Raw genomic sequence first — 72,089 nt, 5'->3', positions numbered from 1 at the left:
CTTGATCAGAGGATTGGCATCTGTCCGTGACCCAGCTATATCTTAGGATCCAGCAGGCCCCCGACTGCTGTCTCCCATGGATGTTCCTGCTTCCACCTGATGTTCAACAGATTGTGCCCCAGAAGCTTGTCCATGTCGGCCAGAGAGGTGTGTGTCTCTGCATTGGAAGGTGGAGGCGATGTCAGTGATGTCTCCATGACTGGCTCCTCTGAGCTCTCCTCAGAGTTGCTCTAGGGGGCCGGGGGGAGGGGGGGGGGGAATGACTCCGGATGGCCTGGCCTTATCAGATAGTGATGCTGCAAGACAATGGACATGTGGTCAGTGAGAGGGAAGGATAATTTTGTGAGACATAAACAACTCACTTGAGACAAGTCATCTGGATGGAAGGACAATGGATCCTCAACTCTCCGGCACAGGCCAACCTCATTGTCAGTCACTGCTCTCTCCTTGGGCAGTCCTGCGCTTTCCAGGGCCCGTTCCTCATACGGAATGAGGACTTGGATCTCTGGGATTCCTTCCCCCTTCACCCCTGTCTTGGACCTTTCTCTTATTATGGGCTATCTTCTGCGGGGACAAAGAGAGGGCATTGTGAGCTGGACGCTTGATGGGTCAGGGGGGTTTATAACAGGTAGCACGTGTGGGGACTTCACGTAGACATGAAGGGGTTGTGTTGGTTGGTGCCAGGGGGTTCTGAGGTACAAGCTTGAAGATCGGATGTTCGGGGGGTATGAGATGCCAGTCAGTGGATTGGGGGAATGGCGTTTGGGATAGTGGGGGGGGGGGCAGATGGAACCGATGCCAGGAGAGAGGTGGTAAATAACCCTCGCAACTCACTGGAGGTCGTTTGTCTTCTTCCGACATTGGAAAGCTGCCCACACACATGCTGCCCGTACACATGCTGCTGGGTGACAGCAGCTGCCACTGCCGCCCAGGTGGCATTGCTGCCCCTGTTGCTGCTTCGCCAATCCCCTTGGGGGAACAGGATGTCCCGCCTCTCATCCACAGTGTCTAGAAGCTTGGTGAGGTTGGCATCGCCAAGGTGAGTAGTAGGTCTGTGCACCGCCATGCTTGTGTGTGGATTGGGAGTGTGTGCTGAGGGAGTATTTAAAAGCAACTCTCCCTTGTTAACAGCGAACAGTAAGCCGGATGAATCAGATGATGAGACAGCAGTAATGACGAGAATCTCGTGGAGGGCTCATTTCTGGCATTAAGTGCCGTTGATCTCGCCAACGCGGCCAACACGAACCACCTGCCAAACACACCAAAAACGGACTTTAGCTTCAATCGCTGAATCGCGGCCAGTATTTTTTTCAAGAAATCTGTAATGGATTATCTTATTTTCATATGTCTGTACTGAACAACAACGTTTATGGAAAAATTATAATGAAATTTTGGGTTTGGCTCAGCGGCATTTTAACTGAAATAAAGTCTTAACAAAGTGCTGGGTGCTCCAGTTGTAACAGGGCAATCAAAGAATAGCCTAAACTCTGGCTTTAATTCGCAGTAGAGAAAACTGTCTGATCAGATCAAACAGAGGCGTTGGCATAAAGCAGTGAAAAACTATTTGTTAGTTGTGGTGCCTGCAAGCTACTGACAGATTCCTGAGCCAAATGTCATAAATTGGAAAGTAATTGGAAAGAGAAATGGGGGTGGATATGTCGCTACAAATTAGAACACTCCAAGGAATAAAATAGGAATAGAATGCAAGCTACAGGGGTAGACAGCCATTTTGAGCAGTGGTGAAACTGAATGGCCGTGATGTCATCGATCCAATTTACAATTCTGCCCATTTTGTTTTTTTTATCAAAGTCAGTGAAAAAGTAACTCATGGGGAGTGCAAATGAGCTTCCGATTGGCTAACATTTACTCTGAAATAACCACACAAGACGGACTTACACCCAAGAAGGAGAGCATACATGGGAGAGTTGTCTATGTGTGATCGCTTGTGTGTTTACATTTGTGCATGCATTTGTGTGTGTGTGTGTGATTATTTGTGTGGATGGGTGCGTAAGAATCTTTTATTAGTGTCACAAGTAGGCTTACATTAACACCGCATTGAAATTACTGTGAAAATTTGTGATCATATGTGTGCGCATGCTTGCGTGTGTATGTGATCCATTTGTGTGTGCATTTCTGTGGGTGTGCATTTGTGTGTGTACTTTTGTATGTATGTGTGTGGTTGTTTGTGTGACTGTGTCTGTATCTGTGTGTTATTTTATGTTCTTTTATGGGATGTGGACATTGCTGGCTAGACCCACGTTGATTGCTAAAGTGTCTTCATTTATGTGTGCGCCTGCATTTGTGTGTGTGGGTGTGTGTGATCGTTTCTGTGTGTGATTGTTTGTGTTTGTGTGTATGTGTGCATTTGCTTGCGCATCTATATGTGTGTGTGGGTATGCGTTTGTGTGCGCGCATTTGTATTTGTTTGTGCATGTGCACTTGTTTGTGCGTGTGTATGCATTTGTGTGTGTGCATTTGTTTGTGTGTATGTCTATGTGTGTCTGCATTTGTGTACGTGTACATTTGATTGTGTGTGTGAGTGTGTGCATTCGTTTGTGTGTGTGTCTGCATTTGGTTGTGTGTGCATTTGTTTCTGCGTGCATTTGTTTGTGTATCTGCATTTGTGCATGCTCATATCTATGTGTGTGGCAGCATTTGTGTACGTGTACATTTGTTTGTAAGTGTATGTGTGTGCATTTGTTTGTGTTTTTAAATCATTTTTTAATTCATTTATGGGATGTGGGTGTTGCTGGTTAGGCCAGCATTTATCGGCCATCCCTAGTTGCCCTTCAGAAAGTGGTCGTGAGTTGCCTTCTTGAAACACCGCAGGCCTTGAGGTTTAGATACACCCAATGTGCTGTTAGGGAGTGTCATGTGAGAGTACCTTTAAGAAATGGGTGTTTAAGAAATGTACCTTTAAGAAATGAAGCTGCTCATGTTACTGGAGTGATGTCAGAGTGTGGGTGGAGCTGAGATCTACTTCTGATTTTTAGTTTCAGTTTGAGAAAAATCTTGGGTGTGTCTGTGTTTTTCAGTGAGCTACATCTAAAGTCTGCCATCCAAAGACTATCTTAATTTTGGTGAATCCAGAATTATAAAAGGTCTCAGTATTGAATGTAAACCTTGATGTGCTTCTGTTTAGAGGTTTGTTAAGTCTTTTGGATGTTAAAAGAACAGCATACAGATTACTTTGTGTTGTATTCTTTGGGGGTGTATTTGAATTAATGGTTGCTAAGATATTCACTGTTTGTTTTAAAAAGGTGAACTTGAGTTCATAGACTAAACATTGTTTTGTTTTAAAAAATGCTTGTCCATTTCTGCTCTACCAACCTGCAGAGTGGGCCATGTGCTCCCCATACCACAATCTATTAAAAGTTGTGGGTCAGGTGAACTCCATGATACACTTTGGGATTCTCTAAACCCTGACCCATAACAGGAGGGTGCTCCAGGATTTTGACCCTGCAACAGTGAAGGAACAGTGGAGACCGATTAGGATCATCCACTCGGCACTTCTGGCTGAAGATTGTTGCGAATGCCTCAGCCTTGTCTTTTGTAAATATGTGCTGGGCTCCTCCATCAGTGAGAATGGGGATATTTGCAGAGCCTCTTCCTCCAGTGAGTTGTTTAATCATAGAATCATAAAATTTACAGTGCAGAAGGAGGCCATTCGGGCCATCGAATCTGCACCAGCCATTGGAAAGAGCACTCTACTCAGGCCCACGCCTTCAACCTGTCCCAGTAACCCAGTAGCCCCACTTAACCTTTTTGGACATGAAGGGCAATTTAGCAAGGTAATGCATTTGGTAGGTCTAACATAGAGGGCAAATATATCCTCACCATCTCCTGCAGTCCCAGTCTAGCAGCCATGTCCTTTAGGACCCAGCTAGCTCGGTCTGTGGTAGCACTACTGAGCCACTCTTGGTGATGAACATTGACGTGCCCAAGCAGAGCATATTCTGCACCCTTGCCACCTTTAGTGCTTCTTCCAACTGGTGTTCAACATGGAGGTGTACTGATTCATCGGCTGATGGTGGCTGTGATGCGACCATCAATTCACTCGAGACATGAGTAGAAGTAAACCGTGGCTTTAATCAACTTAGAACAGTGCCTGCCTGCGACTGAACCAATGCTGAGAACTGCCTGCAGGTCGACTGCTCTTTATACCTCCCTTCAAGGGGGAGGAGCCCATACATGCCCCAACATGTTCCCCTATGGATAATGCCAAACAATGGCCCATAGGAGAAGCCCACAAGGGCAACAGTATAGCACAGGTACAAATATACAAATACAAGTGCGACAGCACAGATACAAATACACTGGTAGATTATTAGTATCATACATTCACCACAGGGTGGTACTCAGTAGGAGGTTTTCTTTCCATGTTTGACCTGAAGTCGTGAGACTTTGTGGGGTCCAGAATCGATGTTGGGGACTCCCAGGGCAACTCTCACCCGACTGTATACCACTATGCTGCCACCTCTGCTGGGTCTGTCCTGCCGGTGAGACAGGACATACTCAGGAATGGTGATAGTGGTGTCTGGGACGTTGCCTGTAAGATAAGATTCTGTGAGCATGACCATGTCAGGCTGTTGCTTAACTAGTCTGTGAGACAGCTCTCCCAACTTTGGCACAAGCCCCCAGATTAGTAAGGAGGACTTTGGAGGGTCGGCAGGGCTGGGTTGCCATTTCCGATGCCTAGTTCAATGTCGTATCATTCCTTTTTTGTGCTTTTGTAGCAGTTGAATACAATTGAGTGGTTTGCTGGGCACTTAGGAGTGTAAATAGTGTGCAAAAGTATGTAATATAGGTAAGGATGGCAGATTTCCTTTGTGTATCTGTGTGTGTGTGCATTTGCGTGTGTGCATCGCGTGTGTGCATTTGTGTGTGTGTGTATGTTTGTGTGTCTGCATTTCTTTGCGTGTGTATTTATGTGTGTGCATTTGTTTGTGCGTGTGGATGTCCATGCATGTTTGTGTGTGTGTTGAGTGGGGGAAGTGATGGTGGGACGGGAGGTGCGATCTTGGTGTCCAAGAAAAGAAAAGTGGAGAATTGCAGAAATTGCAACACCGATAAGTCCGGATCTTGTCGAGGAATTCAGTTTGTGTATAATCCCATCGGGCACGTTTTTTCTTTCCTGATTTTTTTATATTCCCTCTTCATCAAATGCATTTGATGATTCCAATTTCAGATCTCTGCCATTTAAGATTTTTAGTCTTTTGATACTCAATAGTTAATCATTTCAATAAATTAATCGAGTGAATTCTTAATGTGACAGGGGGAAGCTGCAAAATCCCACAAATAAAGTGCTTTGCATTCCGAGCACGTCAGTTGCATTTTATGTTTAAAATGTTGCTTCGTTTTGATATATGTCTGTCCTAATAACAAACACAGCCTTTAACGGGTTCATAATCTGTGTCATTCCTGCTGATCATAAATATCCGTCTCAATATTTACTCAATTTCTGACAACTTTGAGTGCCAGTCAAAACGATCCAAATTCCCAGTGAAAGCTTCATGTCTGACTGGTCACGAGAGCTGTTCACAGGACCACAAAATACATACAGATGCGAAAGACCATTCGGTCCATCTATAGCCCAGAAAAGAGTCCCAAGCCATCCCAGCCCCACAGCAAAACTGGTTTGAAAATGATTCCTCGAGTTTATTGTCTTTGGTACCCTATTTGGAAGCCTGTTCGGGTTTCAGCAAAAGAATTAATAATAGAACATATTGAATATCAATACAATAGATAAGATTCATCGAGTAAAGAAGACAAATGCTAATATTAGTGCTGCGATGGAGTTTCAGCCTTCAGAGAAGAAATGAGACATTTGATAGAGCTCTGTATCCTCAGGCTTTTAATCCTTAAATAACAAGGCTACTGGATGGTGTTTTATTGCTGCAGTGAAATTTTCAGTAGGTAAGTGTGACATTTCGACAGGTTAAGCTGGATTTCAATTAGCTAGGTGATGATGGGTTTCTAGGTTTCTCATACCACTATCTTCCTTCCTGGAAACAGCATTATCAGATATCGATAAATACTGTTCAGAATCTTTTAATATATTGCAAAACCTTTCGGTCTAGAATGACTGCAATGGCATGCCGTTATTATTATTGCTGCGTGCAGTAATTAGCAAGGCAGGCAATGGGCGTAATTCTCCGCTCCCCACGAAGCGCGGGAGAATCGCGGGAGGGCCCCCCGACATTTTTCATGCTCCCCCGGCACCCCCCGCGATTCTCCTCCCCCCCCCCCCCCCCCCCCCCCCCCCAGCTTGGAAGAATTGCCGCTCGCTGTTTTTCACGGCGAACGGCGATTCTCCGACCCCGATGGGCCAAGCGGCCGGCCGTTCACGACCGTTTCACGATGGCGGCAAACACACCTGGTCGCTGCCGTTGTGAAACGGGCGCCAGATGCCCGTTTGGGGCTTCTAGGTGGCCGTTTGGGGAAAGAGCACCACGACTGTGCTCGGGAGGGGACAGGCCCGCGATCGGTGCCCACCGATCGTCAGGCCGGCGTCCAAATCAGATGCACTATTTCCCCTCCGCCGCCCCGCAAGATCAAGCCGTCACATCTTGCGGGACGGCTGAGGGGAAAGACGGCCACCGCGCATGCGCGGGTTTGTGCCGTCAGTGTCATGACGTCAGCCGCGCATGCGCGGGTTGGAGCTGACCAACCTGCGCATGCGCGGCTGACGTCATTAGGCGCGCCGGCCACGTCATTCTTGGCGCGACGCCCCCGCGGCCGAGAGTCACGGAGCGCCGCTCCTAGCCCTGCCGGGAGGCAATAATAGGGGGCGAGGAGTGGCCTCCGAGGCCGTCGTGAAACTCGGCCGAGTTCAGGATGGCCCTCCCGATTTTTCCCGGGAGCGGAGAATTCCGCCCAATATCTTCCACAGTGGTGAATTGGAGCTCTCTGAACTCTCTGCTGAATGTTGTCAGGCGGCAATCTTCAATGAAATGAGTCACTGATTGGGGTGCACCACAGCTGCAGTCTGGGTTACCTGCCATGCCCCACTTGTGCCGCACAAAGCTCTTGGTCAGTGCGGAAATAGTTGAAGAGAGCCCAGTGTTGGCATAACTGGTTGAAGCCAGTTGGCTGGGCTGTGGGATCTGTGATAAATTATTGGTCTTTAATGGTGGCGTATTGATTCCATTCCTGCTGTCATAGGGCCTCTGCTGTTATTCCTTTGCATGGTGGTCTTAGCCCTACAGGCTGGCATGATGGAAGGCGAGCACCAGGGGGATTGGTGAGCTCCCGGAGCTGTCTTGCTGCAATTTCCTTCCGTTTGTGATGGGACGGAATATTGATCAGGACAGCCAGCCAGGTGAGTTCAGTTGATCGACGATAGCCAAGATGATTGTGTTGAGCTGGATTGGATTGGATTTTGTTTATTGTCACGTGTACCAAGGTACAGTGAAAAGTATTTTCTGCGAGCAGCTCAACAGATCATTAAGTACATGAAAAGAAAAGGAAATAAAAGAAAATACATAATAGGGCAACACAAGGTACACAATGTAACTACACAACACCGGCATTGGGTGAAGTATACAGAAGTGTAGTGTTAATCCGGTCAGTCCATAAGAGGGTCGTTTAGGAGTCTGGTAACAGTGGGGAAGAAGCTGGTTTTGAGTCTGTCCGTGCGTGTTCTCAGACTTTTGTATCTCCTGCCCAATTGAAGAAGTTGGAAGAGTAAGAGGGGACTGGATCCTGGAAGCTGGGAATCTACAAGGTACAAGATGCACGGCATATTACTGAGTAAATCAGATGAGAAAAGCTGTATCATAAAGCCTGGCTGTATACTTCAGCAGGTGATTTTATTCTAGGAGTAATGGAAGGCTGCAGTTAGCAGCAAAATATGTTGTAAGAAGTTGGGATAGATGGGTTGACATCTAACAAGCAAAAGAGAGTTTTATTAAACTGCAGTGGCTCGAGACAATACGTTGAAGACTTCCAGTAAAAATAAAGGGTATTTATTAACAGTAAGCAAAGGTAACTATATACAGGGATAGAACAATGCTGGATAAGTCTTAACTCTTCAGCTCTGGGGTCCATACTGCCCGGGCCCCTGGTCACAGGGACCCAGTGCTTTCTCTCTATTGGCCGGGGTTAATGCACTCTAGTGCAATTGGTCCTAAGCTGCTCCTGTGGACCGCAAAGCCTTCCCCCTTAAAGGGGCTGCGCTACCACATAGGCATAAACCTTCAACCCAATCACAATGATTCATTTTTTTTTATAAATTTAGATTACCCAATTATTTTTTTCCAATTAAGGGGCAATTTAGCGTGGCCAATCCACCTACTCTGCACATTTTTGGGTTGTGGGGGCGAAACCCACGCAGACACGTGGAGAATGTTCAAACTCCACACGGACAGTGACCCAGAGCCGGGATCGAACCTGGGACCTCAGTGCCGTGAGGCGGTTGTGCTAACCACTAGGCCACCATGCTGCCCTACAATGATTCATAGGATTGCAGCAATGTTAATGGCCGGTGTAGGCTCTCACTGAATGGGTGCAGATAATCAAAGAAACACAGGCACAGTACATAAATCAGTGTTCAACACTTAAAGTGCAAATGCTCTTGGTTTTTGAAAAATAGGCATTAAACCAAAGCCTCGTTGCCGATGCACTGAGAAAGGTGAAGACATTTGGGACCATTGTCCTTTTACTCAGCCTGGTTTCGAAGGGAGATAAGAAGCTGCCAAAAATTGTAGAAATGAGCACCTGAAGATTGAATAGTGGAGACGTTTATTCTGGAGACTTGCTTAACAGATCAGGTTGCAATTTTGAAAACTGTTCCCTTCATAGATTAAGCAAATGAAATAAGAGTCTTTGATATTGTGGATTGCACTTGTCTTTGGAAGCAGCAAATTCAATAGGCCAAATATCCCTTCTGTACTGTCAGTCCCTTCTTTATTAAGTTCTTAGGTATTAAAATTTGGTTGCTCACCGGATATTCTTGAGACTTGAGTGAGACATACCTGACATATGATTAATCCCTTCTACAGCTTCTACAATACATGAGGGGAAAGTACACCACAGCAAGGACAACCATGCTGCTATATTTAAAACTAATCTGATTTTGATCTGTATTTCGATCTTTATGGAAAGACATTCCTGGCAAATGCTCCATTTTTCTTTAATTTCCTGAATGTTGGCAGTGGAACGCTGTACGAGGCCTTCGGGAATGGATTTTTGAGGAAGCAAAATACATTTGGATTTTCAATGACACAGTTAGAATGAGTTCTCAGTTGCCTCCTTCACTGGCCACACTTTTTTCCTACTATGTTGTTACAATTTGTTCAGCAATGGAATCCTGTGTTTCGATCCAGCAGAAAACATAAATCACTTTTATGCACAGAGAAAACAAGTGCTGTACCTTGTTTAAAGTGATTCTTACTGCATGTTCCATGTTTCCATCAGCTCTAACTTCTCCTTCGGCAATCACCCGCTAATGAATATGATTGTCCACCCAAGACATTCTGTGTTACTGGTCATGGGTTCTTACATGGCTGATGAGCCTGATCCTGGAGTCACATCTTCGACCACATACTTGGCAGGTGTTTCCGGGAGGTGGGATCAGTCCTTGAACTCTAGATCACTGGTATTCCTTTCCCAGATTCCTTTTCTCCTCCTCTTACCATTGGGTATCCTAGAAGAATTGTGTCTCTTCAATCAGGAAGTTCCACCAAGTAGGTCTCTTCTGAGCCAGGGTCTCCCAGGCTTTGACATCGATGTTGCATTTCTTAAGGTAAGCCTTCAGGGTGTCTTTGAAGCGCTTTGTGTATCCTCTTGTTTGGAAGCCTACTTCAGCTCGGCAAAAAAGATTTGCTTTGGTAGTCAGGACTCTGACATTCTAAGCACGTGGCTGGCTGGTCCAGTGGAGTTGGTCTTGGATGATCACGGTCTCAATGCTGATGCTTTTGGCTCCTTCCAGCACACTGATGTTAGTATGCTTGTCCTTCCAGCTAATGCAGAGAATCCCTGTCAGACAGCATGGATGGACCCTCTCCAGGGCCTTAAGGTGGAGTCTGTATGTAGTCCAAGATTCTGAGCCATAGAGAAGAGTTGCGACGATGATCACCTTGTACATGAGGATCTTGGTATCGCCCCTATGTGTCTGAAGAAGGCATTCACAGTTTGGATACAATGTTGGATCTCTGTATCGATGTCAACCTTAGAAGATAGGTGGCTCCCCAGGTATGGGACATGTTCCACAAATGGGAGGGTCTCCCCATTAATCTTAATGGAGTGAGAGACCAGGGACGGGATTCTCTCACCCCGGTGCCCGGCTTGAAAATCGTCGGGACCGGCATGAATCGCGCCACACAGCCCCTCCGAAGAGCGGAGAATCGGTGCCATTGGCGCCGGCGCGGTTGGCGCAGCACCGGTCGGGGGCCGCTCTATGCACGGGACCCAGCGGGACCTCGGCATGGATGCATCTGGGGGCGGCCTGGTGGTGGGGAGTCTGACCCCAGGGGGGGCCTCTGCTGTGGCCTGGCCCGCAGTCAGGTCCTATCGATTGATCGGCTGGCCTCTCGGGCTGGGGGCCTCTTTTGTTCTGTGTGGCCCTTGTAGCCCTATGCCATCTTGCACAGGGCCGGCGTGGAGAAGGGAGCCGCTACGCATGTGCGCATTGGCGCCGGCCCCACTGCGCAGACCTGCGGCACCCATCTGACACCAGGGATCGGCACTTGGAGCGGCGCGGGTCGCACCAGTGCCATGCTAGCCCCTAGAAGGGGTCAGAATTGCTGCTCCTGAGGCCATGTTGACGCCGCTGAGAAACACGATGGCGTTTATGACGACGTCAACGCTTAGCCTCAGGATCAGAGAATCCCGCCCCAGATCTTGCCCTGGGCAGGTTGGTAAAGGACTTGAGTCTTCTTGAGGTTGAGATTGAGGCTGAGGCCAATTCTTTAATATGTTTCTGCGAAGGTGTCAGCATGGCTCGAGGATTCTCCTCTGAAAGAGTCGAGATGGCGATATCATCGGCAAACTGAAGCTCCACGAGCGATGTCAGTGCCATTTTCTTCTTGGTTCATCCAGTTGAAGATGAAAGATTATCCGTTAATCCTGTAGGCAATGTCCACTCCACTGGGGAGCTTGCACTTAACAAGGTGGATTCACTAACACACCATTTACAAAGGCTGATTTCAGAGGTAAACTCTTATAAGTTTATTTATGAAAGATCTTAAAGACCTTGCAGGTTCTTTTTGCATGCAATTTATCATTAACTCTGAGTGAAAGCTTCATTTGAATTTCATTACTGGGCAGCATGGTAGCATGGTGGTTAGCATAAATGCTTCACAACTCCAGGGTCCCAGGTTCGATTCCCGGCTGGGTCACTGTCTGTGTGGAGTCTGCACGTCCTCCCCGTGTGTGCGTGGGTTTCCTCCGGGTGCTCCGGTTTCCTCCCACAGTCCAAAGATGTGCGGGTTAGGTGGATTGGCCATGCTAAATTGCCCGTAGTGTCCTAAAATGTAAGGTTAAGGGGGGGTTGTTGGGTTACGGGTATAGGGTGGATACGTGGGTTTGAGTGGGGTGATCATTGCTCGGCACAACATCGAGGGCCGGAGGGCCTGTTCTGTGCTGTACTGTTCTAAATAATTACTGCATATCATCAAAAGAACATGCAGTGAATTTTTATCATGGGTCATATATTATCTGACCGCCAAATCTTAAGAAGGTTGAGGTTAAATATCATTCAGACACATAAAGTGATGGACTCTGCATTGGAACTGATAGCTGAGACATAACATCGCCCATTAGCTAACATTCCCAAAAGTAGTGGATGGTAGTATTTGTAATTTCTCTGATGAAAGTCACCTATTTACATGCCTGAGGAGTGATCCCACTGTGAGGAAGGACAAAAGCATAGCAAGGTTGGTAACTTAGCAACTTAGCTTCCTGCTTTCAGGAGGGTCTATGCCACGTTGGCTACCTAACATAACACTGGACCACCCAAAGGAACAAATCGAGGCAGTATAAATGTTCCTTATCAGGAAAGCAGCTCAAAATTGTGGAACTCCAGTACACACTACTGTGGCGCAGTGGTTATCACTGGGACTGTGGCGCTGAGGACCTGGGTTCGAATCCCGCACCTGGGTCATCGTCCATGTGGAGTGTTCACATTCTACCCATGTCTGCGTGGGTTTCAACCCCACAACCCAAAGATGTGCAGGTTAGGTGGATTGGCCACGCTAAATTTCCCCTTAATTGGAGAAAAATAATTGGGTACTCTAAATTTATTTTTTAAAAATTGTGGAACTACTTACCCCTCTTCCAAAATTGTCACTTCAATGTTATCGACTTTTTAAATCTTCACCTATGTTGGAGTCCCATCCTCCAGACGTGACTTCCTTCTTCTCCGCATACTACAATTTTCCCCAGAAATTTAGACTCTAGCGCCCCCTACCGCCCTCTCCTTCGATAATCCACAGATTTTCAAATGGAAGCGTGCTTACTTGAGTTATGGATAGGGTGCAAGAGAAGGGGGGATGATTTTCAATTGGCATCTCTTGTCTGTAAAATGGGAGGTTGGCAGTTGGAACTCAAGGCACATGGGTGGCTACCCAATGATGACAAAGACCTGCTTCATGCGATTTGTAAACTGTCCTTAAATGGACAAGCAATCCACTTGCTGGTTTCAAACAAGAGGCTGCTAATATATGCAAACTGGGTTTTCACATTGGTCCTAAAACGCAGTTATAATTTCAGGCTCAAATAGGTGGGAGGGTATAGCAGTTGTGCTTTGATCATTGGCACTGGCTGTTGAGTAACCTAACCAGTGTTGATTAAAAAAGATTATGGAGATTGCTCAGAGACTGGCCCACAAAATCTTCCTTTTGTATTTATGTGGGCCCAGGAAGACAATGAATGTTCCCATTGAGTTGACTAAACAACTCTGGTCTCTTGCCAACTCATAAAACTCCCTTACCTGGTAGTAAAGCTTCAATTTAGGCTTGGACTGAAAATAGTTCACACCTCCTGAAATTCACTTCATCTCCATTTTGGGTGGAAATGGAAGAACCATCCCCATCATCTTGTACAGTGTCATTGTCTAACAGATTGTCCACCTAAGAAACACCACTGCCGGGATTCTCCCCTACCTGGCAGGCAGGGGGTCCCGGCGTGATGGAGTGGCGTGAACCACTCTGGCGTTGGGCCGCACCAAATGTGCGGATTTCTCTGCACCTTTAGGGGCCAAGCCCTCACCTTGAGGGGCTAGGCCCGCGCCGGAGTGGTTGGCGCTCCGCCGGCTGGCATGGGTGGCCTTTGGCGCCAGGCCAGCTGGGGCCGAAGGGACTTCGCCGGCCGGCATACGTCCGCACATGTGCCGGAGCGTCAGTGGCTGCTGACATCATCCCCGCGCATGCGCAGGGGAGGGGGTCACTTCCCCTCCGCCATGGTGAAGAACACGGCGATGGTGGAAGGAAAAGAGTGCCCCCACGGCACAGGCCTGCCCACCGATCAGTGCGCCTTGATCACGGGCCAGGCCACCGTGTGGGTCAGATTGCCCCGCGCCCCCCCCAGGACCCCGGAGCCGCCCGCGCCACCTGCTCCCACTGGTAAGCTAGGTGGTTTGTTCCACGCCGGCGGGAGTGGGTTGACAGCAGCGGGGCTTCAGCCCATCTTGGGCCGGAGAATCACCCGGGGGGGCCCGCCGACCGGCGCGGCGCGATTCCCACGCCCGCCGAATCTCTGGTGGCGGAGAATTCGGGACACGGCAGGGACGGGATTGACGCTGGCCCCCAGCGATTCTCCGACCCAGCGGGGGGTTCAGAGAATCCTGCCCCATGTTATTGGTCATGGGTTCTATGGGTTCTTGCCTGACTGATACGCCCGATCCTAGAGCCGGATCTTCACTCGCTCATTTAGCAGGTGTTTTCGCAGGTGTGGTTGGTCCTTGGACTCTAGACCGTTAATATTCCTCTCCCGGGATCCTTTTCAAGGCGTCCTCTGCCGTCAGATGTCCTTGAAGAATTGTGTCCCTCCAATCAGGAGGTTGTAAGGTAGGGTCTCCCAAGCGTTGACATTTCTTGAGGTCAGGCTTCAGGGTGCCTTTGAAGAGTTTCTTGTTCGGAAGCCTTCCTGAGCTCGGAAAAGTAGATTTGCTTTGGCAGTTGGGACTCTGACATCCGAAGCACATGGCCGGCCCAGCATAGTTAGTTTTGGATGGTCCTGGCCTCAATGCTGGTGATCTTAGTACCTTCAAGAACACTGATGTTAGTGTGCCTGTCCTCCCAGTTGATGTGAAGAATCCGTCTCAGGCAGCATTGATGTTACCTCTCTAGGGCCTTGAGGTGTGTTATGGGCCAGGGTTTAGAGAACCCCAAAGTGTATCATGGAGTTCACCTGACCCACAACTTTTATTAGATTGCGGCTATGAGGATCACAAGGGCTTACCTTACAGGTGTAGTGAACAGAGAGTTAAAGTACTTTTAAATTAAAACAATGTTTATTTATGAAACCAGTTAATACTTTATAAACCCACAGTAAACATTTTAACAACTATCAACACCAATAAATCCCCCAAAGAATACAGTACTCTCTAAGTAACTCTTAATATTTTCTTGCAACATCCATAAGACAAAAATAACCCTTTGTACAGAAAGACAACAGGTTTAACTTCACTACTGAGAACAGTTACCACGTTGAAATCACCAAATGGACATTCATAAGCTTGCAGAGATTCATACACATCTTGCTGTGACTGCAGCGTCTCCAAAACTAAAACAAAATTAAACACACCCTGTAGCTGCAAGCCCAAAGCGAAAGTAAAACCTGACAGACATCCCAGCTCCACCCACACTCTGACATCACTGCAGTAATAAACACCCATTTCTTAAAGGTACACCACTACAATTATTCTATAAAAAACACCCATTTCTTAAAGGTATTCTCACATGACAGGTGGCATCTGTACGTTGTCCAAGTTTCTGAGTTGTTTGGAAGAGTTGGGAGGACAACCGCTTTGTACATGAGGATCTTAGTGTCAGCATGGCGGTTGTAATTAGGCATCCAAAGGAGGTTCTCATGGATTGGATACAATGTTGGATCTCCCCATGTCTTATCTCTTGTTCTCCTGAGTCAGTCCTGTATTTTGGACTTTGGTGCTTCACCCAACTTTCTCAATAAAGTAACTGGGGTGGGATTCACCGTCCCACCAGACCCGTTTTCTGGTGCAGTGCTCCCCCGCCGGCAGTGGGTCCTCCGTCCCAGCAGCCGGCCAATGGGGTTTCCCATTGTGGCCACCCCATGCCATCGGGAAATCCGCGGGCGTGAGTGCACTGTCAGCGAACTGAGGATCCCGCCGACAGAGAATCCCGCCCCTGGTATTAACATTGTTACTTAAAAAAATTAGCATTTTATATCCCTTTGAATATGCACATTGGGGAACCTGGAACATTTATTTCCTGACATCACTTAACCAGTCATTTTTTTTATTGCCATCTGTTCACCTGTGAGGCCTGATTATATTCATCTGTTTAAACATTGCATCTTGGGCTAGCCATCAAATCAGACATGCTACATAAATTAACTAAAATAACAGATGTTTGGAGATATAACATTTTGGGCCATATTAGTCCCTCATTGGCTTTAGGCTGTATATTGTGTACATCTCTGTAACACATCAACGGGTATCCATTGCTCTGTGCAATCTGCACAGGAGAGAGCAAAAAACATGAGTTGTGACTTGCAATCAGGGGTATGATCGCATAGTGATTATGTTAGTTTACTGGTAATGCAGGGGCCTCAACTGACGAAGCCTGAGTTCAAATTTTACCATGGTAGCTGGAGAAGCCAAATTCAGTTCAGTAAATAAATTTGTAATTGCTGGATTGTCATGAAAACCTGTCTGGTTCACAGATGTCCCTTAGGGAAGGAATTCTCCAGTCCTTACCTGGTCTGGTCTCTTCCTGACTCCAGTTCCACAGGTCCTCTGAAATGGCCCAGCTAATGACTGAGCCGCACCAAAATAAAATGTTATGACAAATATAAAGCAGCACTCTCGGAAGACCTTCACTTAATAGACCGCAGTGACCCAAGGAGGTGCCACACCCCACCTTTACAAGTTGTGGTGATCCCTTTAAGGGCAACAAAGCACTGTCAGGATCACCTGGCCTGTGTGGCCAATCGGGACTCAGAGTGCGGAATCACCCCATCGTGAGGGAGGCTCCTCGGCAGAGACATTTTAAGAGCAAGCTACAGGCAGGAGGCTGCTTATGAATAAATACCTTTTGTGTTCATTAATGAAGTCTGTTTAAGTGCATTTTTCAGAAGTACTGTTAAAATCCGGATGGAAGCTGTGGGGATGCACCAATTAACCTTGCTGTAAGCCTTGTAGCACATGGGCTTTCCCGCTGGGGGTTGGGGTGGGGGCCATCAGCCCAGTGAATGGACTCCACCATATAAGCTAGCCAGATGGAAGCCAAGCACGAGTAGTCCCGGCTGGGACCTGGATTGTACTGTGTATACAGTTTAATTTGTAATAAAATAAGTTTCTTTACACCTTTTGTTTGGAGTCCTCTTTGGACACTAAATTGGTGATGAGGATAAATGTGGAGCTACAATCGGTGCTGCTAATTGTTGGAAGAAGGGTCATCTCCTATGGTACAACCAGAATAATGTTTGCACTGATTTCAAAATGCCGCTCTTTGGGAGACTTGATGTGTTTGATGAAAGCGTGGAAGATTCAGGGCGGCACGCGGCGCAGTGGTTAGAACTGCTGCCTACGGCGCTGAGGACCCGGGTTCGATCCCGGCCCTGGATCACTGCCTCTGTGGAGTTTGCACATTCTCCACGTGTCTGCGTGGGTTTCGCCCCGACAACCCAAAGATTTGGTGGCTAAATTGCCCCTTAATTTATAAGAAAACGTGGAAGATTGGATGCAATAGGCAGAGCGTATGCGATCCTTTTTCAGGGCTAAAACTATATGTGGTGATGAGAAACAGACAGTATTACTCTTGACTGCACCACCTCCAGCGTGATAAAAAGCCCCACGCACCCCGCAAGCTCTGACTCCAAGACCTTTGATTCGCTGGTCGCACCAGTGGAAAATCATTATGACCTCAAGCCATCGGTCATTGTGCAATGTTACTGATTTCACATGGCTGAGAGAATCGCAAGGAGTCTGATACCGAGTTGTTAACACATCTGAGGAAACTAACTGAATTTTATGATTATGGCCCTTCCCTTCCCGAGATATTGTGTGCAGTTTTGGTCTCCTTTTCTGAGGCAGAATGGTCTTGCTCTTGAGGGAGTGCAGCAAAAGTGTACCAGACTGATTCCAGGGACGGCGTGACTGTCATATGAGGAGGGATTGACTCGGCTAGGATTGTTCTCGCAGCAGTTCAGAAGAACAAGGGGGGAATCTCATAGAGACTTATAAAATTCCAGCAGGACTAGACAGGGTAGATGCAGGAAGGTGTTACCAATAATGGGTGTGCCCAGAACCAGGGTCATTGTCTGAGGGTTCAGGGTAAACCATTTCAGACAGAGATGAGGAGACACTTCTTCATCCAAAGAGTGGTGAGCCTGTGGAATTCATTACCACAGGGGGTAGTTGATGCTAAAACATTGAATATAATCAACAGGCGGCTAGGTATAGCACTCGGGGTGAATGGGATCAAAGGTTATGGGGAGAAAGCAGGATTAGGCTACTGAGTTGGATGATCAGCCATGATCTTGATAAATGAGGAGCAGGCTCGAAGGGCCAGAAGGCTTCCTCCTGTTCCTATCTTCTATGTATCTATGAGGTTTTGAGGGACCTGGTGGTTTGTAGTGTGAACAATATGATGAACCAACGAAAGTTACTAGCTGAGCCATTGTTAGAACTTAAGAATACCGAGTTCAGTAACTCCAAGGGATGGAAGTGAACAGTATGGGACGTGCCCCCTCCCTCCCCTGCATTCAGCGCGCCCCAGACCCCAGCCTTGGGTGAACACCGCCGAGGCTAGGGCCGCGGAACTAGGACAGAATTGACTAGGTAGGATACGTCTCCCGAATCCATAGTGAAAGCCCCCAGATGATATGGGCTGTGCGACAGGGTAATTCGCAGGGAGTGAAAGCCACAGGGTGGCCAACAAACCTGCTGTCCCACCCGAAGTAGGCGTCAATCCAGAGACCACACCGATGATGAATGCATGCAGCTGAACTGCCTTGCGGCTCCCAAAGTTGCTCCCATTAGGATCACCGTCCAAGTAAACGGACACCTTGTCTGAATGGAATTGGACACGGAAATTGCTGCCATTGGCATACAAACATTTGAAAATATTCAGTCAAGAGTACAACAGTTGGTTTTGCATGATATGGAGGTAAAACTGGCAACCTACACAGGGGAACCACTTGCCATAGCTGGGCCCACAATAACCCTGGTGATTTAAGGGCAGCAATCTGTAAAGCTGCTGATTATTGTGGTAAAAGGACATGGCCCTAATCTGTTAGCCACAATTGGCTGCAACGCCTTCGCCTAGATTGACAATGGACCTTTCAGATGAGAGGTGGAGACCTCTGAGGTTTTGGGGATATACCCCAAAGTTTTCCAAACCGGGCTGCGGAAAATCTGAGGAACAATCAAAATCTTTTCGGGCTCACCTGGTCCCATCTGTGCTGCTCCGAAGGTTGAGGCAGAGCTCAGCCGACTAGAGGGCCTTGGGATCATTCGGCCAGTACAATTTGCCGATTGTACCTGACAAAACTATTTGACTTTGGTGCGAATATAAATTGACAGTAAATAGGTACTGTCAATAGGTATCCAATGCCATACATCGAGGACTTGTACGCGAAACAGAGCATTACATCTGCTATCTTATGTATGTATCTATGTATGGAGTATGTATGGATGTATGGACTATGCTGGAGTTAGACCCTGAGTCCGGACAATACGTGACCAGAAATACCCACAGGGGCCTTTATGAATACACTAGATTGCCCTTTAATGTATCGTCAGCCTCTGCCATTTTTCAGCGCGTCATGAAAAACATTCTGAAGGGACCGACAAGTGTGGCGGTTTAATTAGATGACGTGTTGTTCACGGGTATGATGGCGCACGAAGCCCTGAGTAACTTAGACAATACTCCCCACATTTCGCAAATGGGCATCCACTTCAAAAGAGAGATGTGCATCTTCTTCGCCAGGGAGGTCGCTTACTTAGGCTACCATGTAGACTGGGATGGACTATACCCAGAAGAAGAGAAGGTGCGAGCGATCCAATAGGCCCCCATGACAGAGAACACAACCGAGCTGTGCTTGTTTCTGGGGTTTGTGAATTATTATAGAAAATTCATCCCTCGACTCGCAACCTTGCTCACCCCCCCCCCCCCCCCCCCCCCCCCCCCCCCCACATATCCTGCAAAAGAAAAACCTGCCCTGGGTGTGCAGAGCGCCACAGGTATAGGCGTTTACTCAGGTAAAAAAGCATTTGACTTCATCCGGCCTGCTGATACCGTATGATCCCGCCAAACCACTGGTAGTCACGTGGGATGCCTCACAATACGACACTACTGTATGGACGATGGTGGAGAGCGGAAAATTGCATTTGCCTCTGGAACACAAATCGAAAAAGAAGGATTGGCCTAGTATTTGCAGTCAAAACGTTCCATCAATACGTGTATGGGCATCGTTTTTCAATACTGAAAGACCACAAACTGTTGTTGGGAATCTTCAATGAGGATAAGGTTATCCTGCCCATCACCTCAGTCTGAATCCGGAGATGGGCCCTCTTGTTAAGGCATATGAATATGCATTTGAGCACTGACCAGGTACACAGATTGCAAAAGCAGATGCATTGAGTAGATTTCCACTGCCAATACAACCCCCAAGTCCACCCAGAGCCAACTGAGTGATAGCCATGTTGAACTTTATGGATACGTTGCCAGTCACAGTGGCCCAAATATATGAGTGGACACAAACAAATCTTTATTGTCCAATGTCCACCATATTGTGCAACATGGTGTTCATCGCTGTAAACTGCCAAATGTATTTAAAGCTATTTTGACTAAAAACTCAGAGTTCAACGTCGTAGATGGTGTTCTTTTATGAGGAACTCGCATCATTGTCCCCACAAGGGTCAGAACTTTAGACTACATAACAGGAATCCAGGCGCATCAAAAATGAAAAAGCTCGCCCAAAGTCAGTCCTGGATGTGGAGTTGATGCGGCATTTGCCAGGAGCAGCAGATGCTCCTGCCTGCTGCACCTCTTCATCCATGGGAATGGCCGGGTTGGCCTTGGCTGTGGCTTCATGCCGACTTTACCGGTCCTTTCCAGGGCTCCATGTTTCTAGTTATGGATACCCATTCAAAGTGGTTGGAGGTCCACAGGATGTCATCCACCACTTCGAAGGTGACAATTGAAAAACTGCAACTCTTGTTCTGTACACACGGTATCCCGGAGGTGTCGGCTACTGACAACGGCATGCCTTTTACTAGCAAACAGTTCAGGGGTTTTGTGAAGGCAAACGGAGTGTGGCACATCCGCATGGCCCTGTACCACCTGGCTTCAAATGAGCTAGCCATAAGTGGAGTGCAAAAGTTTAAAAGAGGCTTAACGAAGCTAACACTGGGATCTAACGATACAAGATTGGTTAGGCTTTTATTTTGTTACGAGACCACCTCACATGCCGCAAATGGCAGATTGAGCTTTTAATGGGCTGAAGACTCTGGTCCCAGCTCAGCCTCGCGTTCCCAGATATTGCCGAGAAAGTACGCCGCAGTTTGGAGCAGCTGGGGCGTTGCCCAGACAGGCGGATGCAGACCAGATAGTCCTGACCAGGCGAGGCACGTTATTTTGGAGATGGCGCCAAGTGGTCCCAGGAACGGTAGCTTGGCAGACAGGGCCAGTTTCATACAAGGTTCAGGCACAGTATGCAGAAGTAAGTAGACCATCTCAGATACAGGAGGCCACTTATAGAGGTACCAGTTCCAAGCCAGACAGCCATGACACCAACGAATTCTAGGGCATTGGCCTTGGGGAGCTCCACGCAGACGTGCAAGAGGTTGAGGACCCGGACTCCAATATGGAGACCCAGGTGTGGTGATCGTAGATCTGAGTAGATGCAATACAACTGAGCAAGCACTAGAGGGCTATATATACACAGGGACAGGAAGTGAGGACACACTTCACGGAAGGCAGAACTCGTAGCAGGACACAGGCACAAGCAGGCAGCATTTAAGGTAGCCGTAAGTTAAGCTCTGAAGAGAGAACAAATTCACAATAAAGCATCTTCTCTACATTTGAGACTACGAGCTTTATTAAGACACGAGGAACAGCACATGGTACCAAGAGTGGCTTCAGACGCTTACTACAGGACAACTCAGCTGCAGATACAGAAAGAACAAAATGACTTGGAAATCTCCTACTGGACATTCGACTTGGGAAGACATCGCTAATTCGAGGATGTGGCTTGGATACCCACCTCAGCTGGACACGACTGGCAATGTAAGAAATGTCTGGAAAATGTTTAAACAATGGTTCGATTTATATATCAAAGCTAATGATGTAGCAGCAGCCTCAGACGAAATTAAAATAGCAATGCTCATCACAGGACATGAAGCTAGGAAAGTATATAACAGATTTAAATACTCAAAAGATGAACAGCACGGCATGCTCAGGGCAAAACTGCACAGAGACTGAGTGATGCAAAACTTAAAAAATCACTAAAAGAACAAGAAATCGCGAGTGAAAAGTACAGATCAAAAAGAAGAAATAACTTGAATTTTTCACACAGCCACAACACTGAAATCTAGTCCAGACCGAAAGGAAAAGGTAACTTACAACTTTCAGAAAGAAAAAACGCTGAAATCCGCGATAAAATGGCGTCGGAGCACAATTTACAGTCTCGGGCAGACAAAGAACTACAAACTCCGTCTGTGCATGCGCAGGAAATGGAAGCCGCGCATGCGCAGTTACAATCACCCGTTTTGCGTTCTGCGCATGCGCAGTTTAAAAAAGTTTGCGTTGCTGATCGTTATGCGCATGCGCAAGCTGTGCATGCGCAGTCTCAAAACGTTTTGGTCGCGGATCGTTATGCGCATGCGCAAGCCGCGCATGCGCAGTGGACACAAAACCGCACAGTGAAGGAAGGCCGATTTGCGCATGCGCAATCCATTCCTACGCATGATGTCACGAGCGTCATGACGTCTGAGCATCCGGACCATGCCCACTTAAAAGGGCAATGCCCAATAATTGAAAACAAGATACTTAAAGCGGTAAAACCAAACTTTCTTGCCTCAGAAGACAAAAAAAATGCCTGAACTTAAACCAGCAGTTAAAAACAACTCGCACAACACCCTGGAAAAAGCAGTCTGCACCACCTAAAGTGAAGAGAACAAAAATAAATCAAAAACAACAAAAGATGATTTGTTTTTCGAAGATCACTAATCAGACATGGCTGAGTTATTCGGGTATGCTGATCACAGCATCAGTGACACGGTCGCAAAGCTCAACACGAATCTACTCGTGGTAGATGAATCCAACCAAGATGATTTGGTTTTCGAAGAATACTACTCAGACATGGCTGAGTTATTTGGATATGCTGATCACAGCATCAGCGACACGGTCGCAAAGCTCAACACGAATCTACTCGTGGTAGATGAATCCAACACCATGGTGCCATGGCAGATCGTCGATACATTGGATGACATCAATACCCAAGACGAAGATGATGCCACACAGAGAGCACAGAAAGACTCCACAGAGCGAGCGATGACAGGCTCCACAGTGCGAGTGATGAAAGACTCCAAAAGGGAAGCAAGCAAACACTCCCTGGCGAACACCATGCATAAACAAGACCATGAAGGTCAACCCGCCGTATCTGAGCAACCGCAGGCAGACTATGAAAGTCTACCAAGCTCACATAAACAAGAAGAAGACAATGTACATCTACCCACTGCATGCGAAAACAGTGACAAGGTGATCACAATCGACATACAGGAGGTACAGGATCACAGCGAGACTGACAGTTCTCAGCTTGTCTGTACAGAAGCACAGAGTAGGGCCACCCAAGAGTCCAGTGAGACCACGCCAAAAGAAACCATGCAGATTTTGACTCCAGAAGAGGAGCGCCAAGAGTCCAGAGAGACCACGTCAAGTGAAGTCATGCAGATTTTGACTCCAGAAGAGGAGCTCCAAAAGTCCAGAGAGACCACGTCAATTGTAATCATGAAGAATTTGACTCCAGAAGAGGAGCACCAAGAAAGCAAAGACGAGGAATCAAATCCACAACAAATGACTGATGTCACCAGCATCAATGCAACATCAGATCATTCTCACCATTCTCGAGACGAAACGTTCAATGACTCAAATTATCCACACGGGACACTCATTGAGCATAACAAGAAAAACAAAAGCCACAAGAGGCACAGCAGAAACGAGAACAACAACAGCAAGAACAAAAGCAACACGAAGCGCGACAAGAACAACAAAAATCGCAAGAAGCACTGCAGAAAAAAGAACAGCACCAACAAAAACTACAAGCACAATGACAAAAACTACAAGAAGAACAACAGAACCAACAAGAAGCATAACAAAGATAGCGACAACAACAAAGACAGAAACGACAAAAACAGCAACAAGAACGGCAACGAAAACAACAAAGACAGGAACTACAGAAACAACAGCAATGAAACAACAACTTGTACAAAATGGTACAACTCTGCACATGAAGGACAATGCCACAGCACACTGCAAAACAATGACAAAACTACAAACATGCCATTGGATGACAACGAATCGCACAAACTCACATCTGCTCCAGAACAAGCAAGCACACCAGCTTTCAAGGCAGATGGCATAATAAATCAATACCACAAGCACAGAAAAAAGTCCATGTCAGTCAACATCAGTGGTTCGACCATGCAAAAAACCATGGGATGACGTATTGGTTACTTAAAATAACAAGGAACACAAACAACATTCACAACGGAGTTGTAATATCAATATCACCACGTCAACAACAACAAAAGAAAAAAAACTCTGAACAAATTCATCAAGTTTGGACTCATAAATGTTTTTATTAAGATTGGACTATAATTATATAAATTGGCTTTGTAAAAAATGCAATAGCACCATCACTTGTATAGGTACACATATCATAAGTAACTGTTTTGTACAATTTTCTTTAACGATGTACAGAAAATATGTAAAGAAAAAAGGGGGGATGTGGTGATCGTAGATCTGAGTAGATGCAATACAACTGAGCAAACACTCGAGGGAGCACGGGAGAGCTATATATACACAGGGACTGGAAGTGAGGACACACTTCACGGAAGGCAGAACTCGTAGCAGGACACAGACACAAGCAGGCAGCATTTGAGGTAGCCGTAAGTTAAGCTCTGAAGAGAGAACAAATTCACAATAAAGCATCTTCTCCACATTTGAGACTACGAGCTTTATTAAGACACGAGGAACAACACACCAGGCATCAGAGGTTTCAGACGGTGAGCCGGCTGGAGAGCAGCCGGCTGTAGTGGTAGTCTTCCCCAACCCCCGCCCCCCACGACGATCAGTAAGGAAATGACGTTCACCATCTAGATGTACACCTCCTGATCCAGCCCCACAGGCGCAAGAGACGCAACTATGGGCAACGAAGAGTCCACCTTCCTTCGACGGGTGTTCAGACCTTTGCGGGGGGAGGGATGTGATAACCTGCCCGAGAACTACAGGGCCGGACCAATAAGCTTCCCTGTGAGTCTTGTAGAATACGAGCTTTCCTGCTGAGGGGCAGGGGCCCATCAGTGGAGTAAATGGAATCTGGCATAAAAGCTGGCCCAACGGGGGGCCGAGTATGAATGGTCCCGACTGGGGTCTGGAATGTACTGTGTATATAGTTTACGTTCACTGTTTTGTCTTTTATGGACTCGAATTAAAATCTGAAAATACGTACACCCAAAGTATGGAAGTGACTTAATGTGTTACCGTGCAAGTAAATAAATGAGGTTATTGAGCTGAATCTTACCGAAATTTTGGCAAAGTGTCGGGAATTCTGCAGGTGTGAGTGCCAGTCGGCGAAGTGCAGGTCCCGACAACGGAGAATCCTGCTCACAAACCCTCCAGCGAAAATTCTGTTTCCCTATTCTCACGAGATTTTTCGCCCTTGCCACTGATCCCGTGGATGCCGATGAACAAACTAGGAGTCCTCCCGCCCAACAGGCAAAGGCTTTAGCTGCTGTTTGCAAGGAGGTGGGGTATTTAAATGTATGGAGATCACTGCATCCTTAAAATAAAGAGTTCACTTTCTTCTCTGCTCCCCACCAACGTTGTACTAGAATTGACTATTTTTTCACGGCAAAAATAATTTTACACTCAATGACTTCCTGCTCTATCGGTAGCGTTGTGATTTCTATTCACGCTCCCATCTTCCTCGAATTTTTTATTCAAGGGGACCACACCTGGTCTAGATTTTGGAGATTTCATGAGTCTTTACTCAGGGATCATAACTTTATCTCTGGGTTGAATTTGATCTCTTCCAATTGGTCAATTCTCTCTCTGATGTAAGCCCCTCAATCATGTGGGAAACCTGCAAAGCTTATGCTTGGAGTTTGTTCATTTCATATACGGCCAACAAAAGGTGAGAGCAACAACACCAGTTGGAAGTAAAATTGGCTGAAACCGAGAGGGAATATGCCAGGATTTCCTGTCATTCGTTGCGAGAATAGATTGTTGCAATTCGAACGATGCTGGACTTCTTGTTTACTCAACATGCTGAGAGGAGCATAAGGTTTGCAAACAAAAGCTGTACAAAGGAAACAAACCAAGTAGGTACCTGACTTTTCTTACTAGGCCGAGACTCCAAGGGTAATAGATTAAGACGGAGGATATTAATAAGTAGGGAGGCAGTGTCGTAGTGGTACTGTCACTGGACTGGCAATCCAGAGACCCACGGTAATACTGTGGGGACTCGGGTTCGAATCCAGCCCCCACAGGTCCCACCTTTTCTGACACCCTACTCTAAGCTAAACTAAACCCCAGCCCCCCATCGTCCCCCTTTCTGCTGATGGTTAATTTTCCCCAAAGAAGCCGACGAACGGCTGCCACCTCCGGGCAAACACTAACAGTGACCCTCTCAAGGGGAACTTGATTTTCTCCAAACAGAGAAAGCTAGCCATGTCCGATAGCCAGGTCTCCGACTTTGGGGGCTTTGAGTCCCTCCAAACTAATAATATCCGTCTCTGGGCTACCAGGGAAGCAAAGGCCAGGACGTCTGTCTCTTTCTCCTCCTGGATTCCCAGGTCTTCCGACACTCCGAAAATCGCCACCTCTGGACTCGTGCCCCCCCCTTGCTTTTACCACCTTGGACATGACATCCACAAACCCCTGCCAGAATCCCCTAAACTTCGGGCACACCCAGAACATATGTACATGGTTCGCTGGCCCTCTCGCGCACTTTGCGTACCTACCTTCTACCCCAAAGAACCTACTCATCCAGGCCACTGTCATGTAGGCCCGGTGAACGACCTTAAACTGTATCAGGCTGAGCCTGGCACAGTTGTGGATGCGTTCACTCTACTCAACGTGTCTACCCAGATACCATTCTCTATCTCTCCTCCTAACTCCTCTTCCCATTTGCGATTCCGCTCCTCAATCTGCGTTTCCTCTTTATAAATGTCCGAAACCCTCCCCTCTCCCAGCCACATTCTGGAAACTACCCTGTCCTGTATCCCCCTTGGTGGTAGGTGCAGGAAAGTTGAGACCTGCCTGCGTATGAAGTGCCCCTCCTGTAGGTACCTAAACACATTCACTCCCGTCAATTCAATTTTCCCCTCCACCTCCCTCAGGCTGGAAAAGCTCCCCTCTCTAACCAGGGGCGAATTTCTCCGACCCCCAGCAGGGTCGGAGAATCGCCTGGGGCCGCCTAAAATCCCGCCCCCGTCGTGGCAGAGATTCTTCGCCACCTGGGAAGTGGCGGCGGCAGGAATCTCACCACTCCGATCGGAAAGGCCCCTGCGGTGATTCTCCGGCCCGGATGGGCCGAAGTCCCGCCACTGGGAGGCCTCTCCCGCCGCCGAGGTTTAAACCACCTCTGGAACGGCGGGATCAGTGGCGCGAGCAGGCCCCCGGGGTCCTGGGGAGGGCGGGGGGGGATCGAACCCCGGGGGGCGCCCCCACGGTGGCCTGGCCCGCGATCGGGGCCCTCCGCTCAGACTCCGGGCCAGTGCCCTGGGTGCACTATTTTCCTCCGCGGCCGCCAAGGCCTCCGCCATGGCGGAAGCGGAAGAGAACCCCACATCGCGCATGCGCCGACCGGCGAAAGCCTTTCGGCCAGCCCCGCTGCCAGGGGCGCCGGTTTTTTGCGCCAGTCTTCTGGTGCAAACCGCTCCGGCGCGGGGCTGGCTCTCAAATGTGGGGAGAATTCCCCACCTTTGGGGAGGCCCGACCCCTGAGCGGTTGGCGCTACTCCCCTACGCCGGCACCCTCCGTCACGCCGGGTAGGGGAGAATGCCGCCCAGATCTCCCATCCTCTCGACCCCTGCTCTCTGCCATCTCCGGGAAACCTCCATCTAGCCTCCCCGGGGCAAACCGGTGATTATTGCAGATTGGAGACCAGACAGATGCTCCCTCCGCTCCCACATGTCTCCACCATTGCCCCCAGACTCTCAGGGCCGCTACCACCACAGGGCTGATGGAGTACCTTGCCGGTGGGAACGGCAGAGGCGCCGTTACCAATGCCCCTAAACGAGTGCCCTTGAATGATGCTGCCTCTTCTTGCTCCCACACCGACTCCCCCCCCCCCCCCCCCCCCCCCCCCCCCCCCCCCAACCACTCACTTCCTAATCATGGCTATATTCGCCACCCAACAATAATTACTAAAGTTCGGCAGCGCCAGCCTGCTCTCCCCCCGGCTCCGCTCCACCATTCCCTTTTTTACTCGCGGGGTCTTACCCGCCCATACAAAGCCAGTGATTATTGACCCGTTTGAAGAACGACGGCGGAATAAAGATTGGGAGACACTGAAACACAAACAGGAATCTCGGGAGGACCATCATTTTCACTGTCTGCACCCTCCCAGCTAGTGACAACAGGTGCGCATCCCACCTTCGGAAATCTTCCTTCATTTGGTCTACTAGTCGGGCCAGATTAAGCTTGTGCAGCTTTTTCCATTCCCGCGCCACCTGGATGCCTAGGTAACGAAAGCTTCCCCCTACCACTCTAAACGGCAGCTCCCCCAGTCGCCTCTCCTGCCCTTGCCTCGATCGCGAACATCTCACTTTCCCCCATGTTCAATTTATAACCCGAAAACCGGCCAAATTCCCCAGAATCCTCATAATTTCTTCCATCCCTTCTAGTGGGCACCAAATATATGGGATCAGGTCATCTGCGTATAGCGAGTCTCTGTGTTCTACCCCCACCCACCGCCCCAGAACAGCCCCTTCCAGCCCCTTGAGGCTCTCTATGCAATTGCCAGCGGCTCTATGGCCAGCGCAAACAGCAGGGGGGAGAGGGGGCATCCCTGCCTCGTCCCCCGGTGCAGCCTAAAATAGTCCGATGTTAACCTGTTCATCCGTACGCTCGCCATGGGTGCGTGATACAGCAGTCTGACCCAGTCGATAAAGCCCCATCCAAATCCAAACCACCCCAGTACCTCCCACAGATATTCTCATTCCACCCGATTAAATGCCTTTTCTGCATCCATTGCGACCACTACCTCCACATCCCTACACTCTGGGGGCATCAAGATCATATTAAACAGCCTTCTTACATTGGCCGCCAACTGCCTACCCTTAGCGAACCTCGTCTGGTCCTCCCCAATCATGTCCGGAAAGCAGTCTTCAATCCTAGAGGACAAGATTTTGGCCAACAGTTTGGCGTCTACATTTAGTAGGGAGATCAGTCTGTAGGTCCCGCATAGCTCCGGGTCCTTATCCCGCTTCAGGATCAGTGAGATAGTGGCCTGTGACATCGTCGGGGGCAGCACCCCTCTCTCCCTTGCCTCGTTAAATGTCCTCATCAGCAGCGACCCCAGTATCCCAGAGAACTTTTTATAAAATGCCACTGGGTACCCGTCCGGCCCCGGGGCTTTACCCGACTGCATGGCCTTCAGCCCTTCTGCTATTTCCTCCAACCCGATTGGGGCCCCCAGCCCTTCTACCAACCCTTCATCCACTTTCGGGAACCTCAGCCCCCCCTAAGAATTGCCTCATCCCCTCCGGCCCAGTGTGGGGGTTCTGACTCATACAGCCTACTGTAAAACTCCTTAAACGCCTTATTCACCCCTGCTGAATCTCCGACCAGGTTCCCATCCCCGTCCCTTATTTTCCCAATATCCCTGACTGCCTCCCTCTTTCTCAGCTGCTGCGCAAGCATTCTGCTGGCCTTCTCTCCATATTCATAAATCGTCCCCCTCACCTTCCTAAGCTGCTCCACCGCCTTCCCTGTAGTTAACAAGCCAAAGTCTGCCTATAGCCTCCGTTTTTCCCTTAAAAGCTCTGCCTCAGGGGTCTCTGCATAACTCCTGTCGACCTGTACCATTTCCCTTATCAATCGGTCCGTTTCTACTCTGTCTACCTTCTCCCTCTGGGCTCGTATCGAGATCAGCTCCCCTCTGACCACTGCCTTCAGCGCCTCCCAGACCATTGCAGCCGAGACTTCCCCTGTGTCATTAACTTCCAGGTAGTTCTGGATACATTTCCTGAGCAGCCCACACACCACCTCATCCGCTAACAGTCCGACATCCAACCTCCAGTGTTGGCCACCCTCCTTGCTCACCTGTAGTTCAACACAGTGCGGGGCATAGACTGAGATCGTGATTGCTGAATACCCAGTGTTCACTACCCCTGTCAGTAAGGCCCTGTTCAGGATAAAAAAGTCAATCCGGAGTACACTTTATGCACATGTGAGTAGAAGGAAAACTCCTTCACTCTCGGCCGCCCAAATATCCATGGGTCCACCCCCCCATCTGTTCCATAAACCCCTTAAGCTCCTTTGCCATTGCTGCCACCCAGCCTGTAACTTGAGCTCAACCGGTCTAGCCCTGGGTCAATGACTGCGTTAAAGTCCCACCCCCCATGACCAACTTGTGCGAATCCAGCTCCGGGATCTTCCCCAACATCCTCTTTATGAACTCCACATCATCCCAATTTGGCGTGTACACCGGCAGCCCCTCCAGCTTCCCACTAACCATAATGTAACGGCCTCCCACATCCGCAACTATGCTTCCCGCCTCGAATGACACTCGTTTGTTAATCAGGATCGCGTCCCCTCTCGTCTTAGAATCCAGCCCCGAGTGAAAAACCTGTCCGACCTATCCCTTCCTTAATCTAATCGGGTCAGTTACTCTAAGGTGCGTCTTTTGTAACATTGCCACGTCTGCCTTCAGTCCATTCAAATGCACGAACACGCGTTCCCTCTTAACCGGCCTAGTTAGCCCTCTTACGTTGCATGTGATCATCCTGGTTGGGGGGCTTCTCGCCCATCCCCGCTCCGCTGATCAGCCATCACCTTTCTTGGGCCAGTCTCCAGCTCACGCCCCATGCTTCCACAGGCAGCCTCTGCACCGACCTCCTTTTTATCCCACAGCAAATGTCCCTCCCCCATCAGCAGAACATTTTACCCCTCTTCCCCCCAGTAACAGCACTATGCAAACCACCCCCTTCAACATCTGCTCAACCCCCACTGCGCTTCCATGAGCTAGCCTGCCCAGCTAGCTTGGTGACCCCCGCCCATGGCACCAAACATTTTCCCACCTATTGTTCCCTTCCCCTGCTCGGACACACATATGCAAAAGAAAAACAATCCCAACACAAAAGAAACACAAAAATAACGAACAGAAGATCCAACATCTAACATTCACATCTCCATCCCCCATCAGTGCAAATGCAAACTTTTTTAACATGAGCGCTGCAACAAAGTTCCAAGAACTCAGTCCGCCACCAGCCCTTTTCTTCTAGCAAAGTCCATCACTTCCTCAGGCGACACAAAGTAAAAACGTTGCTCCTCATACGTGACCCAAAGATGGGCCGGATACAGCAGTCCAAATTTAACCTTTTTTTTGAAAGGGTCAACTTTATCTGCTTTTTTCCTGGCCATATCTGCACTCAGATCCTGGTATATACACAGGATGCTATTCTCCCAATTACAGCTCCATGTCTGCCTGGCCCACCGTAAAATACACTCCTTGTCCAGGTACCTGTGGAATCTCACCACATTGCCCTCGGGAGTCCCCCACATGCGAGCACTCTGTGAGCCCTGTCAACCTCCAAGGGTTGGTAAAATGTCCCATCCCCCAGTAACCTCTCGAACATGCCCGCTATGTATGCCCCAGCGTCCGCTTCTTCGGATCCCTCCGGGAGACCAGCGATTCTCAAGCTCTGCTGGCGGGACCTATTCTCTAGATCCTCCACCTTCTCCTAGAGCCTTTTCTGCTGGTCTCTCAGCATCGCATCTCCACCTCCACTGCTGTTTGGTGTTCCCCCTGCTCAGTTAGTGCCTTCTCCACTTTCTGGATCGCCCAATCTTGAGCATCCAGTCTAATCAATTCCTTGATCGGGTCCAAGCGTTTGTGTTTCTGCTTCGCAATGCCCTCCTCTAGGAACTGCATCAGCTGCTCCGTCGTCCGCTGGGTCGACCAGCCAGGACCCCGGTCGTCCACCATGCTTTCTCTCGCTGCAGCCTCAGCCCAAGCCTTCCCTGTTCACCTGTTTCTTCCTTTGCAAGTACGTCTGGTCTGCCTCTCCATGCACCGATGTAGGATTCCTCTTCACAATTGCCTCCACCATCAATTTTCCAAATTAAATCCGACAAATAATCGGGTGAAAAGGTCCAAAGGTCCAACCAGAACAGGAGCCACCAAATGTGTGACCTACTCCTTCACAGCCGCCACCGGAAGTCCATATTGCAAATGTGTTTAATAGTGCGATTTCCTTCTGACTAACTCTGTGCAACTTCACCTGTGCCAACTCAGTGCTCCTATATCTTTCTCTGCTTCCGTGGCCTTCCGCTCCTTCAAGATGTAACCCCAGACTGCACTTCAGAAGTGGAGGCAGCAGGCTGATTTCTGCGCCCTCTGGCTTGCGATGGCCTTGGCAAGTGATCTCAGGAGGACCTAGAGGGGCCCGGCTTACTTTTGGGTGACACATGTGACAACTTGTCATCCTACTCTTCCTACTTCGCAGAAGATGCTCTAGTGTCAAGAGGGGGTGATTCAGAAGAGATAGAACCTTCCAGCGCCTCCCAGTGGGAAGCCCCAAGATTGGCCCCATTGCTTCCTCCTTCCTCAGGTGGCACTGGTCCCAGGGATACTCCATGGGGTGGAGCTACAGCTGGAGTGAGCTCCAGAGGCCTCATGTCATCTGGTGCTGCCAGTCCTGGAGGTCCAGCATCGCCTGACCCATGGTGCTGATGTCCTCAGCCATGGTACTCTGTGAGTGGGACATGTCCCTCAGCAAGTGGGCCATGTCGCTCACTGCCTTGGACATGTCCCTCTGTGACTGCATCATTTGTCTCTCAGTGACTCAGACATGTCACTCTGTGTCTGGTTATGTCCCTCAGTGTCCAGTCAATGTTATTGATGTTCTCAGCCCTTTGTGAATTGGCCAAACTCTGGAGCACGCAACAATGTCCATCCTGTCTACCTCCTGTCCCGCGCCTCAGCCATGGACGTTACAGTGTGACTCAAGCCTTGGACATCCTCAATATGGCTCTGGCTCCTGCCCCATTCCTTCCACTGTGGATGCCACCCTTTCAATGTTGACCTGGGTGCCGCACATTGTTGGCAAAATATCCGCCACCTGAAGGTGATTGAACTCCTCTAGTTGCACTTGTAGGTGCTGAAATGTTGCTGACACCCTGCACTGTAAAGTCTTCCTCTGAATTTGCATCTGCATCATTGATGGGATAATCTTTTCCAGAGGTGCGACATCTGTCTTTGGGACATCTGTTCTCTGGGATCGGCCGTCCTCTGACTGGCCGCTCCTTCAGAGTACCTGCCTCTACCTGACATGCTACAGCAAGTGTGTGGTGCTCACCAGATGGTCACTGAGGAGCCCATCCGCTAACATGTCCCACCGAAGTGATTTTCTCTGCGCTGATGGATAGTGCTGGTGAATGCAGTGTCGAGAATTCTGTGTCCTCCCCAGAGGTGTGCTCTGGGTTGTTCTAAGTGGTTGGATGGGGATCATGGAGCCTGGACAGCCTGGCCTCATCTGTTGGGGATCCTGGAATACAAACAACATGGGGTCAACTCTTGAGAAGGATAAGGTTGTGGTAAATGAAAGTCTCACTTGAGATCGTACATCTGGATTAAGTTGCTTTGGACCCTCACTTCTGTGGTACATGGAAGCCTCCATGGCAGCCATTGCACACTCCTTGTCCTCCCCTGGGAGTTCCATGATCTTCTCCTCAGAGGGAGTCTATCTCGGGGATTCCCCCCCCCCATCTTCTGAAGCTCCCTCTTTGGGGACACAGAAAGGACGTTGTGTGAGGTGCCGGCAGGCCAGACTTGGGGCGTTTGTAGATGGTGGCAAATGATGGACAAAGTGCCAGTCAAAGAGGGTAGGGGTTGTCGGGATTTCTGAGTGGTGGGTTAAAACATAGAACGTAGGAAAATACAGCATAGAACAGGCCCTTCGGCCCACGATGTTGTACTGAACTTTTGTCCTAGATTAAGAACATATTAATCCACACCCCATCATTCTACCGTAATCCATGTACCTATCCAATAGCCGCTTGAAGGTCCCTAATGTTTCTGACTCAACGACTTCCACAGGCAGTGCATTCCATGTCCACACTACTCTCTGGGTAAAGGACCTACCTCTGACATCCCCCCTATATCTTCCACCATTCACCTTAAATTGTGTCCCCTTGTAATAGAACATAGAACATTACAGCGCAGTACGGGCCCTTCGGCCCTCGATGTTGCGCCGACCTGTGAAACCATCTGAAGCCTATCTGACCTACACTATTCCATTTTCATCCATATGTCTATCCAGTGACCACTTAAATGCCCTTAAAGTTGGCGAGTCTACTACTGTTGCAGGCAGGGCGTTCCACACCCCTACTACTCTCTGAGTAAAGAAACTGCCTCTGACATCTGTCCTATATCTATCACCCCTCAATTTAAAGCTATGTCCCCTCGTGTTGGTCATCACCACCCGAGGAAAGAGACTCTCACTGTCCACCCTATCTGACCCTCTGACTATCTTAAATGTCTCTATTAAGTCATCTCTCAGCCTTCTCCTCTCTAACGAAAACAACCTCAAGTCTCTGAGCCTTTCCTCGTAAGACCTTCCCTCCATACCAGGCAACATCCTAGTAAATCTCCTCTGAACCCTTTCCAAAGCTTCCACATCCTTCCTATAATGTGGTGACCAGAACTGCACGCAGTACTCCAGGAGCGGCCGCACCAGAGTTATGTACAGCATGACCTTGTGGCTCCGAAACTCAATCCCCCTACTGATAAAGGCTAGCACACCATATGCCTTCTTAACAGCCCTATTTACCTGGGTGGCAACTTTCAGGGATTTATGTACCTGGATGCCGAGATCTCTCTGTTCATCTACACTACCAAGAATCTTGCCATTAGCCCAGTACTCTGCATTCCTGTTACTCCTTCCAAAGTGAACCACCTCACACTTTTCCGCATTAAACTCCATCTGCCACCTCCCAGCCCAGCTCTGCAGTTTATCTATGTCCCTCTGTATCCTATAACATCCTTCAGCACTATCCACAACTCCACCGACCTACGTGTCGTCTGCAAATTTACTAACCCATCCTTCTACACCCTCTTTCAGGTCATTTATAAAAATGACAAACAGCAGTGGCCCTAAAACAGATCCTTGCGGTACACCACTAGTAACTGAACTCCAGGATGAACATTTGCCATCAACCACCAACTTCTGTCTTCTTTCAGCTAGCCAATTACTGATCCAAACCACTAAATCACCTTCAATCCCATACTTTCTTATTTTCTGCAATAGCCTACCGTGGGGAACCTTATCAAACGCCTTACTGAAATCCATATACACCACATCAACCTCTTTACCCTCATCTACCCGTTTGGTCACCTTCTCAAAAAACTCAGTAAGGTTTGTGAGGCATGACCTACCTTTCACAAAACCGTGTTGACTATCGCTAATCAACTTGTTCTTTTCAAGATGATTATAAACTCTATCTCTTATAATCTTTTCCAACATTTTACCCACAACCGAAGTAAGGCCTATAATTACCAGAGTTGTCTCTACTCCCCTTGTTGAACAAGGGGACAACATTTGCTATCCTCCAGTCTTCTGGCACTATTCCTGTCGACAAAGACGACATAAAGCTCAAGGACAAAGGCTCTGCAATCTCCTCCCTGGCTTCCCAGAGAATCCTAGGATAAATCCCATCTGGCCCAGGGGACTTATCTATTTTTACACTTTCCAAAATTGCTAACTCCTCCTCCTTATGAACCTCAATTCCATCTAGCCTGGTCGACTGAACCTGAGTATTCTCCTCAACAACATTGTCTTTCTCCAGTGTAAACACTGACGAAAAATATCCATTTAACGCTTCCCCATCTCCTCTGATTCCACACACAACTTTCCACTACTATCCTTGATTGGCCCTAATCCTACTCTAGTCATTCTTTTGTTCCTGATATACCTATAGAAAGCCTTAGGGTTTTCCTCGATCCTATCCACCAACAACTTTTCGTGTCCTCTCCTCGCTCTTCTTAACTCTCCCTTTAGGTCCTTCCTGGCTAACTTGTAACTCTCAAGTGCCCTAACTGAGCCTTCATGTCTCATCCTAACATAAGCCTTCTTCTTCCTCTTGACAAGTGCTTCAACTTCCTTAGTAAACCACGGTTCCTTTGCTCGACAACTTCCTCCCTGCCTGACAGGTACATACTTATCAAGGACACGCAGTAGCTGTTCCTTGAAAAAGCTCCACATTTCGATTGTACCCATCCCCTGCAGTTTCCTTCCCCATCCCATACATCCTAAATCTTGCCAAATAGCATCATAATTGCCTTTCCCCCAGCTATAATTCTTGCCTTGCGGTTACTCGAACTATAGTATTTCCAGTCAATATTTGGAAAGTTAAAGTCCCCCATAACAACTACCCTGTTACTCTCGCTCCTGTCGAGAATCATCTTTGCAATCCTTTCCTCTACATCTCTGGAACTATTCGGAGGTCTATAGACAACTCCCAACAGGGTGACCTCTCCTCTCCTGTTCCTAACCTCGGCCCATACTACCTCAGTAGACGAGTCCTCAAACGTCCTTTCTACCGCCGTAATACTTTCCTTGATTAACAATGCCACACCACCCCCTCTTTTACCATCTTCTCTGTTCTTACAGAAACATCTAAATCCTGGAACCTGCAACAACCATTCCTGTCCCTGCTCTACCCATTTCTCCGAAATTGCCACAACATCGAGATCCCAGGTACCAACCCATGCTGCAAGCTCACTCACCTTATTCCGGATGCTCCTGGCATTGAAGTAGACACACTTCAAACCAGCGTCTTGCTTGCCAGTGCCCTCTTTCGAACTTTTAACCCTATCCCTAACCTCACTACTCTCAACATCCTGTACACTGGGACTACAATTTAGGTTCCCATCCCCCTGCTGAATTAGTTTAAACCCCCCCCGAAGAGCACTAGCAAATCTCCCCCCTCAGGATATTGGTACCCCTCTGGTTCAGGTGAAGACCATCCTGTTTGTAGAGGTCCCACCTACCCCAGAATGAGCCCCAATTATCCAGGAAACCAAAACCCTCCCTCCTGCACCATCCCTGTAGCCACGTGTTCAACTCCTCTCTCTCCTTATTTCTCACTTCGCTAGCACGTGGCACGGGTAACAACCCAGAGATAACAACTCTGTTTGTTCTAGCTCTCAGCTTCCACCCTAGCTCCCTGAATTTCTGTCTCAAATCCCCATCTCTCTTCCTACCTATGTCGTTGGTACCTATGTGGACCATGACTTGGGGCTGCTCCCCCTCCCCCTTAAGGATCCCAAAAACACGATCAAAGACATCAGGAACCCTGGCACCTGGGAGGCAACACACCAACCGTGAGTCTCTTTCATTCCCACAGAACCTCCTGTCTGTTCCTCTAACTATGGAGTCCCCAATGACAAGTGCTCTGTTCCTCTTCTCCCTTCCCTTCTGAGCAACAGGGACAGACTCTGTGCCAGAGACCTGTGCCCCATTGCTTACACCTGGTAAGTCGCCCCCGCAACAGTATCCAAAACGGTATACTTGTTATAGAGGGGAATGACCACAGGGGATCCCTGCACTGCCTGCCGGTTCCCTCTCCCTCCCCTGACGGTAACCCATCTACCTTCTTCTTTTACCTGAGGTGTGACTACCTCCCTATAACTCCTCTCAATAACCCCCTCCACCCACCGAATGATCCGAAGTTCATCCAGCTACAGCTCCAGGTCCCTGGCGCGGTTCTCGAGGAGCTGGAGTTGGGTGCACTTCCCGCAGATGTAGTCAGCAGGGACACTCGAGGTGACCCTTTCCTCCCACATTCTGCAGGAGGAACATTCAACTGCCCTAGCCTCCATTCCCACTGAACTAACTTCCCAACTACTGGAAACTAAAAACTAAAACAAAAACTTGTTAGTTTAGCAATCCGACGGACAGAACTTTTTTTTTTGGTTAGAGGAGGAGGATGGGTGGGAGACACTACGTAAGTAGTGTTTCGGGTAAAGCTGTCACTCGAGAACAGCCCCTTCACAAACCACCTTCAACTTACGCTGACCGTACTGTACGTATGCAAATCTCCCCGGAACAGCCAATCAGAAGCTCTGCTCTGCTGCCCTCTGCTGGATGCTTGCCTTCCCTAGAACTCCTCGGGTCACTTGCGCAGGTACACCTTCAACTTACGCTGACCGTACTGCACGAATGCAAATCTCCCCGGAACAGCCAATCAGAAGCTCTGCTCTGCTGCCCTCTGCTGGATGGTTTGTTCCACCCGGGGAAAAAGTCTCTGACTGTCTACTCTATCTATTCCCCTGATCATCTTATAAACCTCTATCAAGTCGCCCCTCATCCTTCTCCGTTCCAATGAGAAAAGGCTTAGCACCCCCAACCTTTCCTCGTGAGACCTACTCTCCATTCCAGGCAACATCCTGGTAAATCTCCTTTGCACCTTTTCCAAAGGTTCCACATCCTTCCTAAAATGAGGCAACCAGAACTACACACAGTACTCCAAATGTGGCCTGACCAAGGTTTTGTACAGCTGCATCATCACCTCACGGCTCTTAAATTCAATCCCTCCGCTAATGAACGCTAGGACACCATACGCCTTCTTCGCAGCTCTATCCACTTGAGTGCCAACTTTCAAAGATCTATGAACATAGACCCCAAGATCTCTCTGCTCCTCCACATTGCCAAGAACCCTACCGTTAACCCTGTATTCCGCATTCATATTTGTCCTTCCAAAATGGACAACCTCACACTTTTCAGGGTTAAACTCCATCTGCCACTTCTCAGCCCAGCTCTGCATCCTATCTATGTCTCTTTGCAGCCGACAACAGCCCTTCTCACTATCCACAACTCCACCAATCTTCGTATCGTCTGCAAATTTACTGACATCCTTCAACTCCCTCATCCAAGTCATTAATGAAAATCACAGTTCTGAGGGAGATGCTAGTAGGTGGTGTGTCAGAGCGTTATCAGGGTCTAGGGGCAAATGTCAGGTGTGATGCCAGGGGCACACAGTGGTTACTCATCCTAGCAGCTTGAAGGAGGTCATTAATCTTCTTTCTGCATTGCATGCCTGTTCTCCTGGCCAGGCTCTCAACACTTACTGCCTCACCCCAGCGTGGTTCATGACAAATGTCTGATGTCTGCAGCCCATCCTGGAGAACAGGAGCTCCCTCCTCCTCCTCAACTGTGTCCAGCATCCATTCAATGTTACCATCCACGAACCTTGGAGCTGGTCTTCTTGCAGCCATCTTCTTGGCTGGAATGACAGTCTGTGGTGAATGAAACGTTTAAAAGCTGCTCCAGCTTGTTCGGATAACAAGGTGATTCCTGACCCCAGAAAATCACTCGCCTGGGAAATCAGAAGAGATTCCCATGGGCAGACTGATAGCACATTTGCATGCAGGGAATCTTTCCTCACTAGCACTCCTTGTGCCAGTGAAAAGCACTCTGGTTTTCCTGCTGGCGCGAGCACTTAATCGTGGTTCAGGATGATAGCACCCTATGTCAACAATTTGATATCCCAAGAGACTTTATCCTCAATAAGACATCTCTGCATCTCAACGCTAATGTTTCCCGGTAGACGAAATCCTGAAACCCACGGTACCTAAACAATTAATCAGCAAGTTTATGACACTTTGTGTTCCAGATACTGTGAATATACTAGAGACTCTGTGGTGTTGGGAAAAATACTTCACACTGGATATTGATGAGGAGACTTGGGGCAATTTACAAAAGTCCAACATTAGAAATAATCCCCAAAACCCCAACCCCCTAACCGCCCGATTCCCCTTTCCTTTTTCTTTATTTTGAAATATTTTTATTGGAATACATAGTTTACAAAAGGTGATTATCTTGTATTTACATATGTATAGTTATTCCCCCCACTTCCCCTTTTCCCCCCCTGTCGATTAGCCCCACCTTCCCTTCATCCTCTGCCGTGTTTTTGGTGTTCTTTTGGGGTCTTGTAAAGGTGCAAAGAACAATACATCACAGGAACAGACCCGTCAGCCCTCCAAGCCTGTACCGGTCATGATACCAGCCTTGGCCAAAACCCTCAGCACTGCCTTGTGCCGTATTCCTCTATACCCATCCTATCCATGTATTGTCGAGATGCTCCTCATGACCCTGTTCCAACCTGTGATGGGCCCTCCTTCTCCTCATCTGGATGAAAGCCATGTCCAAGGCAGGGTTGCCTGCAACCTGCACCATCGCTCCTCAGTGGATGTGTGAACAAATTGAAGTCATAAAGTGAGCATGCCTTTTACAGATTTCCCTCCACCTCACTGCTATCAGGCCAGTGCTAAGCCCTTCACGTGCCTCCTTCTAGACATAACATACCCACACTGTCCCTTCCAGGTGAAGGACATCTTGGAGGACGAGAGATTGACGTTCCTTTTATTCCACATGACTGTACGTGCAGACATTGCTCTTTGAGCAGGATGTTGAGAACCATGACCAAGAAGCCTCCATCTGACACTGTTCCACTAGTGCCCAGCAGCCTCGAGACCCTAGAGCATCTCGACAACAAGGACTCCTACATCAGACTCCTATTTATTGATGACAGCTCCGCCTTCAACACCATAATCCCAGCCAAGCTCATATCAAAGCTCATAACCTAGGACTTGGCTCCTCACTCTGCAACTGGATCCTTGACTTTCTAACCCACAGACCACAATCAGTAAGAATAAACAACAGCACCTCCTCCACAATAGTACTCAATACCGGGGCCCTGCAAAGCTGCGTGTTTAGCCCCCTAATATACTCCCTGTACACACATGACTGCGTGGCAAAATTTGGTTCCAACACCATCTACAAGTTTGCTGATGATACGACCATAGTGGGCCGGATCTTGAATAACGACGAGTCAGAATACAGGAGGGAGATAGAGAACCTAGTGGAGTGGTGCAGTGACAACAATCTATCCCTCAATGCCAGCAAAACTAAAGAGCTGGTCATTGACTTCAGGAAGCAAAGTACTGCACACACCCCTGTCAGCATCAACGGGGCCGAGGTGGAGATGGTTAGCAGTTTCAAATTCCTAGGGGTACATATCTCCAAAACTGTGCCCTGGTCCACCCACGTCGACGCTACCACCAAGAAAGCACAACAGCGCCTATACTTCCTTGTGAAACTAAGGAAATTTGGCTTGTCCACATTAACCCTCACCAACTTTTACAGATGCACCATAGAAAGCATCCTATCGGGCTGCATCACAGCCTGGCATGGCAACTGCTCGGCCCAGGATTGCAAGAAACTTCAGAAAGTCGTGAACACAGCCCAGTCCATCACACAAACCTACCTCCCATCCATTGACTCCATCTATACCTCCCGCTGCCTGGTGAAAGCAGGCATCATAATCAAAGACCCCTCCTACCCGGTTTACGCACTGTTCCAACTTCTTCCATTGGGCAGGAGATACAGAAGTCTGAGAACACACACAAACAGACTGAAAACCAACTTCTTCCCCACTGTTACAGGATACCTAAATGACCCTCTTATGGACTGACCTCATTAACACTACATCCCTGTTTGCTTCACCCAATGCCGGTGTTATGTAGTTACATTGTGTATCTTGTGTTGCCCGATTATGTATTTTCTTTTATTTCCTTTTCTTTTCATGTACTTAATCATCTGTTGAGCTGCTCGCAGAAAAATACTTTTCACTGTACCTTGGTACACGTGACAATAAACAAACTCCAACCCAAATCCAATTGCCTTGGCAATGTAGAAAGACTTACCACATGAACCATTGTTAACCATGAACATTTACCTGGGAGGATGAAGGTTGGAGTTGCAAGTTGGCTGCCGTCCTTCAACCATGCCCCTGGGAGGCAGCCACCTCCCTTCTCCCCTGCTTTGATTGTAGAAAATGGCAAATGGCACTGAATGAACAGCAGCTCCACACATTGCTATGATCTTCATGTTAAGAGGCCTATGAGTTGGGAACAAACCTGCAGCCATGTTGACTTCACTATAGAGAGGAGAAGACAATAATACAATACATAGGTATTAGGGTGTCTCTTCAGTTTGACAATTGTGCTGTCCTTGAACTCACCCACCCGAAAAGACTCCCTTCCCACTTTCTGCAAATTAACCGACTGACCAATGCGTGGTCAAGATCAGATTTGAAAAATGGTGAGCATTGCCTTCCAGACGCTCCACCAGTGCCACCTTCCCCCTATCGGCCTTGACCTACCTGATATCACCATTCTTCTCCACTTTGTCAGCCTTGAACTTGCCCCATCCCATTACCTTGACCGCATCACGATCCACCTCCACATGCCTTCCCTCCCTTCAGAACTGACACCTGTTACCATCCCCAAGCCAACCCTAACACCGTCCCTTCCGCTATCTGTCTAGTCCCCCTCCATGAACTGCCCCATGAGAAATTTACTTACTAAACTCTCACACTGGGCCTGCCAACCCACCACATGCCACTCCCCCCTCTGATTTTTCTCTCCTATCACCAGTACCCTGAGTTCACCCCTCGGAACTCCACAGTCTCCAACACCGACCCTGCCCTCTCAGACACACTCTCTCCCCTCCTTCCCAGGACACTCTCCCCGCCCCTTCAACGAATGCTCTCCATCCCTCCCTTCTTCTCACTTAGTCTGCCTCCCCTGTCCGACCTTTGCTCCGCCCCACCTTTCTGCCTTTGCCTGCCTCCTGTATCCAGCTTTGCTAGAGCTTATCTACAAGCACTCGATGTGAGTGACCTTATACGAGGTCACCAAGAAGGTGATAGCAGCATCCACTCGCCTCACAGTCAGAGGTGGGGTGTGAGTGACATCCCCTAATGTCAAGGCAGCATTTGATCGAGTATGGCATCACGGAGCCCTCGTAAAACTGAAGCCAGTGGGAATAAGGAGGAAAACTCGCTTCTGGTTGGAGTCATATCTAGGACAACTGGTTGTTGCAGGTCAGTCACCTCAGTTCTGGGACATCACTGGGGTAGAGGGAATCAAACCATCGCCCCATAACATTCAATGCTATTCCCATAACTGAATCACCAACTATCTACATCCTGGCATTATTACTGACTACAAACTGAACTGGACTAGCTATTTAAATACTGTGGCTTCAAAAGCAGGTCAGAGGCTAGAAATCCTGTGGCGGGTAACTCACTTCCTGACGCTCCCAAAGCCCGTACACCACCTACAAGGCACAAGTCAGGAGTTTTTTTTAAAATTTAGAGTTCCCAATTCATTTTTTCCAATTAAGGGGCAATTTAGCATGGCCAATCCACCCATCCTGCACTCTTTGGGTTGTGGGAGTGAAAACCACGCAAACACAGGGAGAATGTGAAAACTCCACACGGACAGTGACCCAGAGCCGGGATCGAACCCCAGACCTCGGCTCCGTGAGGCTGCAGTGTGAACCACTGCTCCACCGTGCTGCCCTACAAGTCAGGAGTTTGATGGGATATTCCCCACTTGCCTGGATAAGGGCAGCACCAGCAACACTCAAGAAGCTCGACAGTATTCAGGACAAAGCAGCTCGTTTGCTGGCTACCCCTTCCACAAACATTCAAACCCTCCACCACCAATGAAGAGTGGCAACTGTGTGTGTATCATTACAAGATGCACTGCAGGAATTCACCAAGGCTCCTAAGGCAGCACCTTCCAAACCCACAACCACTAGCATCTAGAAGGACAAGAGCAGCAGATACCTGGGATCCCCACTACCTGGAAGTTCAATCACTCGCCATCCTGACTTGGAACTATATTGCCGTTGCTTCATTGTCGCTGGGTCAAAATCCTGGAACCTCCTCCCTAAGAGCACTGTGGATGTACCTACACCTACAGCAGTTCAAGAAGGGAGCTCCCCACCACCTTCTCAAGGGCAATTAAGGATGGGCAGCTAATGCTGGCCTAGCCAGTGAAGCCCAAATCTCGTAAAAATGAATTCAACAAAATTTACATTTTGCCCCTGGGTCAGGGAGTGGAAAGTTTCCCACTGTTGTGGATCGGATAAACATCCAATGACGACTTATTGGAAGATTGCATGGCTGGGTGTTGGTTGGATAGAACTGGGCTTGACAATGTTCTTCCCAAATGCCTGTCAAGGCTCACACCTGAATAATAGCAACTTACCCAGGGATTAGGCTGCACGTCCATTGAGTTGGACAGCTGTACAAAATGAACACTTCCAACAGGAGAAAATCGCCAGGGGAATAAAAATCTTGAAGAGGTTGTAAGCGATGCAGATGGTGGTTTCTCATTACCTATCATGTCGCTTCATGCGTAAACAAATAGTTTGCTGCAGAACACTTCATCAAAGAAGAATGGATTTTTAAATAGAGAGAATGATGACAACAGCACTTTTTCTTTTGGCTTTGCAGTCTCTGCATAAACAGAGCAGATAATTAATCATCTGAATTCCAACCTTTATGAATGCGACTGTTTTAATTATTGCCTTAACCATCATCTTTGCCCCATGACGGCAGAAGGGAAGTTCTTTGTGAATGCCACAAGAGGTTCGTTCATCTCAGCAAATTGCTTGAGTGTAAAATAGTAATGCCGAGAAAAATCTCAAGGCTGAGTCTCCCCTAAGCTTGCGTCAGGTGACCATCGTTCTTGAGAGTTCCTGCGGGGTGGTTGAGTAAGAGTTAGAACCCTCAGAGGAGGGTAGAAGCTTCCAATGCCAGGAGTTAACCAGCTCCTCAGCCTACACAATCTGCACAAACTATCCTTTGGGAACACCAACCCTCATCTTTGTGACTTCCTGGAGTCTCAATACTTGGATGAACAAGTGAAGATGATCAAGAAGCTTGGAGATTACATCACCAACATGAAGAGACTGTGAGCCCCTGAGAATGGCACGAGAGAGTACCTGTTTGACAAGCTCACGCTGAGAAAGTGACTGAAGTTAATCCAGGACAATTCTGTAATCTTGGTGATCTTGGCATTATGGCCTAATCAAATCGAGATTGGCTCTCCAATCCCAACAAACACCTGTTCCAAAGGGGTGATGAATGAAGAGGGAGGTTTTCCTGCTCTTTCCATTTTCTTTCTTCAGTAGGAATGGTCCTTTGAAAAAGGGAGATGGGAAGTTTGGAAGGATTGATCAAGGAGATCTCTTTAATTTGCTCCCTGGATAAGACTTTGAAACCTCCTTTCACTGTGCCTCGGTACACGTGATATTAAACAAATCCAATCCAATCCAATCCTTCAGCAATGAGACAGGTTTAGTGCACAGGTTTAGCTCACACGGCTAAATCGCTGGCTTTTAAAGCAGACCAAGCAGGCCAGCAGCACGGTTCGATTCCCGTACCAGCCTCCCCGAACAGGCGCCGGAATGTGGCGACTAGGGGCTTTTCACAGTAACTTAATTGAAGCCTACAAGTGACAATAAGCAATTTTCATTTTCATTTCAAATCAAAATAGCAGCAATTCTTCTTCAACCCTTATATCAACTGCCAAAAATCCAAGCGGTGTGTTATTCTAAAGAGCTCTCAAAACCACCATCAAAGGACTTCAAATCTCTTTATCAAGAGAGCCACATCACTGTGACCTATGGTGTAGGGAATAGGGAATGTTTTTCTCCTTCTGCGTCTTCAGTTCAAGTCAAGACCAGAGATGAAAGTCTCTTCTATCTTTAAGGATCCTATTTGAATTGAGACTTCTGCGGCTATTATCCATTTTTCCAGTGGAACAGAGTGCAGAACTGTACCTCAATTGGCAATTTCACACAACCGGTTACTGCAAGGGGAGAATGGAAATGAGAACATGAAAGGGACTCTTTTAAAGCTGGGACTGAAAGAAACATTCCTTGATCAGAACAGAGGGATTTCAACTGTCCACTTAACCACAATTGTGCACTTGAACATTGAGAATGGCCAATGAGACCAATATTCAAGCAGAAATACATTTGCAAAGGAACACTGATTGCCAGATATTAACCCCGTTGCTACATTCACATCCCAGCACTTTTGGGGGAATGGGGACGGGGATGCGGGTGTTAATCAACAATGAAAATGAAAGCGAGAGGGAAACAGGTAAAAAGGCATTGTGCCCACTTGCATTGTCTCACTTGTTCAAAGGAAGTATGAGCATGTTGAAATGAGGCTTCCTTAAAGAGGAACTGCTCTGAAGATAGTTAATTATCCAATCTAACCCTCTAACTATGTGATAAATCGTATCCTTGACTACCGTGCAACATTTTTTAAGGTCAACGTGCAAGACATAAAAGTATGCTTCCATGTCTTCTGGTAATAGACTACATAAAAATGCTGCTCATTTACATTAATGGCAAAGATTAGTTTTGCTCTGCTTCTGTTTTACAATTACATTGGTTTTATCGGGTTATTAACTACACTGGCGCAGCAGGATGGCGGAAGGGAGCGGAAGCAAACAATGGATTGTGATGGAGCTTACGTGAGGATAATATGAGCCGGTGGTTGCATGTTGAGTATGCAAAGTTATGTAAATATGCAACTTAAAGAGAAATGAAAGTCAAATGGCAAAGGTAAATGCAGTCCCCTGTTAGTCAGGTGTGTAGGGGCACCTTGTGATGTACCACTTAATGGCTGGTATGTGCTGAACCAGGTCCTAGGAGATTTGGGGTGCCACGATTGGCTTTATTGTTCCGAGACACTATGGGCTAATTTTACATAGCCTGCAGAACTGATTTACTTCAATGGTAATATGAGCTTGTTATAATTCATATTTTGTATTTGTAATAATTTAAAGAATCATTCTTAATATATAAATTATAGAAAGAAAAACCTAGTATGTCCCAAAGTGCTTTACGGCCAATCATGTACTTTTGAAGTGTAGTCACTGTTGTAATGTGGGCAATATGGCAGCCAAATTGTAGCCAACAAAGTCCTACAAACAGCAAAGTGATAATGACCAGATAATATGTTTTTTACATTGATTGAAGGAAATGTTGGTCAGGATACTAGGACGATGACCCCTCCTTTTCATTCTAATCATATGCCATGGGATTTTTATACCTAGCTGAACCTCACAGCATATCATTCCCTCAGCACCACTCCGGAGAAGCAGCCTAGGTTTTATGATCAAGCCTTCGGAGTGAGATTTGAACCTCCTGACATAGAGGCGAGTGATATTACAGACCCATTTTGATCCAGTAGAAAACAAAACAATAACTTGATCCCAATAAAGCAAGATGCATGTGCGACCTGAACAGGGCTCTGGCCAATGTTTGATTCAGTTTTGTTGACAAAAGGCTCTGGAATTAAGGCAGAGAACTACCTCGATTGTTGAGGTGAGGGTTACAAGGACAGAGAAAAGCCAGGAGAAAAACGTTGAGCGTCAATGATGGAAGGCTGGGAAAACTTGGACTCTTTGATCTTAATTGAAAGGGGCAAATGAGAAGATTTTCTAGAGGAATGTAACAGAGAAAGTGGAATACAAATAGTCAATTCAAATCGCTCTCTCAGGTTAATGCACAACTACAGGACAAGGGTTCATAGGTACAAACCGATAAAGCTGACACAAAATATATTTCGCAGTAGGGGTGATTAATAATTGTTACGGCAACTGCATGTATTTGAATAGGACCTTTATCATGAAAATCTCCAAAGGTACTACATAAAGTGGAAATAAATAAATGGATACCGAGGCAGAAAAGGAGAGAGCAGGAGGTTTTTTAGGTAGAGGATGGAGGACCAATTACGAGGCAAACAATATAATTAGAGCTGTCTGTTTCTGCAGGAGGATGAGTTAGATGCTTCTCACATCCGTACTGAACTCTGTAATTAAAATGAGCTTGCGTTTACTATCATTCACGGCTCTTTACCATAATTATTATAATTGGTTCTCATTTACATGGGTCAAATTACTCTTTTCTCCACATTAGCACTCCATATTTGCATAATTTACACTATTATGCGGTTGGGTGGGAGGAATGCTCTTCTGTGGGGTGAGGTTTGACTGAGAAGGATTTCCAATGAACCTTGTTGTCTGGCTAAATAATGGACAATTTTTCTCTGTCGTGCGCAGTGAGTTTCCAGTGGGATTTCTGCCGTGGAGATGGAGCCCACCAGTGTGAGAGTAAGGAAGATCAGACGCTGGTGCAATATGAGAAAATACTGCGACAGACCTTAAGGGGCAATAGAGCCCCGAAGATCAGAAGCAAGGTTCCCATTGATGGTTTCAGCTGAGGCCTTCAGTAGGTGAGTGTTTGGGGTAGACTGCAGACCAAAGAAAGGCGGCTGTTGCAAGACTCTCTTCATCCAAACGCTGGGGATTTTTTTACTGCCTGTTCCCATGACCTACGCCAGATTCATGTGGCTGCCACAAAAAGTGCTGATAAAGTGGAGCACAAATATGGGAAGTTTTCCAGGACCCTGTTTCATCCCTTTATTAGCATGTAAGGATAAAGAAAGGATCAGCCAATGTTCGTCCCCATGAGCCAAAAAAGGAAAATCGTGTTTGCAGCATTGAGGTGGGAGTAGGCCTTGCTGCCTAAATTTCTGGGAATCCTCCTCTGTGTTCGCACTCAATTTCAGGTTGGATTCCCCTCCTTTCAATAACCTACAGCTGACAGTAAAGAAGATTACTTTAATCGTGAGAAGCAATGCCTCCATCTTGAGCTGGAACGAAAACCATTCTCAGCAACCAGATTGTTGACATTCCTGACAGCATTGTTGTGACTTTGAAAGGCTGCTCAGCCATTGTAAACAGAACTTGAGGAACATTTTACAGGCAATTTAGCCACATCAATCTGGAACTTAGTCTTCTTGGTAACAAGAAAGAGAAACTTTGAGTTGACAAATGGTGGGGTGACAGATAAAAGTTGGCCATGGTGCAGACAATCCGCAGTCATGTACAGAATATGATCAAGGGCATCATAGTAGATCATCATTACAAGATGAGATTAGTGTATGCCCATTTTCCCATTAATGTAGTTGCTCAGGAAACAGGACCCATAGATCCTGTAAAAATCCATAACTTCCTGGGAGGAAAGTGTCCTGTTCTCTTTTCTGCTTTACATGGATGGATTGGACGCGTAGTGTTGAATAAAGAACACAAAGCTTTGTCAACAAACAAAACTATACATAGAACATAGAACAGTACAGCACAGAACAGGCCCTTCGGCCCTCAATGTTGTGCCGAACAATGATCACCCTACTCAAACCCACGTATCCACCCTATACCCGTAACCCAACAACCCACCCCCAACCTTTACTTTTTAGGACACTACGGGCAATTTAGCATAGCCAATCCACCTAACCCGCACATCTTTGGACTGTGGGAGGAAACCGGAGCACCCGGAGGAAACCCACGCACACACGGGGAGGACGTGCAGACTCCGCACAGACAGTGACCCAGCCGGGAATTGAACCTGGGACCCTGGAGCTGTGAAGCATTTATGCTAACCACCATGCTACCGTGTTGCCCGTTGAGTTATTTATTTACACTACTAAGAATTGTTCACATTCCTAAAGTAGAAGGTTATTGCATTAAACTATGCTATCTCTAACTGATAGAACCTAACTGATAGAACTCTCAAGTATACAACTGCTCTCTCTCACACCTCACTATCAATCCTCTCACTATCTAATCTTCTTGATCTAATCCCAGAATTCACAAATTACATGATATATATATGCCTGTTCTGTGGTTCCCTCTAGTGGTATGAATCATTATCATTAATTTTTTAACCTTTTACATCCCAGTCAATATACATATCATGGCAGAAAGTATATTCGTAGAGTCTGTATGAGGCCAAATATTTAATGTGTAGGTTCCCAGGCCCAGAAAGCTGAGCTTTGAGGGAAACAACAGTGAGCTGGTGTCAAATTCTGCTGCCCTGATCCAACAGGCAACAACAGACAATAACAAGGATATCCAAAAGTTCTTTGGAAAGTATTTACCTCCCTGAGAAAGGTGCAGTTGTTGAAACCACAGCATTGACATAATGGAATAAAGCTGCTCTCATTCAACAAGTGACGACAGTGAAAATAGATGGATATACTTGCTGCTGAAAAGCAAACAAAAAGCAATTTAAGGCTGAAGGAGTTACACCCTTGGTCCACTGCAAGGGCCATCACATCAGGTTCCTGTACGGCGATACCCGTAGTGAATTTTGCCCACATGATTCCAGAGGCTGGAGAATCCCGCAGGCTCGGAGATTCTGGCACCGGCCTAAGTGGATGCAAGTTGGTCATTAAGACACATTTACACCCATTTACAATTTCCCGCTGGCACATGGGTTTGAACCCCGATTCTGCCGTCAGAGGGGCAAGTGGGGGGGGGGGGGGTGAAGTATCGTGATCGCGGCAGGCGCCGAACCCGATTTTTCCTGGACGCCTGATTCTCCACCCGCATCGGAGACCTAGCTTGAGACAATTCACACCTTGATTACCTGTAATTATCCCTCACTCCACTCATACTGTTTGTACCTGTAAAGACTTGTTCACCTGTAAAGGCTCACATTCCAACCATTCTTCACATACCAATCGGTGGAAGCTGATGGGTTCCTGTTTATAGATTATAATTGTGTCTCTCCTATATATGCTGTGATTGTGAATTGTCTCCACTTCACCTGATGAAGGAGCATGGCTCTGAAAGCTAGTGATTTCAAATAAACCTGTTGGACTTTAACCTGGTGTTGTGAGATTTCTTACTATGCCCACCTCAGTCCAGCGCCGGCATCTCCACATCATAAAAGTTCAGGGCTGCAATGACCTTGGCGGCCACTGGGAGCGGGTATCCTCCTACTCCACGTGGTACCAAGTCCACCAGGACATGGCACAGGTGCAGCACTGTCCCCTTGTTGAGGCGGAGCATCCTATAGCACATGCTGTCTGTCATCTGTTCGAAAGACCTGCGACGCATGTACACCTTGGGCCATCGCCGGCCTCCCCCTCTGGGTCCCTCCCTGGCCTGATGGGCAGCCAGGCCCTCAGGATGTGGAACAGGACCCTGCAAATGACCCACCGTCCCGAGCATCTGTCGACTCTGCATGTGTCGACTCTGCTGCCGCTGGCTTCTCCTGCGTCTGGCTTGCCAGCAGTACTGCGATGGCAGCCTCTCCGAGGTCCACAATATCATCCATAATGTGATAACTGTAAGGGACTGGAGAGGGTGTGGGACATACAAATAGCTACAGCTTCCCACCCCAGGCCCGCAGGCCCCCTAAATCTCCCCACCCTTACATCCCCTGCCACCCTTCATCGGGCCGAACCCCTCCAACGGTTGAGGTCCAACACCCGACCGCACCTGCTCCCCCCCGCATCACCCCCAAGCTCTGAGGCCCCACTGTCCCCAGATTGGTGACATGATTTTGAAGATGGCTACTCACCTCCTTGGATCCCCACAGCATCTGCTCCGCCAGCTTCATGTTTTTAAAAAGGTTTACTAAACGGCCTCCGTGTTACTGCTCGCTGGGGAGGGCGGTTAGATTACGGGTGGCCATTGATAGGAGTCCTTCCATTAATGGGATGGAAATTGGTCTTAATTGGTGATTATCGGTTTTTCACCAGGTTGCAGCGGGATCCTCATCTGACAAATGGGAGCGGGCCAATCCGATTGGAAACTGATCGGCGCCGTGTGCAGCTCCTGGTTTCGGCCTCTCCCGCCAGCCAACCGGCCAAAACTCTCTCGCCAGTGCAACGTGGCTGGTAGATCGCATCCTAACTCTCTCACAGCCCTGAAACTTCCTACTTGCTCGGTTTTCAAATTTTCATCTGCCCTAGCATTAAAACATACAGAGGTGTATTTCTCTAATACTCCTGTGACATATCATTCCATGTTTTAACCATTCTCTATATAAAGGCATTTATCTTCACTATCTTAATGAAAAAATTAAATTAATGACCTTTACTCATTAACCTTCATCAACAGAACTCTTCATTTAATAATCTGTTACTAAATCTAATCAGCCTCCTTTGTTCCCATGGATATAGTCTAAGTAGGCCTAATCCTTGGCCTGGACCTTTGGCCTTTACCAGGGCTGGGTTCAGATATGGGCAGCATCAAAGTTTACCCTCGCCAGCGGACGTGCCAGTTCTCTGGCTCATCCTACCTCTGGGCCATTCTTGCAGAGGTGGAATTGGGGGGTAGCCGGTCTACCCACCCACATGCAGTGGCAGCTCCAAGGGGTCTGGGTGCCAGCCTGGCCAGAGGCCAACCACCTGGGGACCTCTGGTCACCTGGAAGAACCCCCCTCCCCAAGTGCCATTCTGCCTGGCCCCCGTTTGTGGAGACCAGTGCTAAACGGCGATCGGCTAGTGTCTCCTCGGTGAAGCCAATAGATGCCGGTTGGCCGTTCAATCCAGCAACAGCATTGCTAAGTGGAGCTTTAAGCTGTTTTAGCTATGCAAATCTGGGTCCCGCCCATTGTGGGTGGGATTCAGATCGCGACATCTCGCTTTTAAGCACACAACATGACTGTGGGCAAATACACTGTCCACTCTGAACCCCGACTAAATGCTGGTGGATGTCTCCTCAGAAGCCCCCCAGATTATTGTCGCCTAAGGGTTTCCAAACTCCACTCCCAAAACGCACTTTAAAACTTTTTCTCACAATTATGTTTTACCTTACCGATGTGCATTCCAAAATCCAGACCAGGTTTTCCAAATGATACTTTTAAACAAAGCTTCTGCTCCTCTTTTAACAGAGAATCCATTCTAGGATTTCACACCAAGGATTTCTTTGTCATCACTGCTGTCCAAAATTGCTTTCATGCTTGATTTTCAGAATATATTAAAATGTTATCAGCCGTTTGTTTCATCTTTGAAGGCTGGTGTCCACTTGAAATCTGGTCACTGCAATTGTTTCTTTAACTCAGAACACTTTGTCTACTCTTCCTTCAAGTCTTCTGAACAATATATTGGTTACTGTTCACTGAACTCCAGTTGTCTTAAACATTCTTTCTGTTCCAATTCCCTGATTATTTGGACCGTAACTTGTACTTTGAGAAGCCTGCCTCATTGCAGCTTCCATCCCCTCCGGTCTTTCTTCTGGGAGATTTGTAAGATGTTCCTTCCACGAGGTCCTGTCACGGACTGCCCACGAATTCAGCGAAACAAAAAAATTAAAAGCTTCTCTACCTTACAATGCCCCATTTGCTAAGAAACACCCACATGCTTATGCCTTTTATTTATTCTTCATGTTGCAGCCCTCCCTAAACAGAATAGAAACACAGTTAGAACTTAACCAAACCCCACACGTGATGTGGACCCCACACAGACAAACACCTATGTCCAGCATGAATATAACCACAGGTTTTATCCTTCCAGGCACAGAAACATGAAGTTAAACACACTCACAATGATACCTTATTTCTAATGTTTACCAACACAAATATAAATCCCTTAAAACTACCTTTATTTTCTGAACACTAGTCAGGCTTGTTACGGGCCTAATTGAGTCCAATTGAAGAGGCTGCCTCCATGCCAATTTAAAGGGTGACTGTTTCCCCTTGTGGACGGGTTTGGGATACGGAAACAGCTTGACTTCTGTTTCCTGTCCTCGGAGGGAAAAACTCAGCCCTCAGGCCGAATAGCCCCAGACTTAGTCACTGGGCCAGAATCCTGGAAATTCCTTTGAAAACCATTATTCCTCCTAAAAGCACTACGGCGCATTGGCACAGTGGTTAGCACTGCTGTCTCACAGCGCCAGGGTCCCGGGTTCAATTCTGGCCTTGGGTGACTGTCTGTGTGGAGTTTGGTGAATGGCCCCAATGGATGGTAACTTTGATTTTCTCCATTTTGAGAAATTGCGATAGGGCGCACAGCCAGTTCGCAGCTTTGGATGGTGCGGCCGTTGCCAGATGAGCAGGATTCTTCGGTGAGCGATTATGAAGGCAAAAAAAGGGCGCCTGCCCTCCTCCCATAAATAGTTCTGATACTCCAAAAGCGGCCACTTTCTGGCATGGTTCCACCCTCATCCCCACAACCTTGGGCATTGCCTCGAACAAGGCTACCCAGAACCCGACAAGTCTGGGGCATGACCAGAACATGGGGATGTGCTTGGCACTGCCAGTCCTAGAGGCCTGCTCTAGTTTCGACAAGCGTCTGCACGCTCACTGCCATGGAGCACAGGGCGTGGACCATCTCCGTCTGGGACTGCGCCACATCACATTCAAGCTGTGATTTCACCTTTTGGGTTTGTGTCACATCAGCCAGTGACTGCGACATCTCCCTCTGGGATTGGGCCACCTCCCTCTGTGTCTGCGCCACGTCGGCCAGTGCCTGGGCAATGCTGCCGACGTTCCCAGCCATGGCCTGCTGTGACTGGACCACGGTCAGGAACGCCGCTGTGATTCCAGGTGGCTCTGGGACATTGTCACCTGTGAGGCGGCAACCCTGCCCTGGGCCTCGGCCAGCACATGCACAGAATGCCCCTGGCCTTGGACATGTTGGTCCATAGCTGAAATCATCACCCCCCCAATGCCTCCACCATGGATGCCACCGTGCGGTGTTAGCCTGGGTGGCACGCTTGGTCGGCACCACCTCCTGCTGCTGCACGCAGTTGGATTCCTCTCACTGTGCCTGCAGGACTGGATGCTCGCCGAAAACCCCTCATGTAGTCACTGGCTCTGCGCCGGCATCTCCACCATAGATGGGACTGTCCATTCCAGAAGCCAGAAGCCCATCTGGACGGCAGCTAGTCCCTGGAATCGGCCTGCCCTCCGACCTTCCGTCCCCTCGGGTGCTCTTACCTCCTCCACCTGCTGTACTGGACCAACTGTGTGGTGCGAACCAGAGAGTGTCCCAGGAGCCTCTTCACTAAAGTGCCCAACCGAAGTGAGTGTCTCTGGGATTGTGGAGGGTGTTGCAGACAGCTGTGACGGGAAATCACTCCGACCCGAGCCCTGGGGTATCGGGAGTCTCGGCTGGAGGGCTAGCGTCCGAGCTGCTCCCATCACTGCTCAGCTGAGGGGGGGTGCTCCAGCTGTGGCACTGGCTGGGGGGTGGGGGACACCATGTGGACTCGCCCCATCCCCAGCAGGTCCTGCAAGACACAAGACAAAATGCATGATTGGACCGCGGGCCGTGGGCTGGTGGAGGTGGGTGCGGTGGTGTGGAGGTGGTGTAGCGTGAGGGTATGGTTGGAGGTAAGGGTGGTATGGGGGTGAGGGTAGTGTGGGGGTGGTGTTGGGGGTTGTTCACACACGTAGCATGGGGGAACCGCAATGCAGTGGGGTCTCACTTCCTCACCCTGGCCGAACTCCACCACGGCACACTACCTTTCCTCCGGGCCTCCGCCCACATCCAGGGCCTTCTGTCCTGCCAAGGTGAAAGGCCGCAGGTCTCGTGGTCCCCCTCCTGTCCTCTCCCACTCCCGGTTGTGTGCGGCCTTCTCCTGGGGGGGGGGGGACGACAGAAGGCAACAGTGTTAAACATTCCAACGCATACATCTCTGGGAGTGGGTAGCTGGTGGCCTCAGCAGCCGGGGCACTTGGCCATGGCAGCTTGTATCGGTGCTGGCATGTGGTGCAAGGTGGGGGTTCGGTCACCCTCTGGAGGGGGGGGAGCTTTACGAGTGTTGGGGTAGCAGGCTTAGTGCCAGGGGCACATTTTTGCCCACCCAACCTGGCCGCCCTGAGGAGCTCATGCAGTATCTTTCCGCACTGCTAACGGCCTCTGCCACCAGCGCCCAGACACGACGAATACTGGCGGTTGGCAGCCTCCTTCCCAGGCTGGGGTACAGGGTCATCCTCCTCTCCTTCACAAAGTCCAAGAGGGCCATGGGCTCTGCGTCCTCGAACCTTGGTGCCACTCTCCTTACAGCCACCATGTTGGCTGGGGTGGTGTGTGTAGGGGGAGAACTGTTTATATGTGGCTGCAGCTTGTCAGCCTTTCGATGTTAACCACGGACCTGGCAAAAAGCGCACCGTTTCCCATTAGAATCAATTGTGTTTCATGTGGCGCCGATGCTAGCCCCTTAACGGTAGCGGAATCATTCCAGATGCGGCGACAGTTTTTCTGTCATAAAAGTCCACGGATTCTCCGTTGGTCTCAAAACTTAGGGCGGGATTCACCGTCGGGTGACGTTAATATCGCGAAACGCGATTGGGCGGAGAATAGCCTCTGTCGCGAAAATCGCGGTAGGCATCGGTTTGACGCCAAATAGGGATCCTCCGGCACCCCAAATGGCGTAAATGTGATGCTCGCCGCATAACGTTTAAACACTGTTGGCATATCGATACCTTACCCTCTATTCTCCGGGGCCTCTACAATTCACGGCCTCCGATGGGCCGAGTTCCCGATGGCGCGGTTCCCTTGTGATCTAAGCGGTCAGGAACCCGGTGTGGCGGCTGTGGTCTGTGTCCAGCAATGCTACAGTCGACCGGGAGCCATGCTGCTGGCTGGGCGGCTTCCGCGAGGAGTGAGGGGACTGGTCGGGGGTGGATCGGGCATGGCCTGGGGGTAGCTATGGGGCAGTATTTGGCAGGTTGGGTCATCACACGACTGCCGACATATTTTACCAGCCGATCGTTGCAGATCTTTGCCATGAGCATGCGCTGTCATGGACCCGGACATTTTCCAGCCGTTTTTGTCTTGGGAGCCGGGAGTTTTACCTGGTGCGGCGGCTAGTCCTTCACTGGTCACAGGATTGGTGAGGGCTCAGCACCGATTTTTGCACCGTAAAACGCCACAGTTCCCACGCCAGCATCGGCACTTAGCCTCCAAATTGGTGAATCTAGTCCTTCGTCTCAGAAAGGGATAATCCCGCCCCCCTGTGTTGGGGTAAAGTTAGAAGATTTGTGGCAGGTGCCAACCGGTCGTGATTCTCTGTGCCTGCCCCGCTGGAGCGGGAAGCCGACTAGGCCATTGGGAACCCGCTCCGACCTGGTGGGACCATGCAAATAGCTTATTGGAGCTATTTCACAGACAGGATGCACCATTCACAAGCCAGATGGAATGCACCAGCCCCCAGCCGAGAGTCCTCCCATGAAGGAGGCCTCTCAGAATCCTGGTGCCAATTGTTGGGAGCCACCTCTCCGACTGAAAGCCACCAGGTCCACGCTCCTCAATACTTGTACCAAGTCACACCAGTGGGACTCTCGGCGTTGGGGGCTGGGCCTTGTGAATGGTACGTCCTGCCCGCCAATGAAGTCCAGAATAGCTCAGATGAGCTATTTGCATGGTCCCGCCGGGTCGGGGTGGGAAGGCGACTGGGTGGTCGGAAAGCCCACTATGCTCGTTGTGGCAAGCACAGAGAATTGGGACCGGTTTGCCGCCCGACCCAAATTCCAATTTTGCCCCGCCGTGGGATTCCCGATCCTAGGGGCGGGGAATGGAGTATCCCAGTCTACATTTCACACCAACAAATATAACAGCCATTGGGTGTACCAGCTAGCAGAAACAGCACTGAGCTGAATGCACAGTCAATCTGATTTTAATCCTGCTTACTGAGAGAAGAACATCGGCTCGGACACTGAGAAAACTGCATATTCTTCTTTTTCTTTCAATACTGTCATGAGATCTTTAATGTTCACCTAATAAGCTCCTCGATCTAACATCTCATCCAAAGGGTAGCCTCTCAGCACTACTCAAACAATGCAGTGGAGCGTCAGAATAGATTGAACAGCATAAAGTAGGTTTTACATTATGTAGCTAAAATGTACAATCTCCTTTGGGGGGGTAAGAAAGAAAAAAAAAAGCACTCATCACATTCCAGGCTTTTACAGAGAATTAGTACTTATTTGCTGGCCAATTGAGAAGCACGATTCTCATAAAGTATCTGTTAATGGAGTTTAATCACCTCAGTGTGGTTCCAAGGGTTTCAGAAGATTAAGGAGGATGATCACAGTTACATGATATCATTTCCCACCGTTAGAGGGAAAGATTTGAACAACTTATTGATTACGCGTTAACATTAGTAGGGACCGTTGGCTAGTTCGTTTGCATTATATTATCGGAAAAAGCATCATTTTCCTTCCCCATTTATACGAAACATAAAAGCCAATTATGCCCCAAACTGACAAGTCTGCGCGATTTCTCTAACTTTTAATGGTCCTGGGTCCAGACTTTAAAAGAAGTAGTATCAATTAAGTCTGTGTTGCTAATGCTCCTCTTGTACAATTTATTGCCTGTTTTATTATCTTCTATCACACATTAAATCATTCTGACTTCCCTTTGCCAAACGCCTTTGCCCAGAATAAAGCTTCATTAATCTCATATGACAGCTAAGGATGTCAGTATGTGGTATTGTGACATAATTAAGCTTTGATTAAAAAGATTCCCATGCCCCTTTAAATGCTGTGGAGAGAGGTGAAGCAATATGTATTTTATGTTAACAAATCATTGTGCTTAATCTAGACTGCTGGGATTAAAGTTTCATCTCCCTGTTGTGCAGGGTGTCTCCCAGCAGATAACAGGTTTAAAGTATTCTTCATGAAAGAAAAATGGATGGCAATCGGAAGAAGGGAGATTTTCCCATTTTCTCACTGGCCGATCCTATGGAAAAACTGCGGTGGTATGATCATAGTCAAGTTGAGATCAGCCACTGTAGAGTGCCGTCTGATCCGAGGATCTTCCTTCTTTGGTTCGCCTGGCTTATATCCTGTATAAACCAATCACTTTATAACTTGCCAAACTTCCAGAGAATATATTGGGGATGTAATTGGTTGAAAAATTTGAGATATGCGATTTGTTGCCATGTTTAGATAATCACTGTTTCAGCAGTGCAAGCTATTCAGAGATTGGAACTAAGAAAAGTTGCTTGGACACTATATGGAACATACGGACATGTGAATTAGGAACAGAGCAGGCCATTCGGCCCCCCCGATCCTGCTCCGTCATTCAATAAATCTATGGTTTGATTTTGATTTTATTTTATTTATTATTGTGACATGCATTAGTATACAGTGAAGAGCATTGTTTCTTGCATTCTATACAGACAATGAATACTGTACATAGGGAAGGAAGGAGAGACGACAGAATGTAATGTTACAGTCATAGCGAGGGTGTAGAGAAAAGATCAACTTCATACGAGGTAGGTCCATTCAAAGGTTTGATGGCAGTAGGGAAGAAGCTATTCTTGAATCGGTTGGTACGCGACCTCAAACTTTTGTATCTTTTTCCTGACGGAAGAAGGTGGAAGAGAGTATGTCTGGGTGCGTGGGGTCCTTAGAACATAGAACATAGAACAGTACAGCACAGAACAGGCCCTTCGGCCCTCGATGTTGTGCCGAGCAATGATCACCCTACTCAAACCCACGTATCCACCCTATACCCGTAACCCAACAACTCCCCCCCCCTTAACCTTACTATTAGGACACTACGGGCAATTTAGCATGGCCAATCCACCTAACCCGCACAGCTTTGGATTGTGGGAGGAAACCGGAGCACCTGGAGGAAACCCACGCACACACGGGGAGGACGTGCAGACTCCACACAGACAGTGACCCAGCCGGGAATCGAACCTGGGACCCTGGAGCTGTGAAGCATTTATGCTAACCACCATGCTGCCGTGCTGCCCCTACTACCATGCTGCCCATTAATTATGCTGGCTGCCTTTCCGAGGCAGCGGGAATTGTAGACAGAGTCATTGGATGGGAGGCTGGTTTGCGTGATGGATTGGGCTACATTCACAACCTTTTGTAGTTTCCTGTGGTCATGGGCAGAGCAGGGTCCATACCAAGCTGTGGTACAACCAGAAAGAATGCTTTCTATGGTGCATCTGTAGAAGTTGGTGAGGGTTGTAGCTGACATGCCAAATTTCCTTAGTCTTCTAAGAAATTAGAGTCGTTGGTGAGCTTTCTTAACTATAGTGTCGGCATGGGAGGACCAGGACAGGTTGTTGGTGATCTGGACACCTAAAAGCTTGAAGCCCTCGACCCTTTCTGCTTCGATCCCATTGATGTAGACAGGGGCATGTTCTCCATTACGCTTCTTGAAGTCGATGATAATCTCCTTCGTTTTGTTGACATTGAGGGAGAGATTATTGTCATTGCACCAGTTCACTAGATTCTCTATCTCATTTACTGTACTCTGTCTTGTCATTGTTTGAGATACGACCCACTACGGTGGTGTCATCAGCAAATTTGAAAATCAAGTTGATGGGGAATTTGGTTCATCTGATCGTGGTGCAAACTCCAGTGTCCGCCTCCTGCAGATAACCTTTCACTCGCTTGTTGGTCAAGAATCAATCCACCTCTGACTTGAAAATATTCAATACGCCCGTCACCGCTCTCTGGAGCAGAGAATTCCAAAGTCTTAAGCCCTTCTGAGAAAAACAAAATCCTCATCTCCATCAGACCCCTTAAAGTGCCCCTTAACTGGAAAACAAAAATTGGGTACTCTAAATTAAAAAAAACAGAATTGCTTTAGTATAAGTTTCATTGTACACCCAATACATGAACATGCTTGTGTTTGTTAAATCAAGTGCTTCCCAGAACCTCTTCCAAGCAAATCACAATTAAACTCTTTTAACACCCAAAGATATTGAGGCTTTCTTCAGTTCTCCTGAACTCAGACTTTGGGTGTAAATTTAGCATTACCATACAGAAATCTCAGATTAAATAGATGCTAACCGAGTGTAACTCCATTGCCAAACCTGTTACAAAGAGGCGTGGGGGTTCCCTGGCAGCAGTAAAAAAAAAAGGAGGGCAGCATGGTAGCACAGTGTTTAGCACAGTTGCTTCACAGCTCCAGGGTCCCTGGTTCGATTCCCGGCTTGGGTCACTGTGCGGAGTCTGTACGTTCACCCCGTGTCTGCGTGGGTTTCCTCCGGGTGCTCCGGTTTCCTCCCACAGTCCAAAGATGTGCATGTTCGGTTGATTGGCCATGATAAATTGCCCTTCGTGTCCAAAACAAAAACGTTAGGTGGGGTTACTGGGATAGGGTGGAGTGTGGGCTTAAGTGGGGTGCTCTTTCCAAGGGCCGGTGCAGACTCGATGGGACAAAGGGCCTCCTTCTGCACTGTAAATTCTATAATTAAGCAGAATTTTCTGTGGCGGGACCCTCCGCAGATTTCCCGAAATGGGTGCAGCGGGATGGAAATCCTGCCCCTTATTTTTAAACTCTGTCCCCAAGTTCTCTTCCACAAGAAAAAAGATCCTCTCAACATCCACCGTATCAAATCCCCTCAGGATCTTATACGTTTCAATAAGATCACCTCTCATTCTTCTAAACTCCAGTGGATACAGGCCCAGCCGGCTCAACCTTTTCTTGCAAGATCATTGCCGTCAGACCCTCTACCTGGTCTAAAGTTTCCTTTGGCTCTACTCTGGATAAAACTGACACAGCAACTAGGATGAAATTTCACCCAGGTGATGCACCTTGATTAAACCACTAAGCAATAGTAAATACTCACAACAATACCAGTTGCTTCGTTTCCCTGTGTGTCAAGGTCTGTCTGAGTGGTCAATCTGATGACAAAATTCCCCTTGCGCATCCTCTGAGCCAGTTCCAAAATTGTTTCAACCACTGCAGCTTCGATGGTTCTGTGGGATCTCACTTTGAATTTTTTTTGCTGAAGGTAAAACCTTCCTTTCAGCCAATTTAATTGGTTTTCTATTAGATCAGTGCTCGTTTCCACGCCTTTGCAGATGTCCCCAGTCGGCAACATCCGAAGGTCATACGTGAAGTGAAGTCAGCTTGACTCTTCTTTATCTCCAACATTGTTATCAATCTCAAAGCTGGGAGAAAGCGACACATTTACTGCCCTTAATGAGGCTCTGTCTGCTTATATTCTCTAATACAACGACTCTCACAGTCATTTTGCAGAGCTTTGCTGATGCTAGCAAAGCTTTGACTTTACTAAAAGTGACCATCATGCATTACATTTTGAGTCCATAGTGCAATTCTTTACATCCCTTCAGTATTCGTGGGCTGGATACTCAGGTTTGACGCTATGTTCAGAGAATGTGTCTAATTCTATGATGAAAAAATCGGCGAGGCCCCAACACCTATCCTCCGACTCCGGCCAGTGGGACGGCTCTCCCCCCCCCCCCCCCCCCCCACCCCCTCCCCCGGCTGTGGCAGTGCTGGACACAGTCTGCAGCCGCCACACCAGGTTCACGAAAACTGAAAGCACAAGTGAACCGCGTCATCATGAACTCGGACCATCGAGGACAGAGCATAGTGTGGGGGAGGGGGATTTCAGGTAACATCTTGAGGCCGTCACAACGGCATGCGGCATACTCCCCGATGACACTGTTCTGGAGGGGGCGGAGCATCCAAAAGCAGCCCCCCCCCCCCCCCCGATTCGGTCATAAAAGGGGAGGTCGTTGGGGTTAAGGCAGAGCCGTGTCCACAGGTGCGATCTTTGGGGTCTCAGACTCCCCAGAATTCCTTGAGGGGAGGAGGGCTGACATCTTGGCCTTTGCCTCCTTGGTGGCCCCGTGATGAGTCCTGCTTGGATGGAGGTCGACCGTAGTGCCCAAGGCCTCAGAATGGTTGCGAGACCTGGCAGAATTCCTGCAATTGGAAAAGATTAAATATACCTTGGGAGTGTCGGAAGTAAAGGTTCTAATCCAGGTGGGTGTTATTCATCATCTTCTTTAAACACCTGGTTATGGCCATCAGTTAGGGGGCGACGGGGGGACGGGAAGGTGGGGATGTTTGGAGGGAAGGGGATGAGATGGGGGGGATAGTCGGGTGAGGGGGATAGGGGATTTAGGGTCGTTACTGTTACTTTGTTAAAATAAAAATGGTAAACTGTTCATATTGGATAGTTGTGCCTTTGTGAGAATTTGATAATGTTTGAAATAAAATATATTTTTTTAAAAGTTAAATAAAACATTGGCTTACACCCCATGACATGTGTGTCAAACCTCCCCAATGCCACCCCCACATCACCCTCACCCCCACTCCACCCTCACCCCAACCCACACATCCAAGCGCACCCCCACCCTCACCCCTGCATCACCTTCACCCCCCTCACCCTGCGCATCACCCTGACCCCCCCACCATCCTCACACCCCCCCCCTCCGCCCCACCCCCCTGGACACACGGTCTAATCATGCGTCTTGTCTTATGTCTTGCAGGACCTGTTGGTGATGTGGTGGGTCCTTTCCCCAGCTAGTTCCGCAACCTAAGCTGTCCCCGTGCGACGAGGTCACAGACGGGAGTCATATTATGCCTGTGACCCAAGACACCCCGGAGCTCGAGTCTTGACTCTTATTTCCCATCACAGTTGTCTCTAACACCATTCACCATCCCAGAGACACTCAACTCGGTTGGGACTTCAGTGAAGAGGCTCCTGGAACACTATATGGTGCGCACCACACAGCTGCTCCGGTACATCAGGTGAAGGTAACAACTCCCGAGTGGATGGACGGTTGGAGGGCAGGGCGGCCCCAGGGACTAGCTGCCGTACAGATGGGTTTCGGGCTTCTGGAATGAGATGCAGTCACAGAACCAGGGACTACATCAGGGGTTGTTGGCAAACATCCAACACCAGCAGGTAAAGTTTGAAGGATGTGAGGGGGGGGGGGGGGGGGGGGCTGATCTGGGCGTGGTGTGGTTGGGGTGAATGGGCGGATGTTGTTGGTAGGCTGGGGTCCCTCCCTCCCGTCCCCATCTCCGCCACCCTAGGGATCTGATGGGACCGTGTGATGGAATGGCCAGCTCACATGCAGAAATCGCTCATGCAGCAGAACCAGCCATGGTGCAATGAATTTGGCTGCTGTTGCTTTCCTCTAAGAGGCCATTCCCCCTCACTGTATGCAAAGCGGAATATCTGTTTTGCAGCGGAATGGCCACAGGAGATTACGGCACTGCCTGCCCAGTCCTCTTGTTCTGCAATGGTCACCTTCTCCCTTCCAGCCGGTGGACTGTGAGCTTGCAGGCTGCCCACATCTTTATACATGACTATCCATGATAGTCATCAGCTTGCGGATGCTCCACAGCATCCCCAACCACTACTCCAGCTCCAAATCATGGGCTTCCAGGAATAGTCGCTGGAGATACTGCGGACACACATGCTGGCCCTGGGCACTGGAGATGTTTCCCACATCGAACCGAAGAAGCACACCACAGTTTTGAGTTCTCCTGCCATGACTTACCCCTTTAATTAAGCCTTTTGGAAGATATTTAAAATCAAATATTATCAATTACTCAAGGGCCCTTCTTTCTTGGTCCCTGTTACTAAAGAATACAGCCCTTATAAATTATAAACCATAAAATAAAGACTTTATGAACTATAAGGAATAAAAGTAGTAAATATTTACCTAACGGTGCAAATCCAATCAGCTGGTTTCTCTTGCCCTGCATCATCTTTGAATCCTGGCATCACCTCAATGCTGTAAGCTACCATTTCGATTTTTTCCCTGCACTCGTCCACAGTTTGCAATTTCCTCTAGGTGCTGCTGACCATCCCTGTGTCCACCTCTCGCACTCTCCTTTAAATGCTGCTCCAGGTTTACAATGTTGTTAACATACAGTGAGGGAGGAAATCTTCCCGCTGTGTTTTCCAATGTTCCTGTGGTGGGATTTGAACTTGGGTCCTCAGAGCATTATCCTGGGTCTCTGGTCTAGAGACAATAGCACTATGTCACCCCCTCCCCCTGACATACCTAGTATCACACTAGCACTGAAATTCAGATCGCACATTAATATAGGTTCCTTCCTGGCTTGATGGCAGCATCCTGTCAGTGTAGAATGCTGCTTGTGTCGCTACGGCACAATAGCAGTGTGAAACAGCTAGCTTCACCTATTGTTCAACTGTTTGAGGCACCTTACCCTTGCAGGGTAAATTTGATGTAGATTGAGCACTTTCCTAGACTGAAAGTGGCCGATTTAAGCCCATTCATGAATTTGTGTGATATTCAGCGAGCAATGATCTGATCAAGGTAACTTTTATACTGCGGTATGGTTTTGATCTGCCCTCTTTCCGCATCAAGATTGCACAGAGCTAATGGCTCAGGGCCCTATTTCCAAGGTTGCCAATAAGACCAATCTCATAGCATAACATTGGTCAAAACACTAGGAGAGTATATGGATCCTCTAATTGTCTTGAAATTCTTAAAGATCATCTGATCTATTAATTGTAATGTTTGTTTGGCAGTACAGAACTTGATTATTGCAAAAAAAAAGACATCCTATCAAAGCTTATCCTTTTTCACTCACAAAGACATTAAGAATAATAATAAGAATAAGAATAATTGTTTAAATAGTCACAAGTAGGCTTCAATGAAGTTACTGTGAAAAGCTCCTAGTCGCCACATTCCAGCGCCTGTTCGGGGAGGCCAGTACGGGAATTGAACCCACGCTGCTGGCCTTGTTCTGCATTGCAAGCCAGCATCTTTACAGTGAGAGAGGTTCAATTGTGTTTATTTGTAGTCACTGTAGTTTCTCTTTTCAAGGGTTTTGCTTTCTGTATGTATTCTTCAAGGGCTGTTGTGATGAAAGAGGGATTTCAGATATATTGGGCGGGATGGTGCATCCCGTCGTACCCGTTTTCTGGTGCTGTGTGCCTCCACCGGCAGCGGGATTCTCCCTCCCGCCAGCCAGTCAATAGGGTTTCCAATTATGGGCACCTCCACGCCATCGGGAAATCCGTGGAGGAAACAATCAGCCCATTGTATTTTATGTATTTCATGCAGTAAGGGTTAAAAGCCTGGTTTAGTGTGTATGCCTTTTGCAGTGATGTTTTTTGAATAATAATCCCGGTTCAAAAGGCAACTATGCTTTTTGAGATCCCGAGGTGCAATTAAAGCATTATAAAAGCTTGGGCAAATCGATTTTTGTTTGTATTAAGAAGGTTCCCTCTGGAGTAATTCATTATTTACATTGGGCTGTATTCTCTGTCGTTGGGATCCTCCACTTCGCCGACAGCGCACTCACGCCCACGGATTTCCTGATAGAGTGGGGCCGCCCACGATGGGAAACTTCATCAGCCGGCTGCAGGGACAGAGAATCTCTGATGTAAGTATACCAGGGTCTGCTAATTGTATTTAAAAATGGATTGCGAGCTGAGATGGTTTTGTTGTTTGAGTGGGAATAAAGATAGCAGTTAAGGGTTATCGTGTGACTGTATTTATTAGCATTGTGTCAGGAGTAATTGTAAGCTATTTTCTCATGTGTTGTTAAAGATATTTTAATATTGTGCTAGTAATAAAGTTTGTTTTAATACACCATAACCCTATTTTGTGTGAAATCACCCCGAGAGCAAGGTATCCTTTCCTCACATTCATACAAAATTTAAATTAAATATACTAGCCGTTGTTCGGATCTGGTCAGGTACAATAATACTGAGTAAACAGCTAAGAAATATTCATTTATTTCTCTCTCTTCGTGAACAGACTTGTCTTTGCTAAAGTTCAGTGTCTGAGATCATTAATTCTCAACACCTCTGCACCTCTCCTCCAGGATTATGTTATATTGCTATTGCAGGCATCACAGCTTCATTGATATTGTACTCCTGATTGAGCGTTAGATATTACTTCAGTGCAGTGAATTTTCCATTTTATTTTTTTGCTCCTCTGTAGCAAAGGTTTGATAGATCTGACCAATTCCCCCTTGAGTGGCCAGTGTTGCATTGTTCTCTATATTTTGTCAGCTTTTCATATTTTTTATGAGTACACAAAAATCTATTCCCTTTGCATAAATAAATGTATTTGTAGCGAGGCCTGGAGATTCTTTATTTTTTGGCAAAAAAACAAACAGGTTACTATGATTCTGTGATACTGGCACATAGAACATAGACCATACAATGCAGAAGGAGGCCATTTGGCCCATCGAGTCTGCACCGACCCGCTTAAGCCCATAACCCCATACCCATCCTAACCTTTTTTGGACACTAAAGGAAATTTAGCATGGCCAATCCCACCTAACCTGCACGTCTTTGGACTGTGGGAGGAAACCGGAGCATCGGGAGGAAACCCACACAGACACGGGGAGAACGTGCAGACTCCGCACAGACAGTGACCCAGCTGGGGTATCGAACCTGGGACCCTGGCGCTGTGAAGCCACAGTGCTATCCACTTGTGCTACCGTGCTGCCCATAACTAGTACAAACTGGGCGGGTTGCGCCTGGGCAAGTAATCATGATTGGGCTAAGAATTACACTGAAAACCAATTTAATATTATCACTTGGGATTGTAACGTGGCTCCCTTACACATGCTAGAAGCCACATATATTCGCACACAGGGCCCTGTCCTTTGCAGACCGAAGGAACGTGTCCACACTTCACACCTTTTTGAAAAACTAAACAAAAGCTTGGGGCAGCCATTTCCTGGCTTGTTCGCAATGGCAATGCATTGACCAACCAGAATTGTCCTGCCCAGTTTGATTTTGAACAAAGGTTTGACAGTTAACTGTTCCCTGGTGCTTTCTCCATGGCAATGTCTCTACCAATCAGAGTTCAACAGCCAACCAGTCAACACTCTTTGAACCAGTACAAATTGTTGTTCCCTTTGCTGTTGGTGCATTTGTAAACTATCAAGATGAAAAGCTTCAATGATATGCCTCTTTTTCAGCAATGTTTTAAAAATTATATCATGAATGGACTAACAATGTCTCCTCAAAGTAAAACTATCTGGGGGGGCTGATGCTCGGATGCCAGATCCCAATACATTGAATTGTATTGAGTCTGCTTTTCCATTACTTCAGTTGCAGGGTCCTGAGGCCCACAATGTCCATGTGTTGCTCAGCATACCTCAAAGCACTTCCAAGGTGTTGGATATGCACACAAGCTGGCACCCTGCTGAGTAGGACCCTGCTATTCACCTAAATTTAGACAACTAACCTGTTATGCGGCTGGTGTCAGAAAATGATTTCATAACGTCAGTACGTCTCAAAGTGTTTTTCGCCAATATTGTGCTTTATTTTGAAATGTAGTCACTCCTGCAATGCTGGGAATATGCTCAGAAGTGGGACATCTGGCTGCTTTCTCTCCCTCTGTCTGAGTCATATTAAGGCAAACAATAGCACTTGCTTGCCACTTGTGCTGAGATTAGCAAACTCAACCAGTCATGTTTATTCAGTGTCTTTAATATAATAAAACATTTCTGCTTCACAAAAATGTTAGAAAGCAAGATTTCACATTGAACTGCATAAGGAAATATTAAGGCTGGTGGCCAAAGATTCGGTCGAAGAGGTAGGTTTTAAAGAGCATCTCGAAAGAAGTAAGAGAGGTTGAGAAGCAGAGAGGCATGGGTGGGGGGAGGGGGGGGGGGATTTGAGAGCTCAGAACATTTGCAGCTGGAGGCATCAATGTTTAAAAGGAGCATGAATGAAGTTTTCTGTCCATGGCTGCCAAATCACTTGAGGTTTAATAATAATAATAATTATTCTTAGCTGGGTGTGGATCAAATTCCAACACAAAAAGTAATGGTTGGAGTTTATGATAAAAAAAGAGCCAGTTAAAGAAAGACCAAGTCAAAATTAAGCCATTTTAAACCAAGAGGTGTTTCTGTCTTCCAATGAAAAGGTAAATAGGAAGGAGCAGAGTGTATTGGAGAACTGAGCGGGTTCACGTTAAGCTAAAGAAGCTTGCCCTTGCACAATGTCAGCCTGATCAGAAAGAAAAAGAAAATTGCTGTGCTCTACAGTACGGTAGCACAGTGGGTAGCACTGTTGCTTCACAGTTCCAGGGTCCCAGGCTTGGGGCAGCACGGTAGCATGGTGGTTAGCGTCAATGCTTCACAGCTCCAGGGTCCCAGGTTCGGTTCCCGGCTGGGTCACTGTCTGTGTGGAGTCTGCACGTCCTCCCCGTGTGTGCGTGGGTTTCCTCCGGGTGCTCCGGTTTCCTCCCACAGTCCAAAGATGTGCGGGTTAGGTGGATTGGCCATGCGAAATTGCCCGTAGTGTCCTAAAAAAAAAGTAAGGTTGGGGTTCCGGGTATAGGGTGGATACGTGGGTTTGAGTAGGGTGATCATTGCTCAGCCATATCATAGTTGGATGGTTTGACACCTCCAACCAGCAGGTGGCAGTACAGACACACCAAGGTCATGTGACCTGGGACCTGTATATAAAGAGAGGCTCACCCGGCTCACCCGGCCATCGACAGAACATGAGATAGAGGGTAATAAGACATACATGTAACAGGTCAGCAGAAGGTGTAAGATCCAGAGGAGTAGCAAGACTCCATGATAACATGCTCTGTATCAAATTGCCATCCTACCGCCTGAGACACAATAAAAGGATCTTGGTTTGGACAGATCAAAGTTTTTGGCGAGTTCTTCATAACAGTACAAGGGACCAAATACAATAGTACGGTTCCCAGGTAGCTGCTGCTCTTGTCCTTCTAGATGGTAGTGATCATGGGTTTGGAAGATGTTGCTGAAGGAGCCTTGGTGAGTTCCTGCATCTTGTTGCTGGCACACATGGCTGCCATTGTTCGTTGGTGGTGGAGGGATTGAATATTTGTGGAAGGGAGAGCAATCAAGCATGCTGCTTTGCCCTGGATGGTGTTGGGTTTCTTGAGTGTTATTGGAACTGACCTCATCCAGACAAGTGGGGAGTATTCCGTCACATCCTGACTTATGCCTTGTAAATAGTGAACAGGCTTTGGCGGGTCAGGAAGTGAGTTACTTACCACCGGATTCTAAGCCTCTGTCCTGCACTTGTGGCCACATAATGTATATGGCTAGTCCAGTTCAGATTCTGGTCAGTGGTAATGCCATTGAATGTCAAATGTTGAATTGTCTCTTATTGAAAATTATCATTGCCTAGCATTTGTGTAGCATGACTTGTACTTGCCACTTGTCAGCCCAACCCTGGATCTTATCCAGGTCTTGCTGCATTTGGGCATCAACTGCTTCAGTGTCAGAGGAGTCGTGAATGTTGCTGATCATTGTGCAGTCGCCTACGAACATCACTTTTGAACTTATGCTGAAAAGAAGGTCATTGATGAAGCAGTTGAAGATGGTCGGGCCTAGGGATGCACAGCAGACTTGATTTACAGACTTGTAGTGCAGATCATGTGGGAGATTGCAGTGGGGCTGCAGGAGATTACAGGGATAGGGAGGAGAGAGACCCTGGAGGCAGAGATGAGAATTTTACGCGTGAGGGTTTGCTCAACCAGAAATTGATTTTGATTAGCAAGCACAGCAGTGATGGATTAAAAGGCAGCAGAGGTTTGGATGATTCAAGCTGACAAAGAGTCGAATGTGGAGGCCGGCCAGGAGTTCATTGGGTTTATCAAGTTAAGAAGCAATGGAGGCATCAGATGAGGGTTTCAGCAGCAGATGAATAGTGATGGGTGCAGGATAAGGCAATATTATGCAGACGGATGTAAGTGGTCTTAATGATGCTGTGGATAGGTCGTTCACAGTTCATCTTTTGTCAGGTTTACACCCAGGTTGCAAACACTTTGGTTCAGCCTCAGAGAGCTGCCTGGGAGAGGGATGAAATCAGTGGCCATGGAATGGACTTGTAGCAGGGATCGTAGAAAATGGCTGGAATTCTCCGGCCATTTGCTGGTTTCTCTGGTTCCGCTGGCAGTGCACTCCCACCCACAGGTTTCCCATGGGAAATCCCACTGACAGGAGCGGGAACGGAAAATCCCACCATCAATGAATCATGCACCACCTCCCGCCGCTGAGAATCACTTGGCTGGGAGGCTGGAGAATCCCACTGACTTGCTTCTATCTTCTGATATTTAACTGGAGGAAACATTTTCTCATTCAGTACTGCGGGCTGAACTGTTGTCGGCTGATGCTGAGCGAACTCAGGTTGGGAGGACGAAATAGGAGTCACGCAGGGCCACATTTCTGTATTAACCATCTGATTCCTGTTGTTTGCCATTTTTGTCGGGTTGGGAATTGAGGTGGATCAAGTCCCGACAGCCATTGCAAGTGATGTCCAATTTGCTATTTAAATACCTGCTCTAAAATTAAGTTTCCCTGCCTTTAGTATTCTCATGCACGCAGGTGAGTTCTTGAAGACCATGGGAATCACGTCAGCTAAATCAGCTTGTGAATCTTTGCAGAAACCAGTGAAGAGTTGGGAACCTTCCCATGCTCCCCTCAAATCTCCCATTGCTTTTCCATGCCCCGATACCAGTTTCCGTGCCCTCATAGCCCCTCAGTGCCCTATGCCCCCTCCACTGCTTGCCCCTTCCATGTCCCTTCAATGGCCACATGCCCCTTCCATGGTTCCCATACAGCCTTCATTCTCATCTTTCCACCATTTGCTGTGAATAGGATCAGTTAGCCTCACCATAACACTGGAAAATCTGTGAAAAGCTCCTTGAAACTGCCAAAATGAGCAAACGAGCTTTGGAAACCTCCTTTAGCGAAAACCTCGTCTCTTACAACATCATAAAATTGTCAACCAAATACAGCCATTCTGAAGAGTCATAACTCATATTAACTGTTTCTCCTCCACAGATGTTGTGAGACCGCTGTGTTTTTCCAGCATTTCTATTTTTATTGCAGCGATGTATAGTATCAATAGAAAAGCTACAGTCCACTGAAATACTCTAATCTTCATGAAATAAATGAACAAAAAAAATTAAAAGAAAGAATAACTTATTACGACCTCATAAAATTGTCAATCAAACAAAGCTGCCATTTCACTTTGGAACTGTGTAAACAAACCTGTGTCAGGCTGAGCCCTGTAGCTCAGCTAAGCATTTGTAATGAGGCCATCTGAAAAAAATGCAGATGCCTTCTTCTGTTGATACAGTTGCCAGATGGGAGGTATGAGGGGACATGGAGGAGGCATGGGAGATATGAAAGGGGATAAGTGTGGCATGGGATATGGAGGGGACATGGAAAATGGTGAAGCATGGGGGAGCATGGAAAATATGAAGGGCGATGAAGGAGGTGCAGGAGATATGACAGGGCATGAAGGGAGCATAGGAGATTTATTTTTTTCCCCTTTCCTTCAGGGAATTTGGGCATTGCTGGATGGGCCAGCATTTATTACCCTGAGCGCATATAAGAGTCAATTACACTGCTGTGAATCTGGAGTCATACGTAGGCCAGACCAGGTAAGAATGACAGATTTCCTTCCCTAAAGGATATTAGTGAACCAGATGGGGTTTTACGATAATTGACAATGATTTCATGGTCATTATTCGACTTTTAATTCCAGATTTTTATTGAATTCAAATTCTACCATCTGCCCTGGTGGGAACCCGGTCCAGCACAGTGCACAGTGGTTAGCACTATGGCTTCACAGCACCAGGGTCGCAGGTTTGATTCCTGGCTTGGATCACTGTCTGTGCGGAGTCTGCATTTTCTCCCTGTGTCTGTGTGGGTTTCCGCCAGGTGTTCTGGGTTCCTGTCACAAGTCCTGAAAGACGTGCTGTTAGGTAATTTGAACATTCTGAATTCTCCCTCTGTGCACCTGAACAGGCGCTGGGATGTGGCGATTAGGGGCTTTTCACAGCAACTTCATTGCAGTGTTAATGTAAGCCGACTTGTGATAATAAAAGATTATTATTATTATACCCTGGGTCTCTCGATTATTACTCCAGTGACAATATCACTATGCCACCGCCTCTGCCATAAGGCAGCATGGAGGCGGTGTTGGGCACATGGGGTCTAGGGGTGGGTGGGGGTGGTCAGTGGGTGAGATGTGAGGAGTGTCTAACAACCATTAATTGAACTGGGCCAAAAACCCAGCGAATGGAGGAC

General features: G+C 47.9%; 1 pseudogene; it reads left to right on the top strand.

Moving 5' to 3' along the window:
- Window positions 1-45,565: 45,565 nt before the first annotated feature.
- On the top strand, window positions 45,566-49,517 carry LOC119972123 (annotated as a pseudogene).
- The last annotated feature ends 22,572 nt before the right edge of the window (window positions 49,518-72,089 follow it).

Source organism: Scyliorhinus canicula, chromosome 10 (assembly GCF_902713615.1).
Source record: "Scyliorhinus canicula chromosome 10, sScyCan1.1, whole genome shotgun sequence".
Classification (NCBI taxonomy): domain Eukaryota; kingdom Metazoa; phylum Chordata; class Chondrichthyes; order Carcharhiniformes; family Scyliorhinidae; genus Scyliorhinus; species Scyliorhinus canicula.
The sequence above is the reverse complement of the archived record's forward strand: the minus strand, read 5'-3'. Positions and strand labels throughout refer to the sequence as shown.